We start from the raw sequence: 72,089 nt of genomic DNA on the forward strand, positions 1-72,089 counted from the left end.
TTGAATTTTCATCAACATTTATGATGAGTATTTCTGTGAATTGATGTGGCTCTCTGCAAAATCACTGTATGTTTTAGAACTACTAAACGTAAAGCGCCAATGTAAAATTTGTTTTTTTTATGTAAATATGCACTTTATCGAACAAAACAAACATGTATTGTGTGACATGAAGTCCTATGAGTGTCATCTGATGAAGATCATCAAAGGTTAGTGATTAATTTTATCTCTATTTGTGCTTTTTGTGAATCCTCTCTTTGGCTGGAAAAATGGCTGGGTTTTTCTGTGACTTGGTGGTGACCTAACATAATAGTTTGTGGAGCTTTCGCTGTAAAGCATTTTTTAAATCAGACACTGTGGCTGGATTAATGAGAATTGTATCTTTAAAATAGTGCCTAATACTTGTATGTTTGAGAAATTTGATTTATGAGATTTCTGTTGATTTGTATTTGGTGCCCTGCAATTTCATTGGTTGCTGGCGAGGGGTTCCGCTAGCGGAACTTCAGGCATGTCAACTACAGAGTCTAGTAGGCCCACTGATCCTGATACAGTTGGAAAAATCCATTCTTGACCGTATGGCTGAAATGCTGTCTAAAGTAGTCGATGTTCTCTCACAGAAAGAGGAGACCGGGGCCCCCATGCCAAAGTGTAAACAACAACAGGCATGTGCCATGTGTGCAAGGATACAGCACACACCATCCCACTGTCAGTCTAACCAACTGTGTTTCAGATGTCATGCCACAAGTCATGTGAAGAAAGACCACCCTGTAGCTGCATCTAAGCCCAACCAACCAGTAAGAATCCACCAGCTCAGGGAAACTAGATGGATTCGGAGAAGGGAAGTGTAGGTAATAGTAGGAATCCACCAGCTCAGGGAAACTAGATGGATTCGGAGAGGGGAAGTGGAGGTAATAGTAAGAATCCCTCTGTGGAGTTCCTGATTATGAGTCTGTTTATTCTGCACTTAATGATATTTCCCCTGAGTCTCCCAAAGTTGTCTTCCAGAACACACAGCGTGCTGGTCGCTCAAATAGCCTATTTTACATGTCAGTCCTAATTAACAGATCAGATCACAGTCGCATATGTTGGATACCGGCTCAAAGGCCTGCACCCCGAACGAGAACGTAACATGGTTGAAGAGAAAGGTAACATTGTGTCGGTTGGCTGTGGGGGAAAAACGTCCCAAAGAGTGTGATTAGACATCAGACGTTTACAGCTGTTGAACTCATCGTACCTACTCTAATCATTGCTGGCCAAGTTGATGATCTTATCCTTGGGACCAACGTGATTAAATTTGTGAGTCAAACAGATACTGGGAATTGGTTTCCAAGCCAATCACTCCACAGACAGAGAAAGATGACTCCTTCCTGATATTGTTGATATAATCTGAAAGAATTGAAATCTGAAGCAAGCTGTCACACTTTCAAAAGGTCATGAACATTTGGTGTGGGCAAAGCTAGCAGCAAAGTCATGTGGCCCACCAGGCTGCAGTGTAATCACCGAGCCTACGAGTGCATGCTCTGCTCCAAATAATATCTTGGTAGGTCGGGACGTTACTCCACTCTGGGGTGATGGCTGGGTGCCACTGAAGATAATCAACCCCACTGAGAGACCTGTGACACTGAGAAGAAATGCTAAAATAGCAGACGTTTACCGTTGCATTGCAGTGGAGGATGTGTATACTGACCAAGCCGAAACTGTCATGTCTTCCTCTTTCCAGCAAATAGCCAGCGAGCCACTGAGCCAATCAATGACATCCTGAAGCAAGATGGATCAACGAGAGATGTGTGTCCCCTGATCCGACGAAGGTTGATGCCATTGTGGGCGTTACAACAGCAGACCTGATGATGCCCTGATGATGTCACACTAAAGCCCTAAGAAAATGATGTTCCTTCTACAAGAAAGACCCTCCTCCCAGAAAACGTACCTCTGCAGACTGGACCCCTGTATGTAATAAAAGGCTGCGGCAGAACTTAAAGCGGAATTAATGGCTTATGTCCTTTTGGTCCACCCTGACTGCCGCCGTCCATTTGTACTCTCTGATGCCTGATCCGACTGCCTGGGTGCAGTCTTATCTCTGGTGACTCCAGGTGAAGAGAGAGCCCGTCCATTTGTACTCTCCACTGATGCCTGATCCGACTGCCTGGGTGCAGTCTTATCTCTGGTGACTCCAGGTGAAGAGAGACCCCGTCCATTTGTACTCTCCACTGATGCCTGATCCGATTGCCTGGGTGCAGTCTTATCTCAGGTGACTCCAGGTGAAGAGAGAGCCTGTCCATTTGTACTCTCCACTGATGCCTGATCCGATTGCCTGGGTGAAGTCTTATCTCAGGTGACTCCAGGTGAAGAGAGAGCCCGTCCATTTGTACTCTCCACTGATGCCTGATCCGATTGCCTGGGTGCAGTCTTATCTCACGTGACTCCAGGTGAAGAGAGAGCCCGTCCAATTGCTTTCGCTAGCAAGTCATGGAACAGCTCTTAGAACCGATACCCTGTCCATCGCCTGGAGTTTATGGCTCTTAAATGGGCCATCTGCGATAAGGTCAGCAATTAGTTGAAAGGGCACAGTTTCACTGCCTGGATAGACGACAATCCGCCGACTTACATTCTGACGAAGCCAAAGTTGGATGCATGTGAGCCGCGGTGGATGGCGAAGCTTGCCGCCTATGAGTTTGACATAAAGTATATCCCTGGCCCACAGAGCACAGTCGCTGATCCTCTGAGCAGAGAACCCTTGGCTGGTAGCAGAATCTGCCACCGTCTCATTAGAGAATCAGAGAAACTACCGAGATGCACCATCCGGGACACGTTCTGGATATCCAGTCAGAATGCACAGCGAGTCGGCAAGGGGACATAGTCAAGTACTGATATCGGGAGTGTACCTTATTCTGAAGTCGCCGCCATTCTCCGTAAGCATGTGGATTGGGTGGCCGGAACGAGAACGAGAGACATCTTTCTGGCAGGCCACATGCAGCAGTTGTCAGATATCGGGCAGGACATTTACACCCGTCTAGACCTGAAGGCGAAGCAGCAGGAGGATGGGTCATGGGTTTTGTGGGAGTGGGGGCGTAGGCTGTCCAGAAGAGAACGAACAAACCAAGTTACTGAACCAGTGGGACAAACTACCACTATGTCGTAACTTTATCTCTGATGGCCTGCCACGATGACGCAGGCCATCAGGGCCAGAGTAGAATGTTCTAGCTCACACGTCAGAGGTTATTCTGGGTCGACGTATGGAGAGACGTGAGAAACCATGTGTTGTTTGGGAAGGAACCAGAACTTGAGGGACCTGCACTACTGGAAAACATTACAGCCCCCTTAGAACTCGTATGTATCGACCTCTGTTCTGCCGAGGATTCTAAGAAAAAAGATGGTAGATGTTCTAGTAATTACAGATCACTTTACGAAGCTTGCCCATGCCTTTCACTGTCCTGATCAGATGCCTTTCACTGTCCTAATCAGATGCCTTTCACTGTCCTGATCAGATGCCTTTCACTGTCCTGATCAGATGCCTTTCACTGTCCTAATCAGATGCCTTTCACTGTCCTGATCAGATGCCTTTCACTGTCCTGATCAGATGCCTTTCACTGTCCTAATCAGATGCCTTTCACTGTCTTGATCAGATGCCTTTCACTGTCCTAATCAGATGCCTTTCACTGTCCTGATCAGATGCCTTTCACTGTCGTGATCGGATGCCTTTCACTGTCCTGATCGGATGCCTTTCACTGTCCTGATCGGATGCCTTTCACTGTCCTAATCAGATGCCTTTCACTGTCCTGATCAGATGCCTTTCACTGTCGTGATCGGATGCCTTTCACTGTCCTGATCAGATGCCTTTCACTGTCCTGATCAGATGCCTTTCACTGTCCTGATCAGATGCCTTTCACTGTCGTGATCAGATGCCTTTCACTGTCCTGATCAGATGCCTTTCACTGTCGTGATCAGATGCCTTTCACTGTCCTGATCAGATACCTTTCACTGTCCTGATCAGATGCCTTTCACTGTCGTGATCAGATGCCTTTCACTGTCGTAATCATATTATTATTATTTTTTTTCTTTTTTTTAACCTTTATTTAACTAGGCAAGTCAGTTAAGAACACATTCTTATTTTCAATGACGGCCTAGGAACAGTGGGTTAACTGCCTGTTCAGGGGCAGAACGACAGATTTGTACCTTGTCAGCTCGGGGGTTTGAACTTGCAACCTTCCGATTACTAGTCCAACGCTCTAACCACTAGGCTACCCTGCCGCCCCCAGATGCCTTTCACTGTCCTGATCGGATGCCTTTCACTGTCCTGATCGGATGCCTTTCACTGTCCTGATCAGATGCCTTTCACTGTCCTGATCAGATGCCTTTCACTGTCCTGATCAGATGCCTTTCACTGTCCTGATCAGATGCCTTTCACTGTCCTGATCAGATGCCTTTCACTGTCCTGATCAGATGCCTTTCACTGTCCTGATCAGATGCCTTTCACTGTCCTGATCAGATGCCTTTCACTGTCCTGATCAGATGCCTTTCACTGTCCTGATCAGGCATCCAATTCCCTCAAAAGCTATGGGAGAATTCTTTTTGTTTCTATGGATTTCCTCAGCGTGTTTGAGTTTGAGTTTATTTTATTTTTACAGTGACCACGGGGCATTAACCACGGCAGTGACCACGGGCAGTGACCACGGGCAGTGACCACGGGCAGTGACCACGGGGCATTAACCACGGGCAGTGACCACGGGCAGTGACCACGGGCATTGACCACGGGGCATTAACCACGGGCAGTGACCACGGGCAGTGACCACGGGGCATTAACCACGGGCAGTGACCACGGGCAGTGACCACGGGCATTAACCACGGGCAGTGACCACGGGGCATTAACCACGGGCAGTGACCACGGGGCATTAACCACGGCAGTGACCACGGGGCAATAACCACGGGCAGTGACCACGGGGCATTAACCACGGGCATTGACCACGGCAGTGACCACGGCAGTGACCACGGCAGTGACCACGGGGCATTAACCACGGGCAGTGACCACGGGGCATTAACCACGGGCAGTGACCACGGGGCATTAACCACGGGCAGTGACCACGGGCATTAACCACGGGCATTAACCACGGGCAGTGACCACGGGCAGTGACCACGGGGCATTAACCACGGGCAGTGACCACGGGTATTGACCACGGGCAGTGACCACGGGCAGTGACCACGGGCATTAACCACGGGCAGTGACCACGGGCAGTGACCACGGGGCATTAACCACGGGCAGTGACCACGGGGCAGTGACCACGGGGCATTAACCATGGGCAGTGACCACGGGCAGTGACCCCGGGGCATTAACCACGGGCAGTGACCACGGGCATTAACCACGGGCAGTGACCAAGGGGTATTAACCACGGGCAGTGACCACGGGCAGTGACCACGGGCATTAACCACGGGCAGTGACCACGGGCATTAACCACGGGCAGTGACCACGGGCATTAACCACGGGCAGTGACCACGGGGTATTAACCACGGGCAGTGACCACGGGCAGTGACCACGGGGTATTAACCACGGGCAGTGACCACGGGCAGTGACCACGGGGTATTGACCACGGGCAGTGACCACGGGCATTAACCACGGGCAGTGACCACGGGCAGTGACCACGGGGCATTGACCACGGGCAGTGACCACGGGGCATTAACCACGGGCAGTGACCACGGGGCATTAACCACGGGCAGTGACCACGGGCAGTGACCACGGGCAGTGACCACGGGCATTAACCACGGGCAGTGACCACGGGGCATTAACCACGGGCAGTGACCACGGGCAGTGACCACGGGGCATTAACCACGGGCATTGACCACGGGGCATTAACCACGGGGCAGTGTCCACGGGCAGTGACCACGGGCATTAACCACGGGAAGTGACCACGGGGCATTAACCACGGGCAGTGACCACGGGGCATTAACCACGGCAGTGACCACGGGGCAATAACCACGGGCAGTGACCACGGGGCATTAACCACGGGCATTAACCACGGCAGTGACCACGGCAGTGACCACGGGCATTAACCACGGCAGTGACCACGGGCAGTGACCACGGGGCAGTGACCACGGGGCATTAACCACGGGCAGTGACCACGGGGCATTAACCACGGGCAGTGACCACGGGGCATTAACCACGGGCAGTGACCACGGGGCATTAACCACGGGCAGTGACCACAGGCAGTGACCACGGGCATTAACCACGGGCAGTGACCACGGGGCATTAACCACGGGCAGTGACCACGGGCATTAACCACGGGCATTAACCACGGGCAGTGACCACGGGCAGTGACCACGGGGCATTAACCACGGGGCAGTGACCACGGGGCAGTGACCACGGGTATTGACCACGGGCAGTGACCACGGGCATTAACCACGGGCAGTGACCACGGGCATTAACCACGGGCAGTGACCACGGGCATTAACCACGGGCAGTGACCACAGGCAGTGACCACGGGCATTAACCACGGGCAGTGACCACGGGGCATTAACCACGGGCAGTGACCACGGGGCAATAACCACGGGCAGTGACCACGGGGCATTAACCACGGGCATTAACCACGGCAGTGACCACGGCAGTGACCACGGGCATTAACCACAGCAGTGACCACGGGCAGTGACCACGGGGCAGTGACCACGGGGCATTAACCACGGGCAGTGACCACGGGGCATTAACCACGGGCAGTGACCACGGGGCATTAACCACGGGCAGTGACCACGGGGCATTAACCACGGGCAGTGACCACAGGCAGTGACCACGGGCATTAACCACGGGCAGTGACCACGGGGCATTAACCACGGGCAGTGACCACGGGCATTAACCACGGGCATTAACCACGGGCAGTGACCACGGGCAGTGACCACGGGGCATTAACCACGGGGCAGTGACCACGGGGCAGTGACCACGGGTATTGACCACGGGCAGTGACCACGGGCATTAACCACGGGCAGTGACCACGGGCATTAACCACGGGCAGTGACCACGGGCATTAACCACGGGCAGTGACCACGGGGTATTAACCACGGGCAGTGACCACGGGCAGTGACCACGGGGTATTAACCACGGGCAGTGACCACGGGCAGTGACCACGGGGTATTGACCACGGGCAGTGACCACGGGGTATTGACCACGGGCAGTGACCACGGGCATTAACCACGGGCAGTGACCACGGGGCATTGACCACGGGCAGTGACCACGGGGCATTAACCACGGGCAGTGACCACGGGGCATTAACCACGGGCAGTGACCACGGGCAGTGACCACGGGCAGTGACCACGGGCATTAACCACGGGCAGTGACCACGGGGCATTAACCACGGGCAGTGACCACGGGCAGTGACCACGGGCAGTGACCACGGGGCATTAACCACGGGCATTGACCACGGGGCATTAACCACGGGGCAGTGACCACGGGCAGTGACCACGGGCATTAACCACGGGAAGTGACCACGGGGCATTAACCACGGGCAGTGACCACGGGGCATTAACCACGGCAGTGACCACGGGGCAATAACCACGGGCAGTGACCACGGGGCATTAACCACGGGCATTAACCACGGCAGTGACCACGGCAGTGACCACGGGCATTAACCACGGCAGTGACCACGGGCAGTGACCACGGGCAGTGACCACGGGGCATTAACCACGGGCAGTGACCACGGGGCATTAACCACGGGCAGTGACCACGGGGCATTAACCACGGGCAGTGACCACGGGCAGTGACCACGGGCAGTGACCACGGGGCATTAACCACGGGGCAGTGACCACGGGGCATTAACCACGGGCAGTGACCACGGGCAGTGACCACGGGCATTAACCACGGGCAGTGACCACGGGGCATTAATCACGGGCAGTGACCACGGGGCATTAACCACGGGCAGTGACCACGGGGCATTAACCACGGGGCATTAACCACGGGGCAGTGACCACGGGGCATTAACCACGGGCAGTGACCACGGGCAGTGACCACGGGGCATTGACCACGGGCAGTGACCACGGGCAGTGACCACGGGGCATTAACCACGGGGCAGTGACCACGGGGCATTAACCACGGGGCAGTGACCACGGGGCATTAACCACGGGGCAGTGACCACGGGGCATTAACCACGGGCAGTGACCACGGGCAGTGACCACAGGCAGTGACCACGGGGCAGTGACCATGGGGCATTAACCACGGGCAGTGACCACGGGCAGGTTGTAAAAACTATGACAATAACAATACAAACAAACAATGAGCAGTAAGCACATGCAGAGCAACATATGACAAGCAACACGTAGTTACTCAAGTAACATCATAACCGTCCTGACCGCCCAGCTCCACGCCCCCGGGGGAGGCCCCCTGCTCAGCTTTCTAGGCCGTCAAGAGCCGCCCGCGGAGGGTGTGGGGGAGGGGGGTACTGTAACATCTGCTTCCAACTCACACTCCCAAACACTTAGATCCCCGGAATGCAGCCTACTTTCCAGCTCTCTCTCCAGATCCAAATCACCCGAATTATAATCACCTGTTCACACACCTGCATGTCATCCTCACACACTCTTTAATTCAGTTCCTTGCACCCCATCACTGTGAGATATCGTTTGTTTTGATAGTGTATGATCGTTTTTGCCTGTCTGCCTCACTCACGACGCCTTTTGCCTTTTCCCTGCCTGTACTGTTGCCATTTTTGGACCTACCGTGTATGACCTTCTGCCTGCCCCTGGATCCAGCTACCTGCCTCCTCCTATGGTCCCTTTCATTACACACCTGCTGCGCTTGAAACCAACCCTCTGTCTCCCTCGTGTTCATTACAACGCAGACAGAGCAACATAGAGCAAGCGACACATAACACGCACACAGAGCAATATCACAAAGCAACAAAACCAAATCCCTTAAAAGCAACAGTGTTTCCACACCTCACAAGCTGCAGACAACCGATCACATGGAAAGGGCAATACACAGTTAGAGGGTATGATCACGAGTAGGACTGGCCTTTAGCCATGTCTTCATGTTTTTTTGTGAAGGTGTGATATAGGTGGTACAGTTGTGTGTGTCTGACAGCAGTGTGTCCCAGACATGGGAAGCTCTCACAGAGAAAGCAGATTGACTAAATGTCCTTTTCCTTAAGGGGACTATACATGCTCTTGCTTTCTGAGGATGTAACAAGCACTTTAGACAGACTGAATGGGTTTTAATGTTGTACAGTAAGATTGGGCCCAACTAGTCAAGCAGTATGTTAAGTGGGGGAGTATCATAGCATTAAAGTACAGTTTTGCTACCTCTGTAGTCAAACAATTTCGTATGAATCGTAAAGAGAGATTGGAATCAAGTAGGATGCCAAGGTACCTCAAATCGGATACCACCTTGAGCTTCTACCCTGACACATAGACATCTGGCTCAGTAGCATCAGATACCACCTGGAGCTTCTACCCTGACACATAGACATCTACCTGGCTCAGTAGCATCAGATACCACCTGGAGCTTCTACCCTGACACATAGACATCTGGCTCAGTAGCATCAGATACCAGCTGGAGCTTCTCCCCTGACACACAGACATCTACCTGGCTCAGTAGCATCAGATACCAGCTGGAGCTTCTACCCTGACACATAGACATCTGGCTCAGTAGCATCAGATACCAGCTGGAGCTTCTCCCCTGACACATAGACATCTGGCTCAGTAGCATCAGATACCACCTGGAGCTTCTCCCCTGACACATAGACATCTACCTGGCTCAGTAGCATCAGATACCACCTGGAGCTTCTCCCCTGACACATAGACATCTGACTCAGTAGCATCAGATACCACCTGGAGCTTCTCCCCTGACACACAGACATCTGGCTCAGTAGCATCAGATACCAGCTGGAGCTTCTCCCCTGACACACAGACATCTGTCTCAGTAGCATCAGATACCACCTGGAGCTTCTCCCCTGACACACAGACATCTGGCTCAGTAGAATCAGTTGCCCTCTTTGTGAAGAACATGCAGACTGGATTTTTTTCACGTTGAAATGCAGACATGAGTCACTGAGCCACTTTGTAACCTGGACCATTACAGTAGTCAGTTCTTGTGCAGCTTGTTGTTTGCTCTTTTGCATGCACATATATCACTGTATCATCTGCAAACATTTGAACTTCAGACCCAGTACAGACAAAAGGCAGATCATTAATGTACAGGCTGAACAGGAGGAGCCCCAGTATTGACCCTTGGGGCACGCTCACATCATTTTTGAGAGTGGGCGACAGCTCATTTGCTCATTGACACACTGGGTTCTGCCTTTTGGAGGAAAAGTTGAACTTGTGAGGAGAACCTCATGGTTAACAGTTAACAGTCTAGAAACACAGCGTTAATCATGCCCCCTTTGTCTGTCTTGGACTTCACATTCCCCAGAAGAAAGCAGTTGGCCATTTCTGTCGAGTGCATCGTGAAGGGGCTTTTGTTGAGGTTGGCAATCAGTTGCTCTGCGACACACTTTTTAGCAACTTTTAACGCCACAGGTAGTATACTTAATGGGCCTGTATTTTCTCACGTCAGCAGGGTTACCTGATTTAAAGATGGCCGACTTCCAGACCCTTGGAAACACCACCTGGTGACCTTAGTAACGGGAGTGATAAGCTGCACTTTTCCCTAAATCGGTTCCATAGTGTGGGAACAGCTTTCTAGCTGATCTACAAGGTCAGAGTATGTTAAGTATGACAATTCCGGTAATATTTTGAGTGTTCTTACCTCTGGGACATGGTCGCACAATCTTTTTTTTTTGGGGGGGGGGGGTGTTTGAAATGCCAAATGTTTTAGGTATTTTGGCGGATTCAAGAGGGAAGAAAGTAACAGAGTAAGAAGTATATTCTGTCAACACCCCCTGTTGACGTCAGAAGCATGGAACACCCCCTGTTGACGTCAGAAGCATGGAACACCCCCTGTTGACGTCAGAAGCATGGAACACCCCTTGTTGACGTCAGAAGCATGGAACACCCCCTGTTGACGTCAGAAGCATGGAACACCCCCTGTTGACGTCAGAAGCATGGAACACCCCCTGTTGACGTCAGAAGCATGGAACACCCCCCTGTTGACGTCAGAAGCATGGAACACCCCCTGTTGACGTCAGAAGCATGGAACACCCCCTGTTGACGTCAGAAGCATGGAACACCCCCTGTTGACGTCAGAAGCATGGAACACCCCCTGTTGACGTCAGAAGCATGGAACACCCCCTGTTGACGTCAGAAGCATGGAACACCCCCTGTTGACGTCAGAAGCATGGAACACCCCCTGTTGACGTCAGAAGCATGGAACACCCCCTGTTGACGTCAGAAGCATGGAACACCCCCTGTTGACGTCAGAAGCATGGAACACCCCCTGTTGACGTCAGAAGCATGGAACACCCCCTGTTGACGTCAGAAGCATGGAACACCCCCTGTTGACGTCAGAAGCATGGAACACCCCCTGTTGACGTCAGAAGCATGGAACACCCCCTGTTGACGTCAGAAGCATGGAAGACACCGTGTGACATCAGAAGCATGGAAGTACTAAACCACCTGACCATCTCCTCTCATCACATTGTATCCGTCCCAAATGGCCCTATTACCTATACAGCCCATAGTCCTCTGGTCAAAAGTAGTGCGCTATGTAGGGAATGGGGTGCCATTTGGAATGCAGACATTTAACGGCAACCCTCATGGGGCAACACTCTGTTACAGTTTTCATTAGCTATTAAGCAGATTGAGGGCTAGGCAGGTGATTGACCCCTTGAGCATGGCTTCTTTCCTTCTAGTCGTGTGAAATCAGGCCAGAGCCAAGCTAATCGGCGGCCTGGGGAAGGTTAGTACACTGTCTCTGGAAAGACTGTGCTCACTGCATGATGGGAAAAGCACTTTGTCATTCCCTGTTCCCTGATTGGTCCTGCAGGCGTTCCAGTGATTCATTCTGCCAGCTCTGCGTTGTGTGAATAAAAATTATTTATATTCCTATATCGTGTTCTATAGGGACGGATATTGCGGATAGAGATAAGTCACAAGAAGTCCCAGAGTTCCTGTGCTTCAGTTAACATGGACTTGTCATTTCATAAAGGATATGTGTCTCTCTTACGACATTGAAAATACAGAGAATTATGGAGTATGTATGGAGACACTTTATGGGTACTGTTGTGAAAGGAAAAAACAAACAGAAACACACACACACACACACACACACACACACACACACACACACACACACACACACACACACACAGAGATGAAAGAAGAAACCTTAATGCTGTTCTGACAAATAGGCAATTCAGGTGCTAGTTGCCCATTATCTGGATGTCTCTCTCTCCAGACATATGAAATGCTCCATGTAGACATTTACATTCGGTTTGGTTCTGGGTTCTGGGCATAGTAACATAGGTGGTTCTGGGCATGGTAACATAGCTGGTTCTGGGCATGGTAACATAGCTGGTTCTGGGCATGGTAACATAGCTGGTTCTGGGCATGGTAACATAGCTGGTTCTGGGCATGGTAACATAGCTGGTTCTGGGCATGGTAACATAGCTGGTTCTGGGCATGGTAACATAGCTGGTTCTGGGCATGGTAACATAGCTGGTTCTGGGCATGGTAACATAGCTGGTTCTGGGCATGGTAACATAGCTGGTTCTGGGCATGGTAACATAGGTACATAGCTGGTTCTGGGCATGGTAACATAGCTGGTTCTGGGCATGGTAACATAGCTGGTTCTGGGCATGGTAACATAGCTGGTTCTGGGCATGGTAACATAGCTGGTTCTGGGCATGGTAACATAGCTGGTTCTGGGCATGGTAACATAGCTGGTTCTGGGCATGGTAACATAGCTGGTTCTGGGCATGGGTAACATAGCTGGTTCTGGGCATGGTAACATAGCTGGTTCTGGGTATAGTAACAGCTGGTTCTGGGCATGGTAACATAGCTGGTTCTGGGCATTGGTAACATAGCTGGTTCTGGGCATGGTAACATAGCTGGTTCTGGGCATGGTAACATAGCTGGTTCTGGGCATGGTAACATAGCTGGTTCTGGGCATGGTAACATAGCTGGTTCTGGGCATGGTAACATAGCTGGTTCTGGGCATGGTAACATAGCTGGTTCTGGGCATGGTAACATAGCTGGTTCTGGTATAGTAACATAGCTGGTTCTGGGTATAGTAACAGCTGGTTCTGGGCATGGTAACATAGCTGGTTCTGGGCATGGTAACATAGCTGGTTCTGGGTATGGTAACAGCTGGTTCTGGGTATGGTAACAGCTGGTTCTGGGTATGGTAACAGCTGGTTCTGGGTATAGTAACAGCTGGTTCTGGGTATAGTAACATAGCTGGTTCTGGGCATGGTAACATAGCTGGTTCTGGGCATGGTAACATAGCTGGTTCTGGGCATGGTAACATAGCTGGTTCTGGGCATGGTAACATAGCTGGTTCTGGGCATGGTAACATAGCTGGTTCTGGGCATGGTAACATAGCTGGTTCTGGGCATGGTAACATAGCTGGTTCTGGGCATGGTAACATAGCTGGTTCTGGGCATGGTAACATAGCTGGTTCTGGGCATGGTAACATAGTGGTTCGGGCATGGTAACATAGCTGGTTCTGGGCATGGTAACATAGCTGGTTCTGGGCATGGTAACATAGCTGGTCTGGGCATGGTAACATAGCTGGTTCTGGGTATGGTAACATAGCTGGTTCTGGGCATGGTAACATAGCTGGTTCTGGGCATGGTAACATAGCTGGTTCTGGGCATGGTAACATAGCTGGTTCTGGGCATGGTAACATAGCTGGTTCTGGGCATGGTAACATAGCTGGTTCTGGGCATGGTAACATAGCTGGTTCTGGGCATGGTAACATAGCTGGTTCTGGGTATAGTAACAGCTGGTTCTGGGTATAGTAACAGCTGGTTCTGGGCATGGTAACATAGCTGGTTCTGGGCATGGTAACATAGCTGGTTCTGGGTATGGTAACAGCTGGTTCTGGGTATGGTAACAGCTGGTTCTGGGTATGGTAACAGCTGGTTCTGGGTATGGTAACAGCTGGTTCTGGGTATAGTAACATAGCTGGTTCTGGGCATGGTAACATAGCTGGTTCTGGGCATGGTAACATAGCTGGTTCTGGGCATGGTAACATAGCTGGTTCTGGGCATGGTAACATAGCTGGTTCTGGGCATGGTAACATAGCTGGTTCTGGGCATGGTAACATAGCTGGTTCTGGGCATGGTAACATAGCTGGTTCTGGGCATGGTAACATAGCTGGTTCTGGGCATGGTAACATAGCTGGTTCTGGGCATGGTAACATAGCTGGTTCTGGGCATGGTAACATAGCTGGTTCTGGGCATGGTAACATAGCTGGTTCTGGGCATGGTAACATAGCTGGTTCTGGGCATGGTAACATAGCTGGTTCTGGGCATGGTAACATAGCTGGTTCTGGGCATGGTAACATAGCTGGTTCTGGGCATGGTAACATAGCTGGTTCTGGGCATGGTAACATAGCTGGTTCTGGGTATAGTAACAGCTGGTTCTGGGTATGGTAACATAGCTGGTTCTGGGCATGGTAACATAGCTGGTTCTGGGCATGGTAACAGCTGGTTCTGGGTATGGTAACAGCTGGTTCTGGGTATGGTAACAGCTGGTTCTGGGTATGGTAACATAGCTGGTTCTGGGTATGGTAACATAGCTGGTTCTGGGCATGGTAACAGCTGGTTCTGGGTATGGTAACAGCTGGTTCTGGGTATGGTAACAGCTGGTTCTGGGTATAGTAACAGCTGGTTCTGGGTATGGTAACATAGCTGGTTCTGGGCATGGTAACATAGCTGGTTCTGGGCATGGTAACATAGCTGGTTCTGGGCATGGTAACACAGCTGGTTCTGGGCATGGTAACACAGCTGGTTCTGGGCATGGTAACACAGCTGGTTCTGGGCATGGTAACACAGCTGGTTCTGGGCATGGTAACATAGCTGGTTCTGGGCATGGTAACATAGCTGGTTCTGGGCATGGTAACATAGCTGGTTCTGGGCATGGTAACATAGCTGGTTCTGGGCATGGTAACATAGCTGGTTCTGGGCATGGTAACATAGCTGGTTCTGGGCATGGTAACATAGCTGGTTCTGGGCATGGTAACATAGCTGGTTCTGGGCATGGTAACATAGCTGGTTCTGGGCATGGTAACATAGCTGGTTCTGGGTATAGTAACAGCTGGTTCTGGGTATAGTAACATAGCTGGTTCTTAGAAATGTCCTTGTTTTTGAAAGAAACACGTTTTTTATCCATTAAAATAACATCAAATTGATCAGAAATACAGTGTAGACATTGTTAATGTTGTAAATTACTATTGTGGCTGGAAACTGCTTATAGAATATCTACATAGGCGTACAGAGGCCCATTACCAGCAACCATCGCTCCTGTGTTCCAATGGCACATCGTGTTAGATAATCCAAGTATTTAATTTTAAAAGGATAATTGATCATTAGAAAACTTTTTTGCAATTATGTTAGCACAGCTGAAAACTGTAGTTCTGATTAAAGAAGCAATAAAACTGGCCTTCTTTAGACCAGTTGAGTATCTGGAGCATCAGCATTTGTGGGTTCGATTACAGGCTCAAAACGTCCAGAAAAAAAAACCTTTCTTCTGAAACTCGTCAGTCTATTCTTGTTCTGAGAAAGGAAGGCTATTCCATGAGACATATTGCCAAGAAACTGAAGATCTCGTACAACACTGTGTACTACTCCCTTCACAGAACAGCACAAACTGGCTCAAACCAGAATAGAAAGAGGAGTGGGATGCCCCGGTGCACTGAAAAAAAGAAACAGATGCCTCACAAGTCCTCAACTGACAGCTTCATAGTACCCGCAAAACACCCGTCTCAACGTCAACAGTGAAGAGGTGACTCCGGGATGCAGGCCTTCTGACTGGACTGGTGTTTTGTGGGAACTATTTAATGAAGCTGCCAGTTGAGGACTTGTGAGGCGTCTGTTTCTAAAACTAGACACTCTAATGTACTTGTCCTCTTGCTCAGTTTTGCACCCGGGCCTCCCACTCCTCTTTCTATTCTGGTTAGAGACAGATGTCTCAAGTTGAGGGAGTGTGCAAATTGACATGCTCACTGCAGGAATGTTCACCAGAACTGTTGCCAGAGAATTGAATGTTCAATTATCTACCATAAGCCGCCTCCAACGTCATTTTAGATCATTTGTCAGTACGTCCAACCGGCCTCACAACCGCAGACTGCCAGCCCAGGACCTCCTCGTCCGGGCTTCTATACCTTTGGGATTGTCTGAGACCAACAACCCAGACAGCTGATGAAACTGAGGAGTATTTCTGTCTGTAATAAAGCCCTTTGTGGGGACAAACTCCCCAGTTGGTTGGCCTGGCTCCCAAGTAGATGGGCCTATGCCCTCCCAGGCCCGCTCATGGCTGTGCATCTGCCCAGTCATCCAATCAATAGATTAGAGCCTAATGAATTTATTTAAATTGACTGATTTCCTCATATGAACTGTAACTCAGTAAAATCTTTGAAATTGTTGCATGTTGCGTTTATATATTTGTCCCGTATATATACCTGGAGAAGGCATCCGAGCGAGTGAAACAGCGCCCCTCTATATGTAGCCCATGTATCTGATGCTGTCCGGACAGCAACAGTGTGACATCTACACACACTGAGACCAAGGGGCGCTGTTTCACTAGCTCGTATGCTTTATTAACTGATTGATACGTTTTTCCGTCAGCTTGCGGCTCAATCAAATAAATGATAAATATTTCTTGCCCGTCCATTTTATTTGGACGGGCAAGGAGGTACGGTAGGGCAGGCCGGTGCCCCCTAAGGCCTGCCTATAACATCGGCCATGGGCCCATGCCAAATCTTTTCAACGTCCTGAGAGGGTAGAGGCACTTCTGTTTAAGTGTGTGTGGACCATTTTCAGTCCTTAGTGGATGGGGGCTTCCTTGCCTCCCTGATCCTTGTAGTCCACACTCAGCTCTTTGATCTTACTGATATTGAGGGAGAAGTTGTCGTCCTGGCGCCACACTGCAGGGTCACAAACCTCCTCCCTATGAGCTCTCTCATCATTGCCGGTAATCAGGCCTTCCATTGTCGTGTCGTCAGCAAACTTAATGTTGGAGTCATGTGTGGCCACGCAGTCCTTGGTGAACAGGGAGTACAGGAGGGGACTAAGCACACAACCCTGTGGAGCCCCTGTGTTGAGGGTCAGCTTGGCGGAGGTGATGTTGCCTACCCTCACCATCTGTTGTCGGCCCGTCAGGAATTCCAGGGTCCCAATTGCAAAGGGAGGTGTTCAGTCCCAGGGTCCAAAGCTTGGTGACAAACTTGGAGGGTACAATGGTGTCACTGACTACGCTGAACTGTAGCCAGTGAACAGCATTCTCACATTTTGATTGGAGAAGCAGAAAACCGTCACTGTGGGGACAACATCGGCTATGCATTTCCTAATGAAGCCGGTGACGGAGGTGGTTAGCTCGTCGATGCAATCAGCAATGTCCAGTCAGCGCTATCAAAATAGTCTTGTAGCATAGCCTCCGATTTGGAGGACCATTTCTCAACGGAGCACGTCACGGGCACTTCCTGTTTCAGTTTCTAATTGTAGACAGGAATCAGGAGTATAGAGTCATGACCTGATTTGCCGAAGGGGGGGGGGGGGGGGGGGGGTCGAGGGAGGGCCTTGTATGCTTACTTGTGGGTAGAGTAACAGGGGTCTAGGACTTTATCGCCCCCTAGTGGGGAAGGAGATGTGTTGATGGAAGTTGGGCATTATGTGCCTTAATGATGTGGAATTAAAATCACCGGCACAAGGAAAGCAGCCTCGGAGTACATGGTTTCCTGCTTATATATATATCATATATTATATCCTCGAACAGTTTCTTAATTGAAGTGACAGCTTGTTTTTTGTCTAGAGATGGAATGTATACAACAGTCACGATAACAGCTGAAAACTCTTTCGGGAGGTAGAAGGGTCGGCACTTGACCATCAGGTATTCCAAGACTAGTAAACAATGGGTGGAGACTTCGACAGCGCACAAGGTATACCCCTCCCCCTCTCGATGTCCCTGAATTCAATGTCCTGTCTGCTTGGTGAATGTTTCAGAAAAGCAGAGAACATTGCTGTTACGAGAGGTTGCAAAGCCGTGATCAGAGGTCACATGTGACTGTATATTAGCCAGTAGAATGCAGTGAAGAGGTGGCCGGTTTTCCCTTTGCCTTTATCTCACCAGGGCTTCCCATCTCCTGCCTCTTTTTCGTCTGCGTTTCTTCTTGGGTAGCCTGAAAATTGGGTCAGAATTACACACAAAAAAAGCCAAAGGCAGATGAGTCAAAGTTGAAGCCAGAATTGAGGTTAGTAACTGCCGATCTGATGTTCAAAAGTTTTTGTCAATCATTTTTTATTTTATTTATTTCACCTTTATTAAACCAGGTAGGCTAGTTGAGAACAAGTTCTCATTTGCAACTGCGACCTGGCCAAGATAAAGCATAGCAGTGTGAGCAGACAACAAAGAGTTACACATGGAGTAAACAATTAACAAGTCAATAACACAGTAGAAACCAAAGGGAGAGTCTATATACAATGTGTGCAAAAGGCATGAGGAGGTAGGCAAATAATTACAATTTTGCAGATTAACACTGGAGTGATGAATGATCAGATGGTCATGTACAGGTAGAGATATTGGTGTGCAAAAGAGCAGAAAAGTAAATAAATAAAAACAGTATGGGGATGAGATGGGTGAAAAAGGGTGGGCTATTTACCAATAGACTATGTACAGCTGCAGCGATCGGTTAGCTGCTCAGATAGCTGATGTTTGAAGTTGGTGAGGGAGATAAAAGTCTCCAACTTCAGCGATTTTTGCAATTCGTTCCAGTCACAGGCAGCAGAGTACTGGAACGAAAGGCGGCCAAATGAGGTGTTGGCTTTAGGGATGATCAGTGAGATACACCTGCTGGAGCGCATGCTACGGATGGGTGTTGCCATCGTGACCAGTGAGCTGAGATAAGGCGGAGCTTTACCTAGCATGGACTTGTAGATGACCTGGAGCCAGTGGGTCTGGCGACGAATATGTAGCGAGGGCCAGCCGACTAGAGCATACAAGTCGCAGTGGTGGGTGGTATAAGGTGCTTTAGTGACGAAACGGATGGCACTGTGATAGACTGCATCCAGTTTGCTGAGTAGAGTTTTGGAAGCCATTTTGTAGATGACATCGCCGAAGTCGAGGATCGGTAGGATAGTCAGTTTTACTAGGGTAAGCTTGGCGGCGTGAGTGAAGGAGGCTTTGTTGCGGAATAGAAAGCCGACTCTTGATTTGATTTTCGATTGGAGATGTTTGATATGAGTCTGGAAGGAGAGTTTGCAGTCTAGCCAGACACCTAGGTACTTATAGACGTCCACATATTCTAGGTCGGAACCATCCAGGTTGGTGATGCTAGTCGGGCATGCGGGTGCAGGCAGCGACCGGTTGAAAAGCATGCATTTGGTTTTACTAGCGTTTAAGAGCAGTTGGAGGCCACGGAAGGAGTGTTGTATGGCATTGAAGCTTGTTTGGAGGTTAGATAGCACAGTGTCCAAAGACGGGCCGAAGGTATATAGAATGGTGTCGTCTGCGTAGAGGTGGATCAGGGAATCGCCCGCAGCAAGAGCAACATCATTGATATACACAGAGAAAAGAGTCGGCCCGAGAATTGAACCCTGTGGCACCCCCATAGAGACTGCCAGAGGACCAGACAGCATGCCCTCCGATTTGACGCACTGAACTCTGTCTGCAAAGTAATTGGTGAACCAGGCAAGGCAGTCATCCGAAAAACCGAGGCTCCTGAGTCTGCCAATAAGAATATGGTGATTGACAGAGTCGAAAGCCTTGGCAAGGTCGATGAAGACTGCTGCACAGTACTGTCTTTTATCGATGGCGGTTATGATATCGTTGAGTACCTTGAGTGTGGCTGAGGTGCACCCATGACCGGCTCGGAAACCAGATTGCACAGCGGAGAAGGTGCGGTGGGATTCGAGATGGTCAGTGACCTGTTTGTTGACTTGGCTTTCGAAGACCTTAGATAGGCAGGGCAGGATGGATATAGGTCTGTAACAGTTTGGGTCCAGGGTATCTCCCCCTTTGAAGAGGGGGATGACTGCGGCAGCTTTCCAATCCTTGGGGATCTCAGACGATATGAAAGAGAGGTTGAACAGGCTGGTAATAGGGGTTGCGACAATGGTGGCAGATAGTTTCAGAAATAGAGGGTCCAGATTGTCAAGCCCAGCTGATTTGTACGGGTCCAGGTTTTGCAGCTCTTTCAGAACATCTGCTATCTGGATTTGGTTAAAGGAGAACCTGGAGAGGCTTGGGCGAGGAGCTGCGGGGGGGGGGGCGGAGCTGTTGGCCGAGGTTGAAGTAGCCAGGCGGAAGGCATGGCCAGCCGTTGAGAAATGCTTATTGAAGTTTTCGATAATCATGGATTTATCAGTGGTGACCGTGTTACCTTGCCTCAGTGCAGTGGGCAGCTGGGAGGAGGTGCTCTTGTTCTCCATGGACTTCACGGTGTCCCAGAACTTTTTGGAGTTGGAGCCACAGGATGCAAACTTCTGCCTGAAGAAGCTGGCCTTAGCTTTCCTGACTGACTGCGTGTATTGATTCCGGACTTCCCTGAACAGTTGCATATCACGGGGACTATTCGATGCTATTGCAGTCCGCCACAGGATGTTTTTGTGCTGGTCGAGGGCAGTCAGGTCTGGGGTGAACCAAGGGCTGTATCTGTTCTTAGTTCTGCATTTTTTGAACGGAGCATGCTTATCTAAAATGGTGAGGAAGTTACTTTTAAAGAATGACCAGGCATCCTCAACTGACGGGATGAGGTCAATGTCCTTCCAGGATACCCGGGCCAGGTCGATTAGAAAGGCCTGCTCACAGAAGTGTTTTAGGGAGCGTTTGACAGTGATGAGGGGTGGTCGTTTGACTGCGGCTCCGTAGCGGATACAGGCAATGAGGCAGTGATCGCTGAGATCCTGGTTGAAGACAGCGGAGGTGTATTTGGAGGGCCAGTTGGTCAGGATGACGTCTATGAGGGTGCCCTTGTTTACAGAGTTAGGGTTGTACCTGGTGGGTTCCTTGATGATTTGTGTGAGATTGAGGGCATCTAGCTTAGATTGTAGGACTGGCGGGGTGTTAAGCATATCCCAGTTTAGGTCACCTAACAGAACAAACTCTGAAGCTAGATGGGGGGCGATCAATTCACAAATGGTGTCCAGGGCACAGCTGGGAGCTGAGGGCGGTCGGTAGCAGGCGGCAACCGTGAGAGACTTATTTCTGGAGAGAGTAATTTTCAAAATTAGTAGTTCGAACTGTTTGGGTATGGACCTGGAAAGTATGACATTACTTTGCAGGCTATCTCTGCAGTAAACTGCAACTCCGCCCCCTTTGGCAGTTCTATCTTGACGGAAGATGTTATAGTTGGGTATGGAAATCTCTGAATTTTTGGTGGCCTTCCTGAGCCAGGATTCAGACACAGCAAGGACATCAGGGTTAGCAGAGTGTGCTAAAGCAGTGAGTAAAACAAACTTAGGGAGGAGGCTTCTGATGTTGACATGCATGAAACCAAATCAAATCAAATCAAATCAAATTTATTTATATAGCCCTTCGTACATCAGCTGATATCTCAAAGTGCTGTACAGAAACCCAGCCTAAAACCCCAAACAGCAAGCAATGCAGGTGGAGAAGCACAGTGGCTAGGAAAAACTCCCTAGAAAGGCCAATACCTAGGAAGAAACCTAGAGAGGAACCAGGCTATGTGGGGTGGCCAGTCCTCTTCTGGCTGTGCCGGGTGGAGATTATAACAGAACATGGTCAAGATGTTCAATGTTCATAAATGACCAGCATGGTCGAATAATAATAAGGCAGAACAGTTGAAACTAGAGCAGCAGCACAGTCAGGTGGAAGTTGAAACTGGAGCAGCAGCATGGCCAGGTAGACTGGGGACAGCAAGGAGTCATCATGTCAGGTAGTCCTGGGGCATGGTCCTAGGGCTCAGGTCAGTTGAAACTGGAACAGCAGCATGGCCAGGTGGACTGGGGACAGCAAGGAGTCATCATGTCAGGTAGTCCTGGGGCATGGTCCTAGGGCTCAGGTCCTCCGAGAGAGAGAAAGAAAGAGAGAAGGAGAGAATTAGAGAACGCACACTTAGATTCACACAGGACACCGAATAGGACAGGAGAAGTACTCCAGATATAACAAACTGACCCCAGCCCCCCGACACATAAACTACTAACTACACTAACTACATAAACAAGGCTTTTTCGATCACAGAAGTCAACAAATGAGGGTGCCTGGGGACATGCAGGGCCTGGGTTTACCTCCACATCACCCGTGGAACAGAGAAGGAGTAGTATGAGGGTGCGGCTAAAGGCTATCAAAACTGGTCGCCTAGAGCGTTGGGGACAGAGAATAAGAGGAGCAGGTTTCTGGGCATGGTAGAATATATTCAGGGCATAATGCGCAGACAGGGGTATGGTGGGGTGCGGGTACAGCGGAGGTAAGCCCAGGCACTGGGTGATGATGAGGGAGGTTGTATCTCTGGACATGCTGGTAGTAATGGGTGAGGTCACTGCATGTGTGGGAGGTGGGACAAAGGAGTTATCAGGGGCGTGAAGAGTGGAACTAGGGGCTCCATTGTGAACTAAAACAATGATAACTAACCTGAACAACAGTATACAAGGCATATTGACATTTGAGAGAGACATACAGCGAGGCATACAGTAATCACAGGTGTTGAATTGGGAAAGCTAGCTAAAACAGTAGGTGAGACAACAGCTAATCAGCTAGCACAACAACAGCAGGTAAAATGGCTTAGACTAGGCAACGGGGCCAACAGATAGAACAAACAAGCAGAATGGAGTACCGTGATTAATGGACAGTCCAGCGTGCATCAGCTATGTAGCCAAGAGATCAGTGTCCAGGAGGCAGCGGTGGATGGGGCAGGGAAGCTGGCCTGGCGAGTGTTATCCAGGTTAAAAAAAACTAACAATGACTAAATAGCTTGTAGCTAGTTAGCTGGTTAGCTTCTGGAGGTTCTTGAGTGTGCTAAAAAATAAAATAAAAAATAATAGCGATTCCGTATCACATTGGGTGAGGCAGGTTTCCGGAAGGTATAAACAAATTAAAAGTCAAAAGAGATAGAAAGTAAATATGGGTCCGGTGAGCGTTTGAGACGCGGCGATTCAGGCGGTTAGCAGGCCTGTGCTAACAAGCTAACAGTTTGTAGGCCCGGGCTAGACAAGGTAGCAGTTAGCGGGCCGGAGCTGGACAAGCTAGCAGTTAGCAGGCCGAATTTGCAAGAAATGATAGCAGATATATTTCGTGCAGGAAAATAAGTGGAGAAACCTCAACAGGATCTCGCAAGAGGGCACTATCTTCTTTATTTCCAATAGAATTTCAAAAGAGAACACTCTATAGTGCACTATTTTTGACAAGAACCCTATGCACTCTATAGTGAATAGGGTGCCGTTTAGGATACCACCCTAAGAGATCCTAGTTTGAGCTTTCATTACAGGAACCTTGTTGAGGCTGTTACAACAGCTTTTCCTAATATAAATATATATACAGTGCCTTACGAAAGTATTCGGCCCCCTTGAACTTTGCGACCTTTTGCCACATTTCAGGCTTCAAACATAAAGATATAAAACTGTATTTTTTTGTCAAGAATCAACAACAAGTGGGACACAATCATGAAGTGGAACGACATTTATTGGATATTTCAAACTTTTTTAACAAATCAAAAACTGAAAAATTGGGCGTGCAAAATTATTCAGCCCCCTTAAGTTAATACTTTGTAGCGCCACCTTTTGCTGCGATTACAGCTGTAAGTCGCTTGGGGTATGTCTCTATCAGTTTTGCACATCGAGAGACTGACATTTTTTCCCATTCCTCCTTGCAAAACAGCTCGAGCTCAGTGAGGTTGGATGGAGAGCATTTGTGAACAGCAGTTTTCAGTTCTTTCCACAGATTCTCGATTGGATTCAGGTCTGGACTTTGACTTGGCCATTCTACACCTGGATATGTTTATTTTTTAACCATTCCATTGTAGATTTTGCTTTATGTTTTGGATCATTGTCTTGTTGGAAGACAAATCTCTGTCCCAGTCTCAGGTCTTTTGCAGACTCCATCAGGTTTTCTTCCAGAATGGTCCTGTATTTGGCTCCATCCATCTTCCCATCAATTTTAACCATCTTCCCTGTCCCTGCTGAAGAAAAGCAGGCCCAAACCATGATGCTGCCACCACCATGTTTGACAGTGGGGATGGTGTGTTCAGGGTGATGAGCTGTGTTGCTTTTCGCCAAACATAACGTTTTGCATTGTTGCCAAAAAGTTCAATTTTGGTTTCATCTGACCAGAGCACCTTCTTCCACATGTTTGGTGTGTCTCCCAGGTGGCTTGTGGCAAACTTTAAACGACAGTTTTTATGGATATCTTTAAGAATTGGCTTTCTTCTTGCCACTCTTCCATAAAGGCCAGATTTGTGCAATATACGACTGATTGTTGTCCTATGGACAGAGTCTCCCACCTCAGCTGTAGATCTCTGCAGTTCATCCAGAGTGGTCATGGGCCTCTTGGCTGCATCTCTGATCAGTCTTCTCCTTGTATGAGCTGAAAGTTTAGAGGGACGGCCAGGTCTTGGTAGATTTGCAGTGGTCTGATACTCCTTCCATTTCAATATTATCGCTTGCACAGTGCTCCTTGGGATGTTTAAAGCTTGGGAAATCTTTTTGTATCCAAATACGGCTTTAAACTTCTTCACAACAGTATCTCGGACCTGCCTGGTGTGTTCCTTGTTCTTCATGATGCTCTCTGCGCTTTTAACGGACCTCTGAGACTATCACAGTGCAGGTGCATTTATACGGAGACTTGATTACACACAGGTGGATTGTATTTATCATCATTAGTCATTTAGGTCAACATCGGATCATTCAGAGATCCTCACTGAACTTCTGGAGAGATTTTGCTGCACTGAAAGTAAAGGGGCTGAATAATTTTGCACGCCCAATTTTTCAGTTTTTGATTTGTTAAAAAAGTTTGAAATATCCAATAAATGTCGTTCCACTTCATGATTGTGTCCCACTTGTTGTTGATTCTTCACACAAAAATACAGTTTTATATCTTTATGTTTGAAGCCTGAAATGTGGCAAAAGGTCGCAAAGTTCAAGGGGGCCGAATACTTTCGCAAGGCACTGTATATATTTTAACCTGGGATGGAAATCAGATCCAAATGAAATTGATAATTTAGTCTTAGACTCCAATCGGCCATTGTTTAGTGACCTCATTTCATAATAGACTTCGTCAAAAAAAAAAGTTAAAATAGAAAGTTGCCCATATTTCATCACTCCTCTTTAGATTTTTACGTGAACAAAGCTAGAAAATGTATGCATTTCTTTGTTAAAAAGAGGCACCCGTTGTTGCGTTTGATTTAAAATGTTTAAAATCTGTTTATTCCCTACACGCCCTGATGAATGCAATGTAACAACAACGTGCTTCACCCGTCAACCGTCGCCGACAAATGATTTCTCTCCTGTGGAAGTAACAATCTCCCCTGTTCATTTCACTGACCTACCACATCAAAGCCATCTTCAAACTCTAAACCCTTTTCTCTCCTTTTAAAAACAATTTTGGCTCAAATAATATGCTCTGGCTCCTGGTAGCCAGAGGAATATTTCCCCTACAGACACGTTGTATATTTGGATGAGTCCTTTACAGGATTCAAGCTGACAGGTTCTGAGAAGAAGTGTTGTTAGATTGATTAGAAGTGATGCCTTGTTGACAGCAGAAGGAGAAGGCGATCGATGCCGTTACCCGTGGTGACACGTGGAAGAGATCTGGCATGCAAAGTCTCATCCAGACTTGATTAGTGCAGGGTCAGTTAAAGGTTCAGTTTGCATCACAAATGGCACTCTATTCCCTGCACAGTGCACTATTTTTGACCAGAATCCTAGTCAAAAGTAGTGCACTATATAGGGAGTAGGGTGGCGTTTGTGAAGCAAACTGAATCCGTCACGGCTGGGTTCTCAGTTACAGCATCGTAAAGACAATATTTAGCAAATTTGTACTTTTCTGTTCATAATCAACATATTTATGGTTATTGCATTTCACTATACTTCTAGACAGCTGTTGACTGTGGTTGTCAAATAGAAAAAGAAATATAATGAGCCAATATGTTTTCCTCCACAATGTAGATCTACTTTCAATCTATTTTTAGATAACGTTTATAGCTGTGTTAATTTCTACGGTGATACTGTAGTACATTCGCTGACACATTTATACTGTATTGAATTTAATTCCTGTATTGTTCTCAGAATCCAATCTAATTGTATTTGTCAGGTAGACAGTTTTCAGCAGGTACAGAAGGTTGCAGAGAAATGCTGATGTGCTAGTTCCATCAACAATGTTAATCAATAATCAATAATAATTCTAATCAAAACGAACAAGAAGTGATAAACTGATATGAACACAATAAGATATACAATATACATCAGGAGTGATAAACTGATATGAACACAATAAGATATACAATATACATCAGGAGTGATAAACTGATATGAACACAATATACATCAGGAACATGTTGACTGTATTTACAAATATATTCATATATTTTTTACCTTTATTTTACTAGGCAAGTCAGTTAAGAACAAATTCTTATTTTCAATGACGGCCTAGGAACAGTGGGTTAACTGCCTGTTCAGGGGCAGAACGACAGATTTTGTACCTTGTCAGCTCGGGGATTTGAACTTGCAACCTTTCGGTTACTAGTCCAATGCTCTAACCACTAGGCTACCCTGCCGCCTCTACACTCTAACCACTAGGCTACCCTGCCTCCTCTACACTCTAACCACTAGGCTACCCTGCCACCTCTACACTCTAACCACTAGGCTACCCTGCCGCCCCTATAACGTGGATAGCGTCTTGGTCGGCGCAGTGGAATAAATAGATAAGAAGACAAAACAAACAAAGAGAAATGAATTAGGCAATTATTTCTATTATAACTGTCAAGCCATTTTAAATTTAAAAAAAGACTTGCTACTTTAAACACTCCAGCTCTGTCGTTACAGTGCTATAGCGTCTGCAGCAGGATGACGTCTGTGTTCATCTGTATCCTACCAGCAGCAGCCCAGTGTTATTCTGCTGTACAGCTGACTAGATCCTGCTAAGGCTCATCTGATTTCACTTCCCTGGGGTGCTGTTGCTGTACCAGATTCATGCAATTAAGGTTTTGAATCCTAAATGGCACCCTATTCCCTATTTTAGTGCACTACTTTTGACCAGGGCACCACAATGCTCTAGTCAAAAAAGCGGAGCACTATATAGGGAATAGAGTGCCATTTGGGAGTCAACATTAAACCTGCTGACTGATATTGAGGAGGAAGACACTCACATCCATGGCAGCTCTATCTTAACTCAATCAGAAGCTACACTTAAACAGTGACAGCCAAAGAGGTCATGGATCTCAACAAATGATCTTGTTAACGATTTGTTGATGTTACACACACTCTAACACATTAACGGACAGAGGCGGTTTCAGCTTATTGCAGGCTACTGAAAGCTGTCGACGTAGCGCCAGCAAGCTGGAAGTAACACAAACACAAACACAAACACAAACACAAAGCACCAGTGATGGGTTTCAGGATGTGATACAGCTGTGTACTGAAGATGATTGGTTATAGTGGAGTAGGAGGAGGGGTTATATAGTTGTGTACTGAAGATGATTGGTTATAGTGGAGTGGGAGGAGGGGCTATATAGCTGTGTACTGAAGATGATTGGTTATAGTGGAGTAGGAGGAGTGGTTATATAGCTGTGTACTGAAGATGATTGGTTATAGTGGAGTGGGAGGAGGGGCTATATAGCTGTGTACTGAAGATGATTGGTTATAGTGGAGTGGGAGGAGGGGTTATATAGCTGTGTACTGAAGATGATTGGTGATAGTGGAGTGGGAGGAGGGGTTATATAGCTGTGTACTGAAGATGATTGGTTATAGTGGAGTGGGAGGAGGGGTTATATAGCTGTGTACTGAAGGTGATTGGTGACAGTGGAGTGGGAGGAGGGGTTATATAGCTGTGTACTGAAGGTGATTGGTGACAGTGGAGTGGGAGGAGGGGTTATATAGCTGTGTACTGAAGATGATTGGTTATAGTGGAGTAGGAGGAGGGGTTATATAGCTGTGTACTGAAGATGATTGGTTATAGTGGAGTGGGAGGAGGGGTTATATAGCTGTGTACTGAAGATGATTGGTTATAGTGGAGTGGGAGGAGGGGTTATATAGCTGTGTACTGAAGATGATTGGTTATAGTGGAGTGGGAGGAGGGGTTATATAGCTGTGTACTGAAGATGATTGGTTATAGTGGAGTGGGAGGAGGGGTTATATAGCTGTGTACTGAAGATGATTGGTTATAGTGGAGTAGGAGGAGGGGTTATATAGCTGTGTACTGAAGATGATTGGTTATAGTGGAGTGGGAGGAGGGGTTATATAGCTGTGTACTGAAGATGATTGGTTATAGTGGAGTGGGAGGAGGGGTTATATAGCTGTGTACTGAAGATGATTGGTTATAGTGGAGTGGGAGGAGGGGTTATATAGCTGTGTACTGAAGATGATTGGTTATAGTGGAGTAGGAGGAGGGGTTATATAGCTGTGTACTGAAGATGATTGGTTATAGTGGAGTAGGAGGAGGGGTTATATAGCTGTGTACTGAAGATGATTGGTTATAGTGGAGTAGGAGGAGGGGTTATATAGCTGTGTACTGAAGATGATTGGTTATAGTGGAGTAGGAGGAGGGGTTATATAGCTGTGTACTGAAGATGATTGGTTATAGTGGAGTGGGAGGAGGGGTTATATAGCTGTGTACTGAAGATGATTGGTTATAGTGGAGTAGGAGGAGGGATTATATAGCTGTGTACTGAAGATGATTGGTTATAGTGGAGTAGGAGGAGGGGTTATATAGCTGTGTACTGAAGATGATTGGTTATAGTGGAGTAGGAGGAGGGGTTATATAGCTGTGTACTGAAGATGATTGGTTATAGTGGAGTGGGAGGAGGGGTTATATAGCTGTGTACTGAAGATGATTGGTTATAGTGGAGTGGGAGGAGGGGTTATATAGCTGTGTACTGAAGATGATTGGTTATAGTGGAGTAGGAGGAGGGGTTATATAGCTGTGTACTGAAGATGATTGGTTATAGTGGAGTAGGAGGAGGGGTGTTCCGTTCTTTCCAGATTAACAGACAGAAGAAAAGAGAAAGCTGACTGACAAGCAACACGCATGTACAAACACACTCACTGACTGACAAGCAACACGCATGTACAAACACACTCACTGACTGACAAGCAACACGCATGTACAAACACACTCACTGACTGACAAGCAACACGCATGTACAAACACACTCACTGACTGACAAGCAACACGCATGTACAAACACACTCACTGACTGACACACACCAGGACATCCTGGACATCTCCTCGGAACGGTGCTCGCAACATCATCAAAGCCACGATCCGTTCAGTCCCTGAAGAGTCGGGCAGACGGTTATCGGAGCATGAGGTCTGATAACAACAGGCTCAGGGACAGTTTCTATCTACAAGCCATCAGACTGTATCAGAGCATGAGGTCTGATAACAACAGGCTCAGGGACAGTTTCTATCTACAAGCCATCAGACTGCTGAACACTTGAACTGGACTGACCACCTGCACTGATTCTCTGCACCGTAGAAGACATGCTTTCAAACACACACACACACACACACACACACACACACAGACACAGACATGTTCCCTACTGGACATAATAACATGTTCTCTACTGGACATAATAACACATGTTCTCTACTGGACATAATAACATGTTCTCTACTGGACATAATAACATGTTCTCTACTGGACATAATAACATGTTCTCTACTGGACATAATAACATGTTCTCTACTGGACATAATAACATGTTCTCTACTGGACATAATAACACATGTTCTCTACTGGACATAATAACATGTCCTCTACCGGACATAATAACATGTTCTCTACTGGACATAATAACATGTTCTCTACTGGACATAATAACATGTTCTCTACTGGACATAATAACATGTTCTCTACTGGACATAATAACATGTCCTCTACCGGACATAATAACATGTTCTCTACTGGACATAATAACATGTTCTCTACTGGACACGGACTTATAGCACAAGCTTTTTATAGCACAAGCTTTTTCCTGCAGTCTACGATGTTGTAGTGTTGGTAGGAGGAGAGGGTATACTATTGGACAGTATTGGTAGAAGGTATACTATTGGACTGTGTTGGTAGGAGAAGGTATACTATGGGACTGTATTGTTAGGAGAAGGAGAAGGCATACTATTGGACTGTGTTGTTAGGAGAAGAAGGCATACTATGGGACTGTATTGTTAGGAGAAGGAGAAGGCATACTATTGGACTGTATTGTTAGGAGAAGGAGAAGGCATACTATTGGACAGTATTGGTAGAAGGCATACTATTGGACAGTATTGGTAGGAGAAGGCATACTATTGGACAGTATTGGTAGAAGGCATACTATTGGACAGTATTGGTAGGAGAAGGCATACTATTGGACAGTATTGGTAGAAGGCATACTATTGGACAGTATTGGTAGAAGGCATACTATGGGACTGTATTGTTAGAAGGTATACTATTGGACAGTATTGGTAGGAGAAGGCATACTATTGGACAGTATTGGCAGAAGGCATACTATTGGACAGTATTGGTAGAAGGCATACTATTGGACTGTATTGGTAGAAGGCATACTATTGGACAGTATTGTTAGAAGGCATACTATTGGACTGTATTGGTAGAAGGTATACTATTGGACTGTATTGGTAGAAGGTATACTATTGGACAGTATTGGTAGAAGGCATACTATTGGACAGTATTGTTAGAAGGCATACTATTGGACAGTATTGGTAGAAGGCATACTATTGGACAGTATTGGTAGAAGGTATACTATTGGACTGTATTGGTAGAAGGCATACTATTGGACAGTATTGGTAGAAGGCATACTATTGGACAGTATTGGTAGAAGGCATACTATTGGACAGTATTGGTAGAAGGTATACTATTGGACTGTATTGGTAGAAGGCATACTATTGGACAGTATTGGTAGAAGGCATACTATTGGACTGTATTGGTAGAAGGTATACTATTGGACTGTATTGGTAGAAGGTATACTATTGGACTGTATTGGTAGAAGGTATACTATTGGACAGTATTGGTAGAAGGTATACTATTGGACAGTATTGGTAGAAGGCATACTATTGGACAGTATTGGTAGAAGGTGGGACAGTATTGGTAGAAGGCATACTATTGGACAGTATTGGTAGAAGGCATACTATTGGACAGTATTGGTAGAAGGCATACTATTGGACAGTATTGGTAGAAGGTGGGACAGTATTGGTAGAAGGCATACTATTGGACAGTATTGGTAGAAGGTGGGACAGTATTGGTAGAAGGCATACTATTGGACTGTATTGGTAGAAGGCATACTATTGGACAGTATTGGTAGAAGGTATACTATTGGACTGTATTGGTAGAAGGCATACTATTGGACTGTATTGGTAGAAGGCATACTATTGGACTGTATTGGTAGAAGGTATACTATTGGACAGTATTGGTAGAAGGCATACTATTGGACTGTATTGGTAGAAGGTATACTATTGGTGTCACGTTCTGACCTTTATTTCTTGTTGTTTTGTATTTCAGTGTTCAGTTGGTTTTTAATAAATCGTCATGAACATTTACCTGCATCTTGGTCCCATCCTTAGTCCTCTTCAGACGAAGACGAAATCACACCCACCTCAAAAGGACCAAGCGGCGTGGTAACGGGCAGCAGTAGCAGTAGCAGTAGCAGCAGCAGTAGCAGTAGCAGTAGCAGTAGCAGCAGCAGTAGTAGCAGCAGTAGCAGCAGCAGTAGCAGTAGCAGCAGTAGCAGTAGCAGCAGCAGTAGCAGCAGTAGCAGTAGCAGTAGCAGCAGCAGCAGCAGTAGTAGTAGTAGCAGTAGCAGCAGCAGTAGCAGTAGCAGCAGTAGCAGCAGCAGTAGTAGTAGCAGTAGCAGTAGCAGCAGTAGCAGTAGCAGCAGCAGTAGCAGCAGTGAACACAAGACTCCTGGACTTGGGAGGAGATTATGGACGGTAAAGGACCCTGGGCACAGCCAGGGGAATATCGCCGTCCCGAGGCAGAGCTGGAGGCAGCACGGCAGCGTGGCTGGAAGCCCGAGAGGCAGCCCCCAAAAATCTATTGGGGGGAAGGAACACGGGGAGTGTGGTGAAGCCAGGTAGGAGACCTGTGCCAACTTCCCGTGCTTACCGGAGAGAGAGAGGGACCGGACAGGCACCGTGTTATGCTGTGGAGCCCCAGTGCGTGTGCATAGCCCGGGTAGTGGGCATCGGGCCAGGTGCCATGAAGCCGGCTTTACGCATCTAGTCTCCAGTGCGTCTCCTCGAGCCGGCGTACATGGCACCAGCCTTACGTATGGTGTCCCCGGTTCGCCATCACAGCCCAGTGCGGGCTATTCCAGGTTGGGCAGGCTCGGTGATCAAGAGCTCTAGTGCGCCTGCACGGTCCGGTCTATCCAGTGCCACCTCCACGCAGCAGCCCTCCGGTGGCAGCCCCCAGCACCAGGCTGTCTCTCTGTCTCCTCCCTACAGGTGCTCCCATCTGTCCTGAGCTACCATCTCCCGTCTGTCCTGAGCTGCCAGATTCTCCCGTCTGTCCTGAGCTACCAGAGTCTCTCATCTGTCCTGAGCTGCCAGAGTCTCCCGTCTGTCCTGAGCTGCCAGAGTCTCCCGTCTGTCCTGAGCTGCCAGAGTCTCCCATCTGTCCTGAGCTGCCAAAGTCTCCCATCTGTCCTGAGCTGCCAGAGTCTCCCATCTGTCCTGAGCTGCCAGAGTCTCCCGTCTGTCCTGAGCTGCCAGAGTCTCCCGTCTGTCCTGAGCTGCCAGAGTCTCCCATCTGTCCTGAGCTGCCAAAGTCTCCCATCTGTCCTGAGCTGCCAGAGTCTCCCGTCTGTCCTGAGCTGCCTGTCACGCCGGCGATGCCAGAATCGGCGTTCACTCCGGCGCTGCCGGAGTCTCCTGCCCGTCCAGCGCTGCCGGAATCTCCCGTCCATTCGGGACCCATGGCTAGGGTCCCCAGTCGGAGGTCAGCGGTGAGGGTCGCCGCTCGTAAGAGGCCACGGGGGAGGTTGAGGAGGTGGACAAAAACTGTGGTGAAGTGGGGTCCACGTCCCGCGCCAAAGCCGCCACTGCGGACAGACACCCACCCAGACCCTCCCCTATAGGTTTAGGTTTTGCGGCCGCACCTTTTTTTGGGGGGGGGGGGGGGGGGGGGGGGGGGGTGGTACTGTCACGTTCTGACCTTTATTTCCTTTGTTTTGTCTTTATTTAGTATGGTCAGGTCGTGAGTTGGGGTGGGCAGTCTATGTTTGTTTTTCTATGTTGGGTTTTGTGTTCAGTCTAGTATGGTTCTCAATCAAATCAAATCAAATCAAATGTATTTATATGGCCCTTCGTACATCAGCTGATATCTCAAAGTGCTGTACAGAAACCCAGCATAAAACCCCAAACAGCAAGCAATGCAGGTGTAGAAGCACGGTGGCTAGGAAAAACTCCCTAGAAAGGCCAAAACCTAGGAAGAAACCTAGAGAGGAACCAGGCAGATGCAGGTGCCATTAGTTGTCTCTGATTGAGAATCATACTTAGGTAGCCCGGGTTTCACTGTTGGTTTGTGGGTGTTTGTTTCCGTGTGAGTGTTTGTCGCCACACGGTACTGTTTCGGTTTTCGTTTTCATCAAATCGTTTATTGTTTTGTATTTCAGTGTTCAGTTCGTTTTTAGTAGGTATGATACTCTATGTCTGAACAGGTATGATAATGTGTGTCTTAACAGGTATGATACTGTATGTATTGACAGGTATGATACTGTATGTATTGACAGGTATGATACTGTATGTCATATCATGACAGGTATGATACTGTATGTCTTAACAGGTATGATACTCTATGTCTTAACAGGTATGATACTCTATGTATTGACAGGTATGATACTGTATGTATTGACAGGTATGATACTGTATGTCTTAACAGGTATGATACTCTATGTATTGACAGGTATGATACTGTATGTATTGACAGGTATGATACTGTATGTATTGACAGGTATGATACTGTATGTCTTAACAGGTATGATACTGTATGTCTTAACAGGTATGATACTGTATGTCTAAACAGGTATGATACTGTATGTCCGGACAAACCTGGTCTCACTCTCTATAGTCCACTTCATTAAAAACAACGATTGATCTCGCAATTCACTTTTTTTTCATAATTTACCAGCAGTGTCAACTCCGTCTGAATTCAGAAGACTATATAATAGTGGACCACACTGTGTTTCATCAAATATCGTCTCCGAAATGTCAAGAGAAATGTTAAATCTGACGTTGTGATGGTGACCCTCCATTTGCACTCTGAGAGAGAAACATACATTATTAATTGTCCATGTCTATGAATGCCTCACAGCCTCACTGCGTTCCAAACGGCACCCTATTCCCTACCATTGTGCACTACCTTTTGACCAGAGCCTTATAAGCCCTGGTTAAATGTAGTGCACTATATAGGGAATAGGGTGCCATCGGGCTCTGGTCAAATGTAGTGCACTATATAGGGAATAGGGAGTCATTTGGAATGCAGACCCTAAGTCCCTTCCAGAGAAAATTTCTGAGACGACAGAAAAAGAGATGAAGGTGGTCAAAGGTCAGGAAACTCCAATAAGAAATTGTGTCTCAGGTGGACCCTATTCTCTACGTATTGCAGTACTTTTGCCGAAAGTCCTATGGGCCCTGGTCAAAAGCAGTGCACTATATAGGGAATAGGGTGCCATTTGGGATGCAGACTGAGAGAAATATATTCCAGGTTGATAAAAACAAAAAAAAACAGCGCTGGGTTTCTTCTAAACTTTTAATTGGAAAGATTCATTAGGGAGATTAAATATCCCCAAATCATTAGCGCCTCAAAATTATGGTGTTTATTCTGCTTTTATGTGATTGAATGAAGCACATAGCCAATCTTTAGAGTAAGTGATTGTACAGTATACAAATGCAACATGTCTGAAATTATAATGAACCATAGATTCAAATTTGAGATTTATCTGAACTAAAAACGGGTGAATATTGTACAGGATGTGTCCCAAGTGGAACCCTAGTTTCCTGTGCACTACATTTGACTAGAGTCCTATGGACCAAGTAAGTATGATCCACAGTACATCTATGGAAGAAGGTTCTATTTGGGACTGACTCAACACTAAACGCTCCTGACCTGTTACCCTCAAATTATACAACTGACCAATTACAGCCAAGCAAAACAGCAACGATTGTCAATAGTCAAGTAATGTTGTTAGGTTACGATTTTGGTTGAGAAAGCCAAGGTCCATTCACTCAATCAAGGTCCTAAAGCTCGACTTATAATTTCCTACTTTTTATACGTAAAGCACAAGGTATCGACCAGTCTCCACAGATCCAATTTTGTTTGTACGCTCAGATGAGTCCTCTTTGATTACATTCTGAGAAAACAGAAGTTGGTCCTTCAGGAACCATCCACCACTGAATAAATAACGAACAGCATGGTGTAACAGAATGTATAATGGTGTAACAGAATGTATAATGAACAGCATGGTGTAACAGAATGTATAATGGTGTAACAGAATGTATAATGAACAGCATGGTGTAACAGAATGTATAATGGTGTAACAGAATGAATAATGAACATCATGGTGTAACAGAATGTATCATGGTGTAACAGAATGTATAATGGTATAACAGAATGTATAATGAGCAGCATGGTGTAACAGAATGTATAATGGTGTAACAGAATGAATAATGAACATCATGGTGTAACAGAATGTATAATGGTGTAACAGAATGTATAATGAACAGCATGGTGTAACAGAATGTATAATGGTGTAACAGAATGAATAATGAACATCATGGTGTAACAGAATGTATAATGGTGTAACAGAATGTATAGTGGTGTAACAGAATGTATAATGGTGTAACAGAATGTATAATGAACAGCATGGTGTAACAGAATGCATAATGAACAGCATGGTGTAACAGAATGTATAATGGTGTAACAGAATGTATCATGGTGTAACAGAATGTATAATGAACAACATGGTGTAACAGAATGGATAATGGTGTAACAGAATGTATAATGAAGAGCATGGTGTAACAGAATGTATAATGGTGTAACAGAATCTATAATGGTGTAGCAGCGTGGTGTAACATAATGTATAATGAACAGCATGGTGTAACAGAATGTATAATGTACAACATGGTGTAACAGAATGTATCATGGTGTAACAGAATGTATAATGGGGTAACAGAATGTGTAATGAACAGCAGGGTGTAACAGAATGTATAATGGTGTAACAGAATGTATAATGAACAACATGGTGTAACAGAATGTATCATGGTGTAACATAATGTATAATGAACAACATGGTGTTTATTTTTTATTTATTTATTTTACCTTTATTTAACCAGGTAGGCAAGTTGAGAACAAGTTCTCATTTACAATTGCGACCTGGCCAAGATAAAGCAAAGCAGTTCGACAGATAAAACGACACAGAGTTACACATGGAGTAAAAACAAACATACAGTCAATAATGCAGTATAAACAAGTCTATATACAATGTGAGCAAATGAGGTGAGAAGGGAGGTAAAGGCAAAAAAGGCCAAGATGGCAAAGTAAATACAATATAGCAAGTTAAATACTGGAATGGTAGTTTTGCAATGGAAGAATGTGCAAAGTAGAAATAAATAAAAAATAATGGGGTGCAAAGGAGCAAAATAAATAAATAAATTAAAATTAAATACAGTTGGGAAAGAGGTAGTTGTTTGGGCTAAATTATAGGTGGGCTATGTACAGGTGCAGTAATCTGTGAGCTGCTCTGACAGTTGGTGCTTAAAGCTAGTGAGGGAGATAAGTGTTTCCAGTTTCAGAGATTTTTGTAGTTCGTTCCAGTCATTGGCAGCAGAGAACTGGAAGGAGAGGCGGCCAAAGAAAGAATTGGTTTTGGGGGTGACTAGAGAGATATACCTGCTGGAGCGTGTGCTACAGGTGGGAGATGCTATGGTGACCAGCGAGCTGAGATAAGGGGGGACTTTACCTAGCAGTGTCTTGTAGATGACATGGAGCCAGTGGGTTTGGCGACGAGTATGAAGCGAGGGCCAGCCAACGAGAGCGTACAGGTCGCAATGGTGGGTAGTATATGGGGCTTTGGTGATAAAACGGATTGCACTGTGATAGACTGCATCCAATTTGTTGAGTAGGGTATTGGAGGCTATTTTGTAAATGACATCGCCAAAGTCGAGGATTGGTAGGATGGTCAGTTTTACAAGGGTATGTTTGGCAGCATGAGTGAAGGATGCTTTGTTGCGAAATAGGAAGCCAATTCTAGATTTAACTTTGGATTGGAGATGTTTGATATGGGTCTGGAAGGAGAGTTTACAATCTAACCAGACACCTAAGTATTTGTAGTTGTCCACGTATTCTAAGTCAGAGCCGTCCAGAGTAGTGATGTTGGACAGGCGGGTAGGTGCAGGCAGCGATCGGTTGAAGAGCATGCATTTAGTTTTACTTGCATTCAAGAGCAATTGGAGGCCACGGAAGGAGAGTTGTATGGCGTGTAATAGAATGTATAATGAACAGCATGGTGTAACAGAATGTATAATGAACAACATGGTGTAACAGAATGTATCATGGTGTAACAGAATGTATAATGGTGTAACAGAATGTATAATGAACAGCATGGTGTAACAGAATGTATAATGAACAACATGGTGTAACAGAATGTATAATGAACAGCATGGTGTAACAGTATGTATAATGAACAGCATGGTGTAACAGAATGTATAATGAACAACATGGTGTAACAGAATGTATAATGGTGTAGCAGCATGGTGTAACAGAATGTATAATGAACAGCATGGTGTAACATAATGTAGAATGGTGTAACAGAATGTATAATGAACAGCATGGTGTAACATAATGTATAATGGTGTAACAGAATGTATAACGAACAGCATGGTGTAACAGAATGTATAATGGTGTAACATAATGTATAATGAACAGCATGGTGTAACATAATGTATAATGGTGTAACAGAATGTATAATGGTGTAACAGAATGTATAATGGTGTAACAGAATGTATAATGAACAGCATGGTGTAACAGAATGTATGATGGTGTAGCAGAATGTATAATGGAGTAACATAATGTATAATGAACAGCATGGTGTAACAGAATGTATAATGGTGTAGCAGCATGGTGTAACAGAATGTATAATGAACAGCATGGTGTAACAGAATGTATAATGAACAACATGGTGTAACAGAATGTATAATGAACAACATGGTGTAACAGAATGTATAATGGTGTAGCAGCATGGTGTAACAGAATGTATAATGACCAGCATTGTGTAACATAATGTATAATGGTATAACAGAATGTATAATGGTGTAACATAATGTATAATGAACAGCATGGTGTAACAGAATGTATAATGGGGTAACAGAATGTATAATGGTGTAACATAATGTATACTGGTGTAACAGTATGTATAATGAACAGCATGGTGTAACATAATGTATAATGGTATAACAGAATGTATAATGGTGTAACATAATGTATAATGAACAGCATGGTGTAACAGAATGTATAATGGGGTAACAGAATGTATAATGGAGTCACAGAATGTATAATGAACAGCATGGTGTAACAGAATGTATAATGGTGTAGCAGAATGTATAATGAACAGCATGGTGTAACAGAATGTATAATGGTGTAGCAGAATGTATAATGAACAGCATGGTGTAACAGTATGTATAATGGTGTAACAGAATGTATAATGAACAGCATGGTGTAACAGAATGTATAATGGTGTAACAGAATGTATAATGAACAGCATGGTGTAACAGAATGTATAATGGTGTAACAGAATGTATAATGAACAGCATGGTGTAACAGTATGTATAATGAACAGCATGGTGTAACAGAATGTATAATGGTGTAACATAATGTATAATGAACAGCATGGTGTAACAGTATGTATAATGGTGTAACAGAATGTATAATGAACAGCATGGTGTAACAGAATGTATAATGGTGTAACAGAATGTATAATGAACAGCATGGTGTAACAGAATGTATCATGGTGTAGCAGAATGTATAATGAACAGCATGGTGTAACATAATGTATAATGGTGTAGCAGAATGTATAATGGTGTAACATAATGTATAATGAACAGCATGGTGTAACAGTATGTATAATGAACAGCATGGTGTAACAGTATGTATAATGGACAGCATGGTGTAACAGTATGTATAATGGACAGCATGGTGTAACAGAATGTATAATGAACAGCATGGTGTAACAGTATGTATAATGAACAGCATGGTGTAACAGTATGTATAATGGACAGCATGGTGTAACAGTATGTATAATGGACAGCATGGTGTAACAGAATGTATAATGAGCAGCATGTTGTAACAGAATGTATAATGGACAGCATGTTGTAACAGTATGTATAATGAACAGCATGGTGTAACAGTATGTATAATGGACAGCATGTTGTAACAGTATGTATAATGAACAGCATGGTGTAACAGTATGTATAATGAACAGCATGGTGTAACAGAATGTATAATGGACAGCATGGTGTAACAGTATGTATAATGAACAGCATGGTGTAACAGTATGTATAATGAACAGCATGGTGTAACAGTATGTATAATGAACAGCATGGTGTAACAGTATGTATAATGGTGTAACAGTATGTATAATGAACAGCATGGTGTAACAGTATGTATAATGAACAGCATGGTGTAACAGTATGTATAATGGTGTAACAGTATGTATAATGAACAGCATGGTGTAACAGTATGTATAATGGTGTAACAGTATGTATAATGAACAGCATGGTGTAACTTAATGAGAGGCCTCCCATTTCTGCGTCCCTGTTTTTTGATAAGCATAGGTTAATTTATCGTGGTGTTGTTCAACTCAATTGTCTGTTGTGTTTGGAGCAGGAGGAGCTAATCATAATTAGTAGATTTGGATAGAAAACACTCTAAAGTTTCCAAAACTGTTAAAATAATGTCTGTGAGTATAACAGAACTGATATGGCAGGTGAAAACCCGAGGAAAATCCAACCAGGAAGTACTATTATCTTGAAAGGCTGTTTTTCCATTGAAAGCCTATCCACCATACAAAGACTTAGGACCCAGTTCACGAGCTCTATGGCTTCCTCAACACGTGGCCAGTCTTTAGACATTGTTTCAGGCTTTTACTCTGAAAAATTAGGGAGATACAGCACTTTCAATCAGTGGCCAGTGGAAATCTCCATTCATCAGCCATGCGTCTGATCGGGAACGCACCTTTCTTGTTTCTCCTTTCCTATTGATGAAGCTTTTGTCCGGTTGAAATATTATTTATTATTTATGACAAAAACGACCGGAGAACGTTGTACTTTTTAAAAACTTTTCGTCTGGACTTAGTGCCTTAAGCATTCAGATTACTGGACAAAACGCATGAACAAAAAGGAGGTATTTGGTCATAAAGATGGACATTATCGAACAAAACAAACATTTGTTGTCTAACTGGGAGTCCTGGGAGTGCCACCAGATGAAGATCGTCAAAGGTAAGTGATTCATTTTTATGCTATTTCTGACTTTTGTGACACTCTCTTTGGCTGGAAAATGGCTGTATGGGATTTTTTAAATCTGACACAGCGGTTGCATTAAGGAGAAGTTTATCTATAATTCCATGCTTAACACTTGTATTGATTATCAATGTTTATGATGAGTATTTCTGTTATTTGATGTGGCTCTCTGCACTTTCACCGGATGTTTGTTTGAGACAAGGCATTTCTGACCATAACGCGCCAATGTAAAGTGAGATTTTTAGATATAAATATGAACTTTATTGAACAAAACATACATGTATTCTGTAACATGAAGTCCTATGAGTGCCATCTGATGAAGATCATCAAAGGTTAGTGATTCATTTTATCTCTATTTCTGCTTTTTGTGACTCCTCTCTTTTGCTGGAAAAATGGCGGTATGGTTTTCTGTGACTAGGTGCTGACCTAACATAATTGCATGGTGTGCTTTCGCAGTAAAGCCTTTTTGAAATTGGACACTGTGGTTGGATTTACAAGAAGTTTATCTTTAAAATGGTGGATAATACTTGTATGTTTGATGAATTTTTATTATGGTATTTCTGTTGTTTTGAATTTGACGCCCTGCAATTTCACTGGCTGTTGTCGAGGTGGGACGCTACCGTCCCACTTGTACCAGAGAGGTTAAAGAGCTCACACAAACCATTGCCTGCTGGATGGTAGGGTCTGGTGTGGCTCTTGGCTATCCCATACAGCTTACAGAGTTCCTTGATAAGCTGCGAAAGCTCAAAATTGGTGCCCTGATCTGAGTGAGAACAGACTGGACAGCCAAAGGTTTGGATCACAGTGCGCCATAGGATCTTGGCTGTAGTTGGTGCAGACTGGTCCCAAGTGGTCGGTGAGCACAAGAGCATACTGAAATCTATCTGAAGACGGGTCAAATTTCAGAAAGTCCATTGGAAAAAGTTTACCCCCTCTAGGTCACCCCCTCCAGGTCACTCCCTCCAGGTCACCTAGGTCTACGTTCTGAGCCAATACATCTCCTAGGCCTACGTTCTGAGCCAGTACATCTCCTAGGCCTACGTTCTGAGCCAATACATCTCCTAGGCCTAAAAAGTGTGTTGTCACAGTCTGGGTTCCAATTGAGCTTGTGTCTCCTCTTTCTATCTTGTCTTGGGGGGGGGGGGGTGCATTGGTGTCCCAATGCATGTGAAGTCCTTCACAAAGCAGCGATAGTATAGTAGAACCCAAGGAAGGACTTCATTTCCCAGATTTCTTCTTCCAGTCCTTCACTGCACGCACCTTGTCCTGGTCAGTCGCTACCCCCCTTCTGACACCTAGTGGCCCAAGTAGTTTACCTGGGTTTTAGCTTCAGGCCATACTGGGCGAGTCCGGTGGCCATACTGAGAGAGTCCGGTGGCCATACTGAGAGAGTCCGGTTGCCATACTGGGCGAGTCCGGTGGCCATACTGGGCGAGTCCGGTGGCCATACTGGGCGAGTCTTGAAAACGTCATCTTTGTAGGAGGTGGGCTGTGGTTCAACCTCGGGCCAATCAAAGCCCTGTTGCCTTGGCAAACTCGGACACTCCTCACTTGGACACAGCTGATGCCAGATGCGTTCCAATTGCCTTCGTCAGGATAGAGGATATGCACGAGATGTGCACAGGCCTCTCACTCAAGCAACTTAATGCAATAAGTCTACTTGTGCATAGTACCTCTGGACTCCTGCGCTCAGCAAGGCGAGTTTGTAAACCACTCAAGATTTGTGCTTCCTTCATTTGAACCATTGAACGTTAATAACCTTGTAAAAAAAACTGCGTAATAAACGGAAAAAAATGTGTAATTCTGTTTTCGTTTGATGTGTTTCCATGGCCTTTATATCCAGTTCAAGTCTTTATTGGCTCTGCCCTATCCATGTCACACTAGTCTACACTGAGATGTTCTGTGGCTGCACCTCCAGATGCTACACAATGCAGGTTGGAAAATATTCTGGAAGGAAGAGAGGGATAGAGAAAGGGATAGAGGCATAGAGGGAGGGATAGAGACAGAGGGAGGAATAGAGACAGAGGGAGGGATAGTGAGAGGGATAGAGACAGAGGGAGGGATAGTGAGAGGGATAGAGAGAGGGATAGAGGCATAGAGGGAGGGATAGAGACAGAGGGAGGGATAGTGAGAGGGATAGAGACAGAGGGAGGGATAGTGAGAGGGATAGAGAGAGGGATAGAGGCATAGAGGGAGGGATAGAGGGAGGGATAGAGACAGAGGGAGGGATAGTGAGAGGGATAGAGGGAGGAATAGAGAGAGGGATAGAGACAGAGGGAGGGATAGTGAGAGGGATAGAGAAAGAGGGAGGGATAGTGAGAGGGATAGAGGCAGAGGGAGGGATAGTGAGAGGGATAGAGACAGAGAGAGGGATAGAGGCATAGAGGGAGGGATAGAGGGAGGGATAGAGACAGAGGGAGAGATAGTGAGAGGGATAGAGGGAGGAATAGAGAGAGGGATAGTGTAATTTTAATGGATTAGATCAGAGTATCACGCCATGCACTCTCCTCAAGTTAAATTGGGCTTCATATGAAATTAATGTTTGAACAAGTAAAGGAAATAAGAAGAAGAAGAATTCAGGAAGGAAGTGAAGTAGGAGGAGAGGGAGTATCCCCACAGTAAGGCCGTTCTGAATGGTCCCCTTATTCCTTATATACACCGCAGCACTTTGAACCTGGGCCCAGAGGGACTAGGGTGACATTTGGGATGCATCCTACCCGTTGCCCGCATGGTCTCACTTTGATCTCAGTAGATATTTTTATTCAAACTTCAATTCCTTTATATCTTACGGCGGGTATCATTCCTCTTAAAGCCATCTGGTCTGCTTGCCATCCTCCTCCAGACTACGGAATGCGTCCCAAATGGCAACCTACTCCCTGTATAGTGCACTACTTTTGACCAGAGACCTACGCACTACATAGGGTATAGGATGCTATTTCAGACACAAGCCCAAGGCAGTGTCTCTTTTGCTGCTCGAGAGCCTTGACGGGAAAGTCACTTTATAGGCTATCCAAGCTTTTAGAGGAAAATAATATACTGGAGCCTTGTTGCACCTTGAACTGCTATATGCATCTGTTTTGTCCAAATATGAAAACTAAGCAGGATCCATGAGTACTTTACATTTATGAGCTACCGAACACTCAATTCCAAAAAAAACGTATTCATGTTTTTCGTTGTGAAGTCATAGTCATCGCTTGTAAAAAATAAAAAAAATAAAAAAATGTAGCTCTGAGCCCATTGGTCAACTAGGAAACACTGCTGACAGGAAGTCATAAAGGTCAGGGGTCGTATGAGACATAAATCCTCCTGGAACATTATGTTTTACTGGGTTGACTCAGCGCTATGTGGGTTATTGGATGGAGAGAGGAAACCAGAAACAACCGCGGTAGATATAGCTAAAGTTCTTTCCCCCTAACACAAAAACACACGCACACACAGACACACACACACACACACGCCCCCACGCACACACACACGCATGCACGCGCACACACAGTAGAAGCTAAAGGTCTCTCCCCCTAATAACCAATGAGAAGATGGCTAGGCCTGCTGCTGTTCCAATGCGTTCATTTTAATTGGGGTTTGACAGTGAAAGGACTCACTTCCTCTTCCTCCTTCCTCTCACGGTTGCCCTGGAAATTGTAAGGACACTAATGCGTATTGGGAGCCTCCCTGGAAAATTGGGGTTATGACAACAAATGACCTTTTCGGGAGAAGATGGAACCCAATTGACATGTATTTACTCTGTTGTTGTTGTTGTTGTTTACAGAGCAGCATACACAGAGAGTGCATAGGGAAGGCTTAGGACAGGGCAGAATACACAGAGAGTCCATAGGGAAGGCTTAGGACAGGGCAGAATACACAGAGAGTCCATAGGACAGGACAGAATACACAGAGAGTCCTTAGGACAGGACAGAATACACAGAGAGTTCATAGGACAGGACAGAATACAAAGAGAGTCCATAGGGAAGGCTTAGGACAGGACAGAATACACAGAGAGTCCTTAGGACAGGGCAGAATACACAGAGAGTCCATAGGACAGGGCAGAATACACAGAGAGTCCTTAGGACAGGACAGAATACACAGAGAGTCCATAGGGAAGGCTTAGGACAGGACAGAATACACAGAGAGTCCATAGGACAGGGCAGAATACACAGAGAGTCCTTAGGACAGGACAGAATACACAGAGAGTCCATAGGGAAGGCTTAGGACAGGACAGAATACACAGAGAGTCCTTAGGACAGGACAGAATACACAGAGAGTCCTTAGGACAGGACCGAGTACACAGAGAGTCCATAGGGAAGGCTTAGGACAGGACAGAATACACAGAGAGTCCTTAGGACAGGACAGAATACACAGAGAGTCCTTAGGACAGGACAGAATACACAGAGAGACCTTAGGACAGGACCGAGTACACAGAGAGTCCATAGGGAAGGCTTAGGACAGGACAGGATAGTATCTTGCTAGATGATGTCTGTGATAACTAGTTAAGACGTCACACTGCTTGCTTAGCGAGTACCACTTCCTCTCGTTTCGGGTCCATATCTGGCACAAACTCAGAACCTCTGTCACATAATCTGTGACCGTCCTTTTTCAAGTGTCTTAGCCAATCGTGCCACCTCTAAAGCTAGCTAATGAGGCGACGCAAGAGGGACACTTCAGGCTGGGGGGTAGGTTTCACACATCCCCATATGCCACACCTGGCACCTACTGCCACACCTGGCACCTACTGCCACCTTCTAGCCTAGTGGTTAGAGTGTAGAGGAGGTAAGTAGCCTAGTGGTTAGAGTGTAGGAGCGGCAGATAGCCTAGTGGTTAGAGCATTCTCTCTCCCTCTAGCCAGGCCTCTCTCTCTCTAGCCAGGTCTTTCTCTCTCCCTCTAGCCAGGCTGTTCTCTCTCCCTGTAGCCAGGCCGTTCTCTCTCTCTCTAGCCAGGCCGTTCTCTCTCTCTCTAGCCAGGCCGTTCTCTCTCTCTAGCCAGGCCGTTCTCTCTCTCTCTAGCCAGGCCGTTCTCTCTCTCTAGCCAGGCCTTTCTCTCTCTCTCTCTCTAGCCAGGCCGTTCTCTCTCTCTCTAGCCAGGCCGTTCTCTCTCTCTCTAGCCAGGCAGTTCTCTCTCTCTAGCCAGGCCGTTCTCTCTCTCTAGCCAGGCCGTTCTCTCTCTCTAGCCAGGCCTTTCTCTCTCTCTAGCCAGGCCTTTCTCTCTCTCTAGCCAGGCCTTTCTCTCTCTCTAGCCAGGCCGTTCTCTCTCTCTCTAGCCAGGCCGTTCTCTCTCTCTAGCCAGGCCTTTCACTCTCTCTAGCCAGGCCTTTCTCTCTCTCTAGCCAGGCCTTTCTCTCTCTCTAGCCAGGCCTTTCTCTCTCTCTCTAGCCAGGCCTTTCTCTCTCTCTCTAGCCAGGCCGTTCTCTCTCTCTAGCCAGGCCTTTCTCTCTCTCTAGCCAGGCCTTTCTCTCTCTCTCTCACTACGCCTCCACCGCTCTCTCTCTAGCCAGACCTTTCCCTCTCTCTAGCCAGACCTTTCTCTCTCTCTAGCCAGACCTTTCTCTCTCTCTAGCCAGACCTTTCTCTCTCTCTAGCCAGGCCGTTCTCTCTCTCTAGCCAGGCCGTTCTCTCTCTCTCTAGCCAGGCCGTTCTCTCTCTCTAGCCAGGCCTTTCTCTCTCTCTAGCCAGGCCTCTCTCTCTCTCTCTCTCACTAGGCCTCCACCGCTCTCTCTCTAGCCAGGCCTTTCTCTCTCTCTCTAGCCAGGCCTTTCTCTCTCTCTAGCCAGGCCTTTCTCTCTCTCTAGCCAGGCCTTTCTCTCTCTCTAGCCAGGCCTTTCTCTCTCTCTCTAGCCAGGCCTTTCTCTCTCTCTAGCCAGGCCTTTCTCTCTCTCTAGCCAGGCCGTTCTCTCTCTCTCTAGCCAGGCCATTCTCTCTCTCTAGCCAGGCCGTTCTCTCTCTCTAGCCAGGCCTTTCTCTCTCTCTCTAGCCAGGCCTTTCTCTCTCTCTCTCACTAGGCCTCCACCGCTCTCTCTTTTCAGTCTCCTGATGGTGAAAAGGTATTGTCGTGCCCTCTTCATGTTTGGACCATGATAGTTTGGTGGTGATGTGGACACCAAGGAACTTGAAACTCTCGACCCGCTCCTCTACAGACCTGTCAATGTAAATGGGGGCCTGTTCGGCCTTCCTTTTCCTATAGTCCTTGGATGAGCTCCTTTATCTTGCTCACATTGAGGGAGAGGTTGTTGTCCTGGCACCACACTGATCATTTAAGCAGGTTACCTTCACTTTCTTGAGCACAGGGACTATGGTGGTCTCCTTGAAACATGTAGACATTACAGACTCGGTCAGGGAGAGGTTGAAAATGTCAGTGAAGACACTTGCCAGCTTTTCCGCGTATACTCTGAGTACACGTTCTGGTAATCCGTCTGGCCCAGCGGCTTTGTGAATGTTGACCTGTTTAAAGGTCTTGCTCACATCGGCTACTGAGAGCGTGATCACACAGTCATCCAGAACAACTGGTGCTCTCATGCATGCTTCAGTGTTGCTTGCCTCGAAGCAATCATAAAATGCATTTGGCTAGTCTGGTAGGCTCGAGTCACTGGTTAGCTCGTGGCTGGCTTTCCCTTTGTAATCCTTAATGGTTTCCAGGCCCTGTAACATCCAATGAGCATCAGAGCTGGTGTAGTATGATTCAATCTTAGTCCTGTATTGATGCTTTGCCTGTTTAATGGTTCGTCTGAGGGCATAGTGGGATTTTTTTTATAAGCATCCAGATTAGTCTCCTGCTCCTTGAAGGATGCAGCTCTAGCCTTTAGCTCGGTGCGGATGTTGCCTGTAATCCATGGCTTCTGGTTGGGATATGTACGTGTGGTCACTGTAGGGATGACGTCGCCGATGCACTTATTGATGAAGCCAGGCTCGGGGAAGAGAAGGGAAAAGATAATGGTGGTTTAAGATTGAAAGATGGGAAAAAAATACTGATAGACCACTACTCTTTTTGGTCGCCTTGGTTCCTTGGTTCCTTGATTCCTTGGTTCCATGGTTCCTTGGTCCCTTGGTTCCATGGTTCCTTGGTTCCATGGTTCCTTGGTTCCATAGTTCCTTGGTTCCATGGTTCCTTGGTTCCATGGTTCCTTGTTTCCTTTGTTCCTTTGATCCTTGGATCCATAGTTCCTTGGTTCCATGGTTCCTTGTTTCCTTTGTTCCTTTGATCCTTGGATCCATAGTTCCTTGGTTCCATGGTTCCTTGGTTCCATGGTTCCATGGTTCCATAGTTCCTGGGTTCCATGGTTCCATGGTTCTATTCTAATCCTAGTAGACCCAACTGATGATATTACAGATCAAATAACCATAATAAGCCACTCTATAATCTGCATGCAGAACATTGTGTAAAGATGAGACAAGAACATTTGATTTCCCCTTATATGCATATTGTGAAATCAGATCTACTATATTGAATTGCTTCAGTTGTAATGATTTTCAGAGTAGTTTATATATAGGGACCATTTTCACACATACAGGACAGTAGTTTAGCTACAGTGGCCATCTTCAGGGTAGACTAAGAACATTAGCAAGGATACCAGGATAGGCTATGAAGGGTCACAGTATCAGGGATACCAGGTTAGGCTATGAAGGGTCACAGTAGCAGGGACACCAGGCTAGACTATGTAGGGTCACAGTAGCAGGGACACCAGGCTAGACTATGAAAGGTCACAGTAGCAGGGATACCAGTGTAGACTATGAAGGGTCACAGTAGCAGGGATACCAGTGTAGACTATGAAGGGTCACAGTAGCAGGGATACCAGGCTAGACTATGAAGGGTCACAGTAGCAGGGATACCAGGCTAGACTATGAAGGGTCACAGTAGCAGGGACACCAGGCTAGGCTATGAAGGGTCACAGTAGCAGGGACACCAGGCTAGACTATGTAGGGTCACAGTAGCAGGGACACCAGGCTAGACTATGAAAGGTCACAGTAGCAGGGATACCAGTGTAGACTATGAAGGGTCACAGTAGCAGGGATACCAGTGTAGACTATGAAGGGTCACAGTAGCAGGGATACCAGGCTAGAATATGAAGGGTCACAGTAGCAGGGATACCAGGCTAGACTATGAAGGGTCACAGTAGCAGGGACACCAGGCTAGACTATGAAGGGCCACAGTAGCAGGGACACCAGGCTAGACTATGAAGGGTCACAGTAGCAGGGACACCAGACTAGACTATGAAGGGTCACAGTAGCAGGGATACCAGGCTAGACTATGAAGGGTCACAGCAGCAGGGATACCAGGCTAGACTATGAAGGGTCACAGTAGCAGGGATACCAGGCTAGACTATGAAGGGTCACAGTAGCAGGGACACCAGGCTAGACTATGAAGGGTCACAGTAGCAGGAATAGCAGGCTAGACTATGAAGGGTCACAGTAGCAGGGACACCAGGCTAGACTATGAAGGGTCACAGTAGCAGGGATACCAGGCTAGACTATGAAGGGTCACAGTAGCAGGGACACCAGGCTAGACTATGAAGGGTCACAGTAGCAGGGATACCAGGCTAGACTATGAAGGGTCACAGTAGCAGGGACACCAGGCTAGACTATGAAGGGTCACAGTAGCAGGGATACCAGGCTAGACTATGAAGGGTCACAGTAGCAGGGATACCAGGCTAGACTATGAAGGGTCACAATAGCAGGGACACCAGGTTCGACTATGAAGGGTCACAGTAGCAGGGATACCAGGCTAGACTATGAAGGGTCACAGTAGCAGGGACACCAGGCTAGACTATGAAGGGCCACAGTAGCAGGGACACCAGGCTAGACTATGAAGGGTCACAGTAGCAGGGACACCAGACTAGACTATGAAGGGTCACAGTAGCAGGGATACCAGGCTAGACTATGAAGGGTCACAGCAGCAGGGATACCAGGCTAGACTATGAAGGGTCACAGTAGCAGGGATACCAGGCTAGACTATGAAGGGTCACAGTAGCAGGGATACCAGGCTAGACTATGAAGGGTGACAGTAGCAGGGACACCAGGCTAGACTATGAAGGGTCACAGTAGCAGGGATAGCAGACTAGACTATGAAGGGTCACAGTAGCAGGGACACCAGGCTAGACTATGAAGGGTCACAGTAGCAGGGATACCAGGCTAGACTATGAAGGGTCACAGTAGCAGGGACACCAGGCTAGAATATGAAGGGTCACAGTAGCAGGGATACCAGGCTAGAATATGAAGGGTGACAGTAGCAGGGACACCAGGCTAGACTATGAAGGGTCACAGTAGCAGGGATACCAGGCTAGACTATGAAGGGTCACAGTAGCAGGGATACCAGGCTAGACTATGAAGGGTCACAGTAGCAGGGACACCAGGCTAGACTATGAAGGGTCACAGTAGCAGGGATACCAGGCTAGAATATGAAGGGTCACAGTAGCAGGGACACCAGGCTAGACTATGAAGGGTCACAGTAGCAGGGATACCAGGCTAGACTATGAAGGGTCACAGTAGCAGGGACACCAGGCTAGACTATGAAGGGTCACAGTAGCAGGGATACCAGGCTAGAATATGAAGGGTCACAGTAGCAGGGATACCAGGCTAGAATATGAAGGGTGACAGTAGCAGGGACACCAGGCTAGACTATGAAGGGTCACAGTAGCAGGGACACCAGGCTAGACTATGAAGGGTCACAGTAGCAGGGATACCAGGCTAGACTATGAAGGGTCACAGTAGCAGGGACACCAGGCTAGACTATGAAGGGTCACAGTAGCAGGGATACCAGGCTAGACTATGAAGGGTCACAGTGGCAGGGATACCAGGCTAGACTATGAAGGGTCACAGTAGCAGGGACACCCGGCTAGACTATGAAGGGTCACAGTAGCAGGGATACCAGGCTAGACTATGAAGGGTCACAGTAGCAGGGACACCAGGCTAGACTATGAAGGGTCACAGTAGCAGGGACACCAGGCTAGACTATGAAGGGTCACAGTAGCAGGGACACCAGGCTAGAATATGAAGGGTCACAGTAGCAGGGACACCAGGCTAGACTATGAAGGGTCACAGTAGCAGGGACACCAGGCTAGACTATGAAGGGTCACAGTAGCAGGGACACCAGGCTAGACTATGAAGGGTCACAGTAGCAGGGATACCAGGCTAGACTCTAGACTCTTTATGGAATATGGTGCAATTTGGGACATAGCCCCTGTTCTGGGAGGTAATCTCTATGGTTTAATAATAACCGCTGGATAACAACACCGGACCGATTAATCATCTCTGAGCAACAACATTTTGGGATGCAACCCAAATGGCACCCTTTTCCCTATGTAGTGCACTACTTCTGACCAGAGGCTCTGGTCAAAAGTAGTGCACTTTGTTCGATAAAGTGTACCATTTGGGATGCCGTCGTAGAGGTGGCTGTGGAAGGTATAGGAACATCTATGGAAATACACGTCCAGGAAGAGACGTTATTGGCGGATGAGAAGAAGAAGCACTGGGTGCTGAAATGACTATTGATTAACAAGTCAATGTAATTCCCACTGTTTTAAAGAAAGCTATGTTGTCGCATTGGATTGTAGCGATGTCGTACTTGCGCACCAGATTATTGCAGCTCTTAAAGTGGATATTGATTGAGATGAAAACATATTTAATGATGTTCATCTTGAATACCCGGTGTAACCTTGTACAATTGTAGGTAAATAATTCATTTTCGGTGATTTGTGATCCTCGACATAAATAGTCATTATTGATAGAACTCATTATTGATAGAACTCATTATTGATAGAACTCATTATTGATAGAACTCATTATTGGTCAAATCAAAGTTTATTTGTCACGTGGGCCGAATACAACAAATGTAGCTTATATACAGTAGAGGCTATATACAGTAGAGAGGTTATATACAGTAGAGGTTATATACAGTAGAGGTTATATACAGTAGAGAGGTTATATACAGTAGAGAGGCTATATACAGTAGAGAGGCTATATACAGTAGAGAGACTATATACAGTAAAGAGGCTATATACAGTAGGGAGGCTATATACAGTAGAGAGGCTATATACAGTAGAGAGGTTATATACAGTAGAGAGGCTTTATACAGTAGAGAGGCTATATACAGTAGCGAGGCTATATACAGTAGAGAGGTTATATACACTAGAGGCTATATACAGTAGAGAGATTATATACAGTAGAGGTTATATACAGTAGAGAGGCTTTATACAGTAGAGAGGCTATATACAGTAGCGAGGCTATATACAGTAGAGAGGTTATATACACTAGAGGCTATATACAGTAGAGAGGCTATATACAGTAGAGAGGCTATATACAGTAGAGAGGCTATATACAGTAGAGAGATTATATACAGTGGAGAGGTTATATACAGTAGAGGCTATATACAGTAGAGAGGTTATATACAGTAGAGAGGTTATATACAGTAGAGGTTATATACAGTAGAGAGGCTATATACAGTAGAGGCTATATACAGTAAAGAGGCTATATACAGTAGAGAGGCTATATACAGTAGAGAGGCTATATACAGTAGAGAGGCTATATACAGTAGAGAGGTTATATACAGTAGAGAGATTGTATACAGTAGAGAGGTTATATACAGTAGAGAGGCTATAAAAGTAGTGAGGCTACATACAGACACCGGCTAGTCAGGCTGATTGAGGTAGTATGTACATGTAGATATGGTTAAAGTGACTATGCATATATGATGAACAGAGAGTAGCAGCAGTGTAAAAGAGGGGTTGGAGGGGGCACAATTAAATAGTCCAGGTAGCCATTTTATTACCTGTTCAGGAGTCTTATGGCTTCGGGGTAAAAACTGTTGAGAAGCCTTTTTGTCCTAGGCTTGGCACTCCGATACTGCTTGCCGTGCGGTAGTAGAGAGAACAGTCTATGACTAGGGTGGCTGGGGTCTTTGACACTTCCTGTCTGGGACAGGTAGCAGGTAGCAGGTCTGGGACAGGTAGCAGGTCTGGGACAGGTAGTACGTCCGGTGAACAGGTAGCAGGTCTGGGACAGGTAGCAGGTCTGGGACAGGTAACAGGTCTGGGACAGGAGGGTGCTGAGAACACACCCTTTTGGGCTAGGAGGGTACTATGGTATAAAGTGAATAAAGTGTCTGAATACTTATTTATTTTTATAAATTTGCTAAAGTTGATAAAACCTGTTTTTTGCCTCCTGGTCATTATGGAGTAGTGTGTGTGGATTGATGAGGATAGAACATGTGAAAAAGTCAAGGGTTCTGAACACTCTCTATATAGAGACACATAAATATAATCACACCCTACTGCCTATTTAGTGTAGTAATTTTGACCAGCGTCCATTAACAATAGGATGCCCACAGCTTAGCCAGAGCGACCCCCTCATCCATCCATCCCGAGCCCCCAGCTTCATCAGTACGTGAGAGAGGGAGAGAGCCAGAGAGAGAGACAGAGAGAGAGAGGGAGAGAGAGAGAGGGAGAGAGAGAGAGAGAGAGAGAGAGAGAGAGAGAGAGAGAGAGAGACAGAGAGAGAGAGAGAGAGAGAGAGAGAGAGAGAGAGAGAGAGAGAGAGAGAGAGAGAGAGAGAGAGAGAGACATAGAGAGAGAGAAAAAAACTCTCCCCTAATTAGATTCGATCGCTCATCCACTGAAGACGGTTTGAGTTTCATATTTATTTATCAATCATGCATGAGGTCACAGAGATAACACCAAGGTCAGTTAGTATTAATACGGTGTACATTTTAGGACATCCTCATCCTAAACCTCAAGCCTCACTAAGTTTTACGGCTTCATATGAAATCAAAGCAAACTTAATTTAGGCCTGAAGTGCATTTACAACATACATTTAAAATCCCAACATTCTTTACGGGAGATTATTTTCAAAACACACAACAACAAAAAAACTGAAGGCCATAAAAAGAGATGAAAAATGACATAAAATAAAACAAACAGATGTCTCAACTAACAGTAAAATCATTGATTAAAGTTAGAATCTTCAATTGAAACAATAACAAAATGGCGTCTCCACCCCTGTGTTGGTAAACAGCTGAGGGGTGGAAATGTAACCACTCTCAAAATCATAGACAGAGCTATAGATGGAAGGACCATCCTTGATACCAACATTTATAGTTTTAATGTTTTGAGGCCATATAAGTGTTTGTTAACATTTCATTTGTTTAAATATTTATATATTTTGGTTTCTGATTGTGTAGTTGAACTAAGCTCCCGAGACATTTATAAGTTATGTTCTTTACAAACCAACGGGTAGGCTATATATCATTAATTTATACGTTCAAAAATGGATGTTGCATCTAAGGATTCTAGCTTTAAAGTCCAAGCTAGAGCCTTTAACCTTGAGACTGATGGTGCCCCAATACGTACACTGTGTACATCCTAGCAGTGAGACTAACAGTAATACTCCCTGAACGACCGCTCTGTCTTCTGTTCTGTTCTGTCTACACACACACACACGCGCACGTACACACACACACACACACGCGCGCGCGCACGCGTACACACACACACACACACACACTCTTCTGTCTTCCAGGCTCAGCTGTCTCCATCCTCAGGATAATTTATTATTGCTAGCAACACAGTCAGTTGGAGCATCTGCTGGTATCTGCAGGGCAGGTAAGTCAGCCAGCTAGACCTTGGATCAGTGTAGGGGGGAGAACAGGTACATTGGATCAGTGTAGGGGGGAGAACAGGTACCCTGGATCAGTGTAGGGGGGAGAACAGGTACCCTGGGTAAAGGACAGGTACCTTGGATCAGTGTAGGGGGGAGAAGAGGTACCCTGGGTAAAGGACAGGTACCTTGGATCAGTGTAGGGTAAAGAACAGGTGGAGGTGTTGTGGACATTGGAAGATGTTCCCTGAAATCTGATATTTTTCAAAATGGAAATAATTAACTTTCCTTTTGAATGGTCGCAATGCATTTATACATGACCATTTTATTTGATCAGTTTGTTTTCAGTGATAATAGATTAAATTGATATGGTGCCGATGCTGTGCCTGTACGTGGAGAGATCCAATACAAATTCCCCTACTCAAACACCATAACAAAATGACATGTACGTATATGTTTTCATCAGTCACAGACCAGTTCTAGATCTGTCGTCGGCCTTCTGAAAGTAAATGTGAACAGCTCAACAAGACAACAGTTACATTGGATGTCAGGGTACAGAATGGACAGACCCTGACAGATCCCTAATGGCCTCTTTTGAATGGAGTAAATGCCATATTCCACCTGACAGTAGGCTAGCACAAACAGCTAGCTTCTCCCTGACAGACAGCAGGCTAGCACCAACAGCTAGCTTCTCCCTGACAGACAGCAGGCTAGCACCAACAGCTAGCTTCACCCTTATAGACAGCAGGCTAGCACCAACAGCTAGCTTCCCCCTGACAGACAGCTGGCTAGCACCAACAGCTAGCTTCACCCTTATAGACAGCAGGCTAGCACCAACAGCTAGCTTCACCATTATAGACAGCAGGCTAGCACCAACAGCTAGCTTCCCCCTTATAGACAGCAGGCTAGCACCAACAGCTAGCTTCCCCCGTATAGACAGCAGGCTAGCACCAACAGCTAGCTTCCCCCTGACAGACAGCAGGCTAGCACCAACAGCTAGCTTCCCCCTGACAGACAGCAGGCTAGCACCAACAGCTAGCTTCCCCCTGACAGACAGCAGGCTAGCACCAACAGCTAGCTTCCCCCTTATAGGCAGCAGACTAGCACCAACAGCAGGTAATACATGCGTACATACATACATTTGAATGATGCAATTATTTGCAGATTAATTTAATATCACAATGCTGTATAGCAAGGTTGCATCCCAAATGGCACCCTAGTCCCTTTATAGTGCACTACTTTGACCAGAACCAAATGTCACCCTATTCCCTTTACAGTGCACTACTTTGACCAGAGCCAAATGGCACCCTATTCCCTTTACAGTGCACTACTTTGACCAGAGCCCTATGGGCCCCATTCCCTTCATAGTGCACTACTTTGGTCAAAAGTAGTGCACTATAAAGGGAATAGGGTGCCATTGGAGACGGAGGCAGAAATGAAGAGGCTAAAGTGTTTGAATTATAGGAGGAATTTCTCAGTTAAGATTTACATCTTCAAGGCATCTGTCTGTGGACCATAACCACTCTACACGCAGCAAATTACAGCGATCGTTCATGCACAACAGGATATTTTCAAGGCATCACATTCTGAATTAGCAAGCAGGCCGACAAGACATGGGCACAAATACACACACATAGACACACACAAACACACACACGCACATACACGCACACACACATACACGCACACGCGCACACGCACGCACACACTCGCACGCACGCACACACATGTACACACACACATACACACATGCACACGCACGCACACACACACACACACACACTGTACATCGGAAGGTGCTTGTGCGCTGTTAAGTTTATTCCTCAGTAATAAAGCTTAGTGCTTTCAACATAAAGAAATACTGTTATCTATTTAACATTCACACAAAACAGACTCTAAACACCCAGGGTTTTAAACCACCAAATCCTATTTAAATCCTATTTGAGTTTCAGATATTAACGTCACTGGATGCCTTAATCAATCCCGACCGTTCACTCAGCGTAATAACTCCCGTTTAGACCCCAAAGTCAAAGTGGTTGTGGGTTTATTATTTTGTCTTCATTCTTTCTCTGGCTAGTTACTACGTGTGACATCTTGTCAGGCCGACGTCGGCCAACGTCAGCCAGTCTTTCTGCAGAGTTAGCCCTGTCAGTCACATGTACGTTCCGTGGCAGTCTATCTGTCAGACAGAGAGAGGTGAGGGACCTCACACGTGGCCAAAGTTATTGTTCTCTCTCTCACAAGCATTTTCAGCTCCAGAATGAGGGCACGCCTCTTCTTTCCTAGGGAAAAGTTACCAAGTAACCAGTAACCAAAGTTACACAGAACTCGATAGGTGGAGAAGACACCGCACACATACAGAGCCGGCCCTAGCACACATACAGAGCCGGCCCTAGCACACATACAACGTCCTAAATGCACTTATTGATGAAGCCAGTGACTGATGTGGTGTATTCCTCAATGTCATCGGAAGAATCCCGGAACATGTTCCAGTCTGTGATAGCAAAACAGTCCTGTAGTTTAGCATCTGCTTCATCTGACCATTTTTTTATAGACCGAATCACTGGTGCTTCCTGCTTTAATTTTAGTTTGTAAGCAGGAATCAGGAGGATAGAGTTGTGGTCGGATTTACCAAATGGAGGGCGAGGGAGAGCTTTGTACGCGTCTCTGTGTGTGAAGTACAGGTGATCTAGAATTTTTTTCCCTCTGGTTGCACATTTAACATGTTGATAGAGATTTGGTAGAACTGATTTAAGTTTCCCTGCATTAAATCAAATCAAATCAAATGTATTTATATAGCCCTTCGTACATCAGCTGATATCTCAAAGTGCTGTACAGAAACCCAGCCTAAAACCCCAAACAGCAAGCAATGCAGGTGTAGAAGCACGGTGGCTAGGAAAAACTCCCTAGAAAGGCCAAAACCTAGGAAGAAACCTAGAGAGGAACCAGGCTATGTGGGTTAGCCAGTCCTCTTCTGGCTGTGCCGGGTGGAGATTATAACAGAACATGGCCAAGATGTTCAAATGTTCATAAATGGCCAGCATGGTCAAATAATAATAATCACAGGCAGAACAGTTGAAACTGGAGCAGCAGAACGGCCAGGTGGACTGGGGACAGCAAGGACTCAGGTAGTCCTGAGGCACGGTCCTAGGGCTCAGGTCCTCTGAGAGAGAGAAAGAAAGAGAGAATTAGAGAGAGCAGACTTAAATTCACACAGGACACCGGATAGGACAGGAGAAGTACTCCAGATATAACAAACTGACCCTAGCCCCCCGACACATAAACTACTGCAGCATAAATACTGGAGGCTGAGACAGGAGGGGTCAGGAGACACTGTGGCCCCATCCGATGACACCCCCGGACAGGGCCAAACAGGAAGGATATAACCCCACCCACTTTGCCAAAGCACAGCCCCCACACCACTAGAGGGAGTATCCGGCCACTAAAGTCTCCGGCCACTAGGAGCGCCGCCTCTGGGTGAGTGGTTTCCTTTTTGCTTATTTCCTTATATAGCTGGCTGAGTGAGGTCTTAGTGCTGGCATCTGTTTGTGGAGGTAAATAAAAGAAAAGTATAGCTGAGAACTCTCTAGGTTTGGCCTGCAATTGATCATAATATACTCTACTTCAGGCGAGCAAAATCTAGAGACTTCCTTAGATTTCGTGCACCAGCTGTTGTTTACAAATTTGCACAGATTTTAAAAACTTTTAATAACTGTTTAATCAAATCAAATCAAATGTCTTTATATAGTCCTTGTTTGTAGGAAACCAGAAAGAGAAGAATCGTTCTCGGCCCACCTGCCTTCTTCCCCCACATCCGGACTTTAACGCTTTGATCCTCTTTAATAGATGTCTTCTGCCGGGGGCAGAAGGTTGGGTGTTCCGTCCATGGCTATGTCATTTCCTGTCATTCTACACAGTTTGATCCTCTTTACTAGATGTCTTCTGCCGGGGGCAGAAGGTTGGGTGTTCCATCCATGACTATGTCATTTCCTGTCATTCTACACATTTGCCATGGGGCAGAGAGAAGATTTTTGCAATTTTATAAAAACATTTATACAAATGTATTTCCGTCAGTTAAAGAACAAATTCTTATTTACAGTGACGTAGGAACAGTGGGTTAACTGCCTTGTTCAGGGGCAGAACGACAGAGTTTCACCTTGTCAGCACAGGGATTCGATCTAGCAACTTTTCAGTTACTGGCACAACGCTCTAACCACTAGCCTACCTGACGCCCCAGGAGGGATTTGTTTTTCAATTTTAAAGCTAATATCCTGCAATTCCACCCATTTTGCCATGTGGTAGAGAAGTGTTTGCCTTTTTAAAACTAATTACCTACAATTCTACACATATTGTAATGACTTATGCCATGTTAATATTATCTGAGTGAGAATGACTAACAAAATGAATTGGGGCCCCCTGGAGATTAGGGTCCCTGGGCACGTGCCTTGCATGCCTGGTCAGTATTCAGTCATGATTACTTTAGATAGAGAGCTAAACTATCTACCAACCTAAATAATGTTATCTGACATGGCTAATTGAGTGACTGTCAGGTGACTGACATAACAAGAGAGAAACTTTTCAACACATTTTGAAAATGTCACCTTGTGTTTTCTACTCTTCTAACTCAAGACAGTAAGTTGAGACCCCGACTGAGTTCGGGGCCCTCTAGCGGTAAGGGGCCCTAAACGACCGTTTCTGTCGCTGATACCTGGAACCTTCCTGGATTCACAGATTGGCTACAGTCGGCTCTTTGCCAATTTAACAGAAATGTAACATTTCCCCTCATACAGTAAAAGGATCAGGGCCGCGTACCAATTGGCATTTTATTCCCTATGTAGTGCACTACTTTTGACCAGGACCCATAGGGAATAGGATGCCATTATAGGGAATAGGATGCCATTATAGGGAATAGGAGGCCATTATAGGGAATAGGATGCCATTATAGGGAATAGGAGGCCATTATTAGTATATTATTACTGACATAAGAGAAAAACTGCTGATGCACAAACACATTTTGAAAATGTCACCTTGTGTATTCTACTATTCTAACTCTCAACAGTAAGTTGAGTTCTGACTGAGTTCCTAAAAAAAAGGGTAATTTGAAACTCATATAGAATCTTGTCGTTTAAAACCCTGGGTGTTAGAGCCTGTTGATATGCCCTAGTGGCCCTAATGCCTGGGGCCGGCCCCTGTACTCACACACCCCCCCTTTGCTCTGACCTTCTCATTCTCCATTCTATCTCCCTGACTGTCCATCGCTCTCTCTCTCGCTGTCTCTCCCTCCTCTCTGCCTTCTGAAAGACCGTGTGGATTTGTAGTCATAGTAGTGCCTCGACAAATATGATGGAAACTATCTTATTCAGTGGGCAGTGAAACTGCCATAGCAATGTGACCTGACAGATCTACAGAGGTGCAGCACTGTCAGGAGCATAATCAAATACTCTCAGTTCCTACTGATTTAAACAGCAATGCAGCAGAATGGAGGGAGGAAGGTAGGGACAGAGGGAGGGACAGAGGGAGGGACAGAGGGAGGGACAGAGGGAGGGACAGAGGGAGGGACAGAGGGAGGGATAGAGGGAGGGATAGAGGGAGGGACAGAGGGAGGGACAGTGGGAGGGACTATTTTTCTCCACTTCCCGACAAACTGACGTGTCCTAAATAAACAGTTTGTTGCTCAGGCCTTAAAGAAGACACTTTTAAGTTTGTAGAAATGTTAAAATAATGTAGGAGAATATAACACAATAGATATGGTAGGAGAAAATCCAAAGAAAAAACAAACTGAATTAATTGTTTTGAGATCCTTGCTCTTACAATGGAAAGTATAAGGGCATATCCAAATCCAACTCCCAGATTGCAATTCCTATGGCTTCCACTAGATGTCAGCACAATTCCTATGGTTTCCACTAGATGTCAGCACAATTCCTATGGTTTCCACTAGATGTCAGCACAATTCCTATGGTTTCCACTAGATGTCAACACAATTCCTATGGTTTCCACTAGATGTCAGCACAATTCCTATGGTTTCCACTAGATGTCAATAGACTTCGTTCAAGGTTTCAAGCTTGTTTCTTCCAAAATGAGGAAGAATAATGAGTTTTAGTACTGGGATACAGACTTGGTCATCCGTGTACGCGCGCGCGACGAAGAGGACGCACACCTGCTAATATTGCTTTCCTATTGAACATACTTCTTTTCGTATTAAATATTATAGTTTAATTTAACCTCTTTAATGTCTCACTACTGGTGTCCCCCAGGGATCGGTACTAGGTCTTCTCCTGTTCTCTCTGTACACCAAGTCATGGTTCTATGTTAATTATGTTTACCCATGTTTATTTCAGCTTTGGGACAGTATCTTGAAGGCAACATTTTAGAATTTAGATTTAGATTTTTAGTCCTGAATTCATTAAATTATTTTTCTTGCATAATTTTATGTAGTTTGTGGATGATGATGGCTTCAAATTGTTTGTTGGAAACACCTTATGTCTGATGCTTTTGTATGTTGAAGTGTAATATTTTCTGTAGTTTTCATCATTTATTCCTCATCTTTTCCTGTATGCCCATTTACCAATTCCCCTTCCTTCTGAATCTGTACAAAGCTAATATTATCTAGCTGTGAAAATCAAAAGCCTTAAATGAGAAGGTAAAGATTGCATTTCTCATGACAAAGGTCTGTAAATCAATTTTATGTCTTCTAAATACGTTTTGGAGCTAGCTGCTCTCAGACTCATTCCTCATCATTTTATCTACTCAGGAGTGTTTGGTCAGTTGAATAAAAAATCTTCTCCTGATCCAGACTAGACAAAAGCAATAGAGCTTCTCCTGATCCGGACTAGACCAAAGCAATACTTCTCCTGACCCGGACTAGACCAAAGCAATACTTCTCCTGACCCGGACTAGACCAAAGCAATAGAGCTTCTCCTGACCCGGACTAGACCAAAGCAATACTTCTCCTGACCCGGACTAGACCAAAGCAATACTTCTCCTGACCCGGACTAGACCAAAGCAATAGAGCTTCTCCTGACCCGGACAGGGCCCCTTTGTTACTTCCGGCGCCGACAGAGATGGCCGCCTCGCTTCGCGTTCCTAGGAAACTATGCAGTTTTTTTACGTGTTATTTCTTACACTAGTACCCCAGGTCATCTTAGGTTTCATCACATACAGCCGAGAAGAACTACTGAATATAAGATCAGCGTCAACTCACCATCAGTACGACCAAGAATATGTTTTACGCGATGCGGATCCTGTGTTCTGCCTTACAACCAGTGCCATGGGATGGTTCCCATGCAGCGACCCAAAAAAACGACTCAGAAAAAGAGGGAAACGAAGCGGTCTTCTGGTCAGACTCCGGAGACGGGCACATCGTGCACCACTCCCTAGCATTCTTCTTGCCAATGTCCAGTCTCTTGACAACAAGGTTGATGAAATCCGAGCAAGGGTAGCATTCCAGAGGGACATCAGAGACTGTAACGTTCTCTGCTTCACGGAAACATGGCTAACTGGAGAGACGCAATCCGAAGCGGTGCAGCCAGCGGGTTTCTCCACGCATCGCGCCGACAGAAACAAACATCTTTCTGGTAAGAAGAGGGGCGGGGGCGTATGCCTTATGACCAACGTGACATGGTGTGATGAAAGAAACATACAGGAACTCAAATCCTTCTGTTCACCTGATTTAGAATTCCTCACAATCAAATGTAGACCGCATTATCTACCAAGAGAATTCTCTTCGATTATAATCACAGCCGTATATATCCCCCCCCAAGCAGACACATCGATGGCTCTGAACGAACTTTATTTAACTCTCTGCAAACTGGAAACGATTTATCCGGAGGCTGCATTCATTGTAGCTGGGGATTTTAACAAGGCTAATCTGAAAACAAGACTCCCTAAATTTTATCAGCATATCGATTGCGCAACCAGGGGTGGAAAGACCCTGGATCATTGTTACTCTAACTTCCGCGACGCATATAAGGCCCTGCCCCGCCCCCCTTTCGGAAAAGCTGACCACGACTCCATTTTGTTGATCCCTGCCTACAGACAGAAACTAAAACAAGAAGCTCCCACGCTGAGGTCTGTCCAACGCTGGTCCGACCAAGCTGACTCCACACTCCAAGACTGCTTGGACAACAACATTGACGAATACGCTGATTCGGTGTGCGAGTTCATTAGAACGTGCGTTGAAGATGTCGTTCCCATAGCAACGATTAAAACATTCCCTAACCAGAAACCGTGGATTGATGGCACCATTCGTGTGGAACTGAAGGCGCGAACCACTGCTTTTAATCAGGGCAAGGTGTCTGGTAACATGACTGAATACAAACAGTGCAGCTATTCCCTCCGCAAGGCTATCAAACAAGCTAAGCGCCAGTACAGAGACAAAGTAGAATCTCAATTCAACGGCTCAGACACAAGAGGCATGTGGCAGGGTCTACAGTCAATCACGGACTACAAAAAGAAACCCAGCCCAGTCACGGACCAGGATGTCTTGCTCCCAGGCAGACTAAATAACTTTTTTGCCCACTTTGAGGACAATACAGTGCCACTGACACGGCCTGCAACGAAAACATGCGGCCTCTCCTTCACTGCAGCCGAAGTGAGTAAGACATTTAAACGTGTTAACCCTCGCAAGGCTGCAGGCCCAGACGGCATCCCCAGCCGCGCCCTCAGAGCATGCGCAGACCAGCTGGCCGGTGTGTTTACGGACATATTCAACCAATCCCTATACCAGTCTGCTGTTCCCACATGCTTCAAGAGGGCCACCATTGTTCCTGTTCCCAAGAAAGCTAAGTTAACTGAGCTAAACGACTACCGCCCCGTAGCACTCACATCCGTCATCATGAAGTGCTTTGAGAGACTAGTCAAGGACCATATCACCTCCACCCTACCTGACACCCTTGACCCACTCCAATTTGCTTACCGCCCAAATAGGTCCACAGACGATGCAAAATCAACCACACTGCACACTGCCCTAACCCATCTGGACAAGAGGAATACCTATGTGAGAATGCTGTTCATCGACTACAGCTCGGCATTCAACACCATAGTACCCTCCAAGCTCGTCATCAAGCTCGAGACCCTGGGTCTCGACCCCGCCCTGTGCAACTGGGTACTGGACTTCCTGACGGGCCGCCCCCAGGTGGTGAGGGTAGGCAACAACATCTCCTCCCCGCTGATCCTCAACACTGGGGCCCCACAAGGGTGCGTTCTGAGCCCTCTCCTGTACACCCTGTTCACCCACGACTGCGTGGCCACGCACGCCTCCAACTCAATCATCAAGTTTGCGGACGACACAACAGTGGTAGGCTTGATTAAAAAACAACGACGAGACGGCCTACAGGGAGGAGGTGAGGGCCCTCGGAGTGTGGTGTCAGGAAAATAACCTCACACTCAACGTCAACAAAACTAAGGAGATGATTGTGGACTTCAGGAAACAGCAGAGGGAACACCCCCCCATCCACATCGATGGAACAGTAGTGGAGAGGGTAGCAAGTTTTAAGTTCCTCGGCATACACATCACAGACAAACTGAATTGGTCCACTCACACAGACAGCATCGTGAGGAAGGCGCAGCAGCGCCTCTTCAACCTCAGGAGGCTGAAGAAATTCGGCTTGTCACCAAAAGCACTCACAAACTTCTACAGATGCACAATCGAGAGCATCCTGGCGGGCTGTATCACCGCCTGGTATGGCAACTGCACCGCCCTCAACCGTAAGGCTCTCCAGAGGGTAGTGAGGTCTGCACAACGCATCACCGGGGGCAAACTACCTGCCCTCCAGGACACCTACACCACCCGATGCTACAGGAAGGCCATAAAGATCATCAAGGACATCAACCACCCGAGCCACTGCCTGTTCACCCCGCTGTCATCCAGAAGGCGAGGTCAGTACAGGTGCATCAAAGCTGGGACCGAGAGACTGAAAAACAGCTTCTATCTCAAGGCCATCAGACTGTTAAACAGCCACCACTAACATTGAGTGGCTACTGCCAACACACTGTCAATGACACTGACTCTACTCCAGCCACTTTAATCATGGGAATTGATGGGAAATGATGTAAATATATCACTAGCCACTTTAAACAATGCTACCTTATATAATGTTACTTACCCTACATTATTCATCTCATATGCATACGTAGATACTGTACTCTATATCATCGACTGCATCCTTATGTAATACATGTATCACTAGCCACTTTAACTATGCCACTTGGTTTACATACTCATCTCATATGTATATACTGTACTCGATATCATCTACTGTATCTTGCCTATGCTGCTCTGTACCATCACTCATTCATATATCCTTATGTACATATTCTTTATCCCCTTACACTGTGTATAAGACAGTAGTTTTTTTTGGAATTGTTAGTTAGATTACTTGTTCGTTATTACTGCATTGTCGGAACTACAAGCACAAGCATTTCGCTACACTCGCATTAACATCTGCTAACCATGTGTAATGTGACAAATAACATTTGATTTGATTTGACCAAAGCAATAGAGCTTCTCCTGACCCAGACTAGACCAAAGCAATAGAGCTTCTCCTGATCCAGACTAGACCAAAGCAATAGAGCTTCTCCTGACCCAGACTAGACCAAAGCAATAGAGCTTCTCCTGACCCAGACTAGACCAAAGCAATAGAGCTTCTCCTGATCCAGACTAGACCAAAGCAATAGAGCTTCTCCTGATCCGGACTAGACCAAAGCAATAGAGCTTCTCCTGACCCGGACTAGACCAAAGCAATAGAGCTTCTCCTGACCCGGACTAGACCAAAGCAATAGAGCTTCTCCTGACCCGGACTAGACCAAAGCAATAGAGCTTCTCCTGACCCAGACTAGACCAAAGTAATAGAGCTTCTCCTGACCCGGACTAGACCAAAGTAATAGAGCTTCTCCTGATCCGGACTAGACCAAAGCAATAGAGCTTCTCCTGACCCGGACTAGACCAAAGCAATAGAGCTTCTCCTGACCCGGACTAGACCGAAGCAGTGGAGCTTCTCCTGACCCGGACTAGACCGAAGCAGTGGAGCTTCTCCTGACCCGGACTAGACCAAAGCAATAGAGCTTCTCCTGACCCGGACTAGACCAAAGCAATAGAGCTTCTCCTGACCCGGACTAGACCGAAGCAGTGGAGCTTTATGTCTGTGTGATATCCTTCTGTAGAGCAGATGATTAAAGATCAGACTGTATCTGAAGCAAAGCCAAGAAAGGTTAGGATGCCTTAACGGACTTGTTAGAGGATTACATGACACATGGAAAAAGCTGTGTTTCTTTGTAAAAACAGCACGTATAGGAAAAAGACATTAGAGGGCACAACATGATACTTATCTTATGATTATGTTGATTTGAGCTACCCAGGCTGATATTGAAGTCTTGTTAGCTGATGACTTTTGGTAGCTGAATACATTTGAAGTTAGATTTACCAAATTAATCTAAATATAATGCCCATACTTCCCCAATCCAAGATGGCGTAGCAGTCAGGGGTCTTTGTCTTCATCTTGTCGTGTCACCTGTATATATAGTTTTTCTTCACATATATTTCGAAAATATATTTTTTGAATAGTTTTTTACCTCAAATCCAACATACTCTCCTGCAACCCGCCTCACCCAATGTGGTCTGCTGTTTTCTTCACTTTAGAACCGGAACCCCCAACAGAAGCCACTGCTAGCGGTCATCAGCTAACCTTTAGCCCGGAAAACTCCTGCCAGTCTGCACAACGTGATTCAAACCAAAGCATACCGGACTAATTTTCCCCACATCTCCGGATAACTACCGCAAGCTCTGAACCTTTTCACCTGGATCATCGCAGCTAGCTAGCTGCTATCCGAGTGGCTACTCCTGGCTAACGTCTCTGTCATGAAGCAAGCCCCAATTCGCCTGGAGCTAGCCCATGCTAGGCACATCTCCCGGCTAGCTGAAGAGGTCCATAAGCCACTCCTTGGGCTACAATACCTATTTTGCCAATTGGCTTGGACCCCTTTTACTGCCGATACAGAGCCCCGCCGATCCTTCACGACTGGTCTACCGATGTAATCTGCCTGAGGGAGTTCTCAACAGGCTCCTCCGTCACAACGTCCCCTGAATGCCCATCTTCTAGCCTGCTAGCCGTGGCCCGCTAGCTGTCTCAAGCATATTGGACTGTTAGCTGAAGAGGTCCATCAGTCACATTACTTGGGCTACCTATTTTGCCAATTGGCCTGGACCCTTTTACTACACGGAGCCCTGCCGATCCATCACGACTGGTCTGCTGACGTGATCTGCCCGAGGGAGTTCTCAACAGGCTCCTCCGTCACAACGTCCCCTGAATGCCCATCTGCTAGCCTGCTAGCCGTGGCCCGCTAGCTGTCTCAAGCATATTGGACTGTTAGCTGAAGAGGTCCATCAGTCACATTACTTGGGCTACCTATTTTGCCAATTGGCCTGGACCCTTTTACTACACGGAGCCCTGCCGATCCATCACGACTGGTCTGCTGACGTAACCTCCCGAGGGGGCTACAATTGACTCTTCCGTCGTGACGTCCCCCTTGGTCCGTCTGCTAGCCTGCTAGCCCCGGCCTGCTAGCTGTCTGAATCACCGTGTCTCCAGCCCACCTAGCTACTCACTAGACCCCATGATCACTTAGCTATGCATGCCTCTCCCTAATGTCAATATGCCTTGTCCATTGCTGTTTTGGTTAGTGATTATTGTCTTATTTCACTGTAGAGCCTCTAGCCCTGCTCAATATGCCTTAGCTAGCCCTTTTGTTCCACCTCCCACACATGTGGTGACCTCACCTGGTGTAAATGGTGTCTCTAGAGACAATACCTCTCTCATTGTCACTCAATTCCAAGGTTTACCTCCACTGTATTCACATCCTACCATGCCCTTGTCTATACATTATGCCTTGAATCTATTCTACCGCGCCCAGAAACCTGCTGCTTTAACTCTCTGTTCCGAACGGACTAGACGAACAGTTCTTATAGCCTTTAGTCGTACCCTTATCCTACTCCTCCTCTGTTCCTCTGGTGATGTAGAGGTTAATCCAGGCCCTGCAGTGCCTAGATCCACTCCTATTTCCCAGGCGCTCTCATTTGTTGACTTCTGTAACCATAAAAGCCTTGGTTTCATGCATGTTAACATTAGAAGCCTCCTCCCTAAGTTTGTTTTATTTACTGCTTTAGTACACGCTGTCATCCCGGATGTCCTAGCCATATCTGAATCCTGGCTTAGGAAGGCCACCAAAACCCCTGAAATTTCCATCCCCAACTACAACATTTTCCGACAAGATAGAATGCCAAAGGGGGGCAGAGTTGCAATCTACTGCAGAGATAGCCTTCAGAGTTCTGTCTTACTATCCAGGTCTGTGCCCAAAAAATGTGAGGTTCTACTTTTAAAAATCCACCTTTCCAGAAACAAGTCTCTCACCGTTGCCGCTTGCTATAGACCACCTTCTGCCCCCAGCAGTGTTCTGGACACCATATGTGAACTGATTGCCCCCCATCTCTCGTCAGAGCTCGTACTGTTAGGTGACCTAAACTGGGGCATGCTTAACACCCCGGCCGTCCTACAATCTAAGATAGATGCCCTCAATCTCACACAAATGATCAATGAACCTACCAGGTACAACCCCAAATCCGTAAACACGGGCACCCCCATAGATATCATCCTAACCAACCTGGCATCCAAATACACCTCTGCTGTCTTCATCCAGGATCTCAGCTATCACTGCCTCATTGCCTGTGTCCGTAATGGGTCTGCGGTCGAACGACCACCCCTCATCACTGTCAAGCGTTCCCTAAAACATTTCAGCGAGCAGGCCTTTCTAATCGACCTGGCCCGTATCCTGGAAGGATATTGACCTCATTCCGTCAGTAGAGGATGCCTGGTTATTCTTTAAAAGTGCTTTCCTCAACATCCTAAATAAGCATGCCCCGTTCAAAAAATGTCGAACCGGGAACAGATATAGCCCTTGGTTCACTCCAGACCTGACTGCCCTTGACCAGCACAAAATCATCAATGATGTCGCTCTTGCTGCTAGTGATTCTCTGATCCACCTCTACGCAGACGACACCATTCTGTATACTTCTGGCCCTTTTTTGGACACTGTGTTAACTAACCCCCAGACGAGCTTCAATGCCATACAACTCTCCTTCTGTGGCTTCCAACTGCTCTTAAATGTAAGTAAAACTAATTGCATGCTTTTCAACCAATCTGCATCACTAATCACCAGTCCTGTACCAAGAATCGTCTTCCTATTTCGCAACAAAGCACCCTTCACTCATGCTGCCAAACATACCCTCATAAAACTGACTATCCTACCGATCCTTGACTTCGGTGATGTAATTTACAAAATAGCCTCTACTCAGCAAATTGGATGCAGTCTGTCACAGTGCCATCTGTTTTGTCACCAAAGCCCCAAATACTACCCACCACTGCGACCTGTATGCTCTCGTTGGCTGGCCCTCGCTTAATATTCGTAAAGCCTGCCTTATCTCAGCTCACTGGTCACCATAGCAGCACCGACCTGTAGCACGCGCTGCAGCAGGTATATCTCACTGGTCATCCCCAAAGCCAATTCCTCCTTTGGCCACCTTTCCTTCCAGTTCTATGCTGCCAATGACTTGAACGAATTGCAAAAATCACTGAAGCTGGAGACTCATATCTCCCTCACTAACTTCAAGCACCAGCTGTCAGAGCAGCTCACAGATCACTGCACCTGTACACAGCCCATCTGTAAATATCCCACCTGTAAATAGCCCATCTGTAAATATCCCATCTGTAAATATCCCATCTGTAAATATCCCATCTGTAAATAGACCATCTGTAAATAGACCATCTGTAAATAACCCATCTGTAAATAGCCCATCTGTAAATAGCCCATCCAACTACCTCAACCCAAACGGTTATTATTTATGTTGCTCCTTTGCACCCTGGTATCTCTACTTGCACATTCATCTTCTGCACATCCATCACTCCAGTGTTTAATTGCTAAATTGTAATTATTTCTCCCTTGTGGCCTATTTATTGCCTTACCTCCCTTATCTTATCTCATTTGCACACACTGTATATATAATTTTCTATTGTGTTATTGACTGTATGCTTGTTTATTCAATGTGTAACTCTGTGTTGTTGTTTGTGTCGCACTGCTTTGCTTTATCTTGGCCAGGTCTCAGTTGTAAATGAGAACTTGTTCTCAACTGGCCTACCTGGTTAAATAAAGGTGTTCTCAACTGGTCTACCTGGTTAAATAAAGGTGTTCTCAACTAGCCTACCTGGTTAAATAAAGGTGTTCTCAACTAGCCTACCTGGTTAAATAAAGGTGTTCTCAACTAGCCTACCTGGTTAAATAAAGGTGAAATAAGTAAAAAAATACAATAAATATCTCAAGTCTGCATAGTCGTGATGTCACGAGTTGTATAATGACCAAACTTTGCAGAGTATATATTCACGACCATTGGAATATGTGGGCTAAGTCATCTGCCCTGTCCTTGTCAAAATCATTTGGAGATTGTTCCTGAAATATGTGAGCTTTTCTGGTCGGGTCCTAATCTATTGGATAAGAAACGAGAAACAATTTGAAAACTGTCACTCCTATTTCCAAGTTAATTTTAGAAACCCAATATAAGTTTTACCTATTTCATATTTCATGTAATAGAGCAGGTGGGGAAATGTGAGGATGATTGAACATCAGGGGCTAAACTTAGATAAATATTTCAGGCAACAGTTAAAGCAGACGTTGGACAGCTTCCACTATTGGGGCCAAAGTCATCAACCACAGACACTTTCTAGAACGTCACAGTATTGGCAGTCCTCTACCATCACTAATCACCAGTCCTCTACCATCACTAATCACCAGTCCTCTACCATCACTAATCACCAGTCCTCTACCATCACTAATCACCAGTCCTCTACCATCACTAATCACCATTCCTCAACCATCACTAATCACCAGTCCTCTACCATCACTAATCACCAGTCCTCTACCATCACTAATCACCAGTCCTCTACCATCACTCATCACCAGTCCTGTACCATCACTAATCACCAGTCCTCTACCATCACTAATCACCAGTCCTCTACCATCACTAATCACCAGTCCTCTACCATCACTAATCACCAGTCCTCTACCATCACTAATCACCAGTCCTCTACCATCACTAATCACCAGTCCTCTACCATCACTAATCACCAGTCCTCTACCATCACTAATCACCAGTCCTCTACCATCACTAATCACCAGTCCTCTACCATCACTCATCACCAGTCCTGTACCATCACTAATCATCAATCCTCTACCATCACTGATCACCAGTCCTTTACCATCACTAATCACCAGTCCTCTACCATCACTAATCACCAGTCCTCTACCATCACTAATCACCAGTCCTCTGACATCACTAATCATCAGTCCTCTGACATCACTAATCACCAGTCCTCTACCATCACTCATCACCAGTCCTCTGACATCACTAATCACCAGTCCTCTACCATCACTCATCACCAGTCCTCTACCATCACTCATCATCAGTCCTCTACCATCACTAATCACCAGACCTGTACCATCACTAATCATCAGCTTTTATCATCAAATTACACTAATAATTACAACATTTTCTCAAGCAACCAGTTTCATGGGGCCTTGCCTCTAATGGAAACATATCATTCTAGTTCAGATCCACCACAGAATACAAGGTCACTCAGCACTTAACATTCTACATTGTGTTTTTCACATCACAGTTATAATTACAGAATTGGTTGACATTGTAACTTTGAATTGACAAATTGCCCAAAAGACAATAGGCAGCAGCACTGATCATTGATGGTTTGGGTAAAAGAGAAACGAGTGAATGTAGTGCTGAAGTATGAGTGTGTAATAGTAATTAATGTTGGAGAAACAATGGCACGCTGGGCTTTGGCCAGCAGGTCTCACAGACGGTTACACAGTACTGCTGCTTCTTCATAGTGATGAATGGGTGTTCAAAGTATCTGCTCAAGGACCTGCTGTGGCCAGGTACTGTGGCTACCTAGAACCACTGTAGCAGCAAGCACACACACATAGCCACTGTGACAGCAACTGGTGAGTGGGTCTTCTGTTGGATTCTCAGTTTTCATGTAGTCACCTCTAAGGTTACTGTCAAGGGTTAGGGTTAGATTTAGTTACTGCACATCTAGTCACATCTAAGGCCACTGTCAAGTTGACCATTTTGTCAGGAGCAGATTGATACCAGATTGATAAAAGATTGATACCAGATTGATACCAGACATATACCTGATTGATAACAGATTGATACCAGATTGAATACAGATTGATACCAGATATATATCTGATTGATACCAGATAGATAACAGATTGATACCAGATTGATACCAGATTGACACCAGATTGATAACAGATTGATAGCAGATTAATACCAGTTTGATACTAGATTGATAACAGATTGATACCAGATTGATAACAGATTGATAACAGATTGATAACAGATTGATACCAGATAAATAACAGATTGATAACAGATTGACACCAGATTGACACCAGATTGATACCAAATTGACAACAGATTGATACCAGATTGATACCAGATTGATACCAGATTGATAGCAGATTAATACCAGTTTGATAACAGATTGATAACAGATTGATACCAGATTGATAACAGATTAATAACAGTTTGATAACAGATTGATAACAGATTGATACCAGATTGATAACAGATTAATAACAGTTTGATAACAGATTGATAACAGATTGATACCACCACTGGGTGTTTAATTTATGTTTAAATGTTCTCAATGAGTCAC

The sequence above is a fragment of the Oncorhynchus kisutch genome, linkage group LG15 (genome assembly GCF_002021735.2).
Source record: "Oncorhynchus kisutch isolate 150728-3 linkage group LG15, Okis_V2, whole genome shotgun sequence".
Taxonomy (NCBI): domain Eukaryota; kingdom Metazoa; phylum Chordata; class Actinopteri; order Salmoniformes; family Salmonidae; genus Oncorhynchus; species Oncorhynchus kisutch.